Below are 60,948 nucleotides of genomic sequence, written 5' to 3' on the forward strand. Positions count from 1 at the left end.
AACATTTGCAACGTATACTGTGTAATACAAGTTTCAAACAAAACTTGTAGGCTTCAAAAATATATCAGTAGGAGATGTGTGTGTTGTCGGAAGTTGGAAACGGTTCCTGCAGTGTGTATGATGATGACATGGTTTCCCATGACTTCATCATCTGGGGGGGGACGGGGACCCACCACCACATTTGGAGCAAAGACTGCTGGAGTCTGCTGTCTTCCAGGGATGTGATATTGCTAGAGCCAGAAGGAACAGGTTCAGATAATATGGCCCATGAAATATTGCACCTACTAGGTGTACCAAACATGGAGATTAAGGGGTATTTTCGTGTGATAAGAAATACATTTGATTTTGATTTGATTTAATATTTGTATTCTGCTTTCCCCACAACAAATGTTGAGTTCAAAGTTGGCTCACAGTAACAATAATACCATTACAAGTTAACAGACATTGTGATCAGGGTAGTAAATTCAAAGCACAGGAGAATATAAAGCTAAAGACAAATTCATCAAAAAATTACTACAATTCAATACAAAATCATAGTGATTCAAAAGATCAGAAATAGCTGCTGAACAGCAGCCCTGTGCCAGCTGACATGCTTGAAACCACAATTTTCTCTTAGCACTATTTTCCAGCAAGGGAATGTTAGGAACTAGTCAAAATTCGTAAAAAATCATTAGATGTGTGATCTGACATCATCAAAGTGGTATTAAATGTATGCTTCTTTTTAATTCAGGCCAGGAGGATCGTGTATAATCAGAGAGGTTTTTAGGACACCAGCTCCTCCGGGCTTTATATCATCTGTACTGGTAGATGTTCTAGATCGGTTTCCTGTTGAATCTAAAACTGCTAGCCCTTGTACAGCAAATACTTTAAGAGTTTTGCCCCCTACAGGGAGCAGTATATCATACAGGCTTCAGCTGACTTCTCCAGGTTTGTGCATCACCTGATAATGAAAAGTTTTTGGAAGGAGGGTCTTTGGCTTATGCTAATCACACTTAAGTGGGGAAATATATAGGAAAAGAATTGTAGGGAATACTATTCATCTAAGATTGGTTGCATGGTGGTGGCCCCTGCCCAGCATTTCCTAATTTCCTATGTGGCCTCTTTTATATGTTCCTCGCCATCCAGTCATTTTTATTTCTACTAGATCCCCTTCCTAAATCAACAGCCAGCCAATCAGTCTCCAACTATGTGTAAATGCATACTTTTCTTATGGAGACAAAGTGGCAAAATGAAGGGAAATGCAGCTTCTGCACATTGAATAATGTTTTCATTATTTTCTTGTTTTCCAGGTGTGAATATATTTAAACCAACCGATCTTGAGAAAACAGTGGTGATTCCAGGCAGTAGCAGTTTCTTCATTATTCAAGTTGTGGATGACCAAAATGCTTTAGGAGATGCTACTATGCCTAATAGGGTGCCTTTAAATACAGACATTCCACCTGGGAGGTGGTTCTTGTATGACTTTGGCACTGCAAATACCAGAAAATGGAAAATTGTTGTTGACATATGTAGATATGCAATACAACAATTTGATGACCTACCACGCCATGCCATTAAATACTTGGATATTGGGTCAAAGCTGGAATTTAAATTCAGAGTGACTCCAGTTAATGTAGGTAAGACTGCATATATTTCTTGTCTCTCCGCTCTTCAGTATTCTCGATAAAATGTCTGAAAGTGTTTGAAATCATATGAAAGCAAACTCTTTATAAATTATAATCCTCTAATAATTTAGCTGACATTCAGCAAAATGTATTTTACACATATTTTTATATGCATGATTGCTTTTAAAAATGTAATAATAAAAATAATTATAACCAAGATTTATCAAATAAACTATCAAAGCTTATCTGACTTCCATAATTTTTGCAGATGTTACATGCTGTGTGTGTGTGAGAGAGAAGGATTTGGTCATTTGTATCCAAAACTATATTCCATTAAAAATCCTTCAAAAATAAATTAAAAGGCAGATATATTCACAAATATCTTAAAAAAGCACCACACAGAATTCTGTGTGCAATAATAAATCTTAATATTTCCATCTTTCAAAACATAGCAAGTCCTAGATTTGCACTCGATAACATTTTATAATTCTTTGTATACCCAATTGTTGTTGTTTAGTCGTTTAGTCGTGTCCGACTCTTTGTGACCCCATGGACCAGAGCACGCCACACACTCCTGTCTTCTGTATACCCAAATAGAAGTCCAATTTGTTATATGTATTAATTCAGCCACTGTAATAGCAAATGCCTTCAATTTGCTTATTCGATCCTTAATTGATGGTATATTGGAAAATATGTTATTTTTTGCAAGGAATTCAGCTTGATTGCTAATAGTGCTGTTGCTAGAACAAACAAAAATGACAACAGGATGAGCTCTGCCAAGCACCTTTAGTTAAATTAAATGCCGATGAAGTAATCCCATTTGTTTAAACTCTTCAGAACAGATCTGTTTATTCATTATGTTTGTCAGATGCTTTCTACAAAACCTTGGAACTCGAACGTAATCTGTTCCGGAAGACCATTCAACTTCCGAAACGTTCAAATTCCAAAGTACAGCTTCCGATTGGTTGCAAGAGCTTCTTGCACTCAAGTGGAAGCCAGACAGATGTTCGAGTTCCGAGGAATATTCGAAAACCGGAACACTTCCTTCTGGGTTTTTGGCGTTGAGGAACTGAAACGTTCGGCAACATTCAAGTTCCAAGGTTTGACTGTACCATGATGAATGGTACTGAAAAGCCACTGAGAACTCCAAGAGAACCGAGAAGGTCACACCTCCCCTCCATATCTGTCTTAGTAAAGGTCACTCCACATGGCATCCAAGGCAGTTTCTGTGCCAGAACCAGGCATGAGACCCAACTGGAATGGGCCCAGAAAATCAGGGCTTGGAGGTAGCCACCTACCAACCACTTGAACACCTTCCCCTTCATTTTGAAGAAAGGTTTGTTTCAAAATGTATATGTCATATAGATTTTGAAACTAGCGGGATATCCTATTGACTCCCATCCTGCCTACAGATCTTTATACAACTCTTTATAAGTTATAATCCTCACTCTAATAATTTAACTGAAATTCAACAAAATGTATTTTACATATATTTTTATCCTATTGACTCCCATCCTGCCTACAGATCTCTCATATGGATTTCTCATTTTGTTGTGCATATGCACACAGATGTATATGAAGTAAGGGTACACTGGAATCAGCCAAAATCCTAAGTATTTTTCAACCCAACTGCAGTCTCAGAGTGGAGCTAAGTTTTTCCTTTTGTGAGAGGTTGTTCTACAGGAAAGAAATATTGGAAATAAACATCATTCTCATTGTTTTTTCCTTCCACAGCGTATAATGTGTTTCATAATAGGCTAATGTACATTGCAATTGGAAGGCCTTCTCTTCTGGATGTGAGCACAAAAATTTATTTTGACGACAACAATAGCAATTTAATCGATATCACTGTTCACAGTAGATTTTTTGAAAAGGTAACATGCTGCCAGCTCTTTTCAGAGTACCTTGATAAAGTACACACAGCTTTAATGTGCATTCAGACTCCAAAAATCTTCTCCCCGTGTTTTTGTACAAAACAAACTTATGTTGGTTGTAGACCAGTTTACGCTATGGCTTTCCTCACAGAACCCTCGAAATTGTAGATTAATGAGACTTGGTTGCTAGATGTGTTGGGCATTCATTGCAGATGTTAGAAGGTTTGGTGGTGAGCTGGCAGGGAGGGGCCAGCTTGTGTGCTGGGAAAAGGCATTGGGTTGGATACTTAGTGTAACCTGGGGGTGAGAGGGAGCCTCTCCTGTTGGACATGTAAAAATCTCAGGGTACCCTGGTAAAGGCGTCTGGGTTGAAATCCGAAGGTCCAGATGACGTGAGGTGGGGGTGATGGGCCAAAGGACTTCCGTTCAGTGGCCAGGGGCTGTCAGCTTAGTTTACCAGCATCTTGAGGGGACCCTTAACCCAGGACTGACCCTTGTGAATAATCATCCAGCAGTCAGGTAGGATGATTTGGGATACACACCCAATGCCTATGCCAAAACCTCATGGCCAATTTATTTCCAAGTTCTTCTCATGTTGTTTTTGCTGCTTACTTCCCAGTTCCCAAGGCACACTGCGCGCAGGCCTGCAACCCCCCTCTCACAAGCACATTTTAAAAGCTATAAAATGTTAGTCAGCCAAACACCTGAGAAACGTTTTCACCTAGCAGCTAAAGATATGCAATGAAGGCACCAGGGAAGCCTCCCTAGGGGGAGCGTTCCACAAATGGGGAGCTACCACAGAAAAGGCCCGCTTTTGTGATGGCACCCTCCAGACGTCTTGTACAGAAGGCACATGCGGAAGGGCCTAAGGTTAAAACTGCAGGGTCCTGGTTGGTTTATATAGGGCGAGGCGGTCCTTGAGGTATTACAGTCCTGAGCCATTTAAGGCTTCATAGGTCAAAACAGCACTTGGAATTGGGCCTGGAAACTAATTGGCAACAGGCTGGATCCTGGACACAATAACTAGCCACTCATTGTGTTACACTCCTTTTGTGATTCAGCTTCAGTTTATCTTCTCATCTTCAGGCACTAGTTTAGCACTGACACAGCTAGACTTACTGAAAGCAATGGGATGCAAGTTATTCATGACTACAGTGCAATTGTATCTTACACAGGCGTTCAGTTCAAAACATTCTACATATCTGCAAAAATGTGTATACTCAAATCATTGGAACTGGACCCATTCATGAGCATCCTGGGCTCCAGAAGCCCTGAAGTGCTCTTGTGAGATCTCACAGGTCCATCCAAGTTCTCTCAAAATCACCCAGGAGCATCCAAGACCCGTCACACACAGAGGCAAAGGAAGGCAGAGAAAGCTTAAAAGCTACTGTAGTTCTATTGTTATGAATGGGGCCCAGTCCCAGCTAACTTTACCTGATGTGTGACCCTTGTCTTGGTATGGATATATTGTTTGTCATAGGCTTGTTTTGGAGTATTAGATTAATAATATTTAAAATGTTCCTGTGGGAGAGGCATTTGTCATATGAGAATACTTAAAACTATTCCAATGGAAGACAGAATTTGGAATTCTTCTAGTATGTACAATGCACACATGCTGTGCTAGGGAAATGAATGCAAATGCCTTGCTTGCTTGCATGTCAACAGCCATGCTTCCATGGATAAGGCTCTATGGCAGGGGTCAGCAAACTTTTCTACCAGTGGGCCGGCTCACTGTCCCTTAAATCGACTGGTGGGCTGGACCACACACACACACACATGCATGCACACATACACACACACACCAGCGGAGGGGGGCTTCTCTCTCTCCCCCAGCCCCTCCCCTCCCCCTGCTTTCCTACCTCCTCTGGCAGCGGTTGGGAGCCAGTAACGGTGGTGGCACCTCTCGTTTCTGGAAGAGCTTTCCCAGGTCTGGGCCAGCAGGCATGCCAAGCTCCGGCCAAAGCCCCACAACATGCCCACAGGCCTCTCTGTCCATGGCTGCATTGCTGGCCAATCTGAAGCCTCTCCGCCTGTGTGCTGAGGAAACCCGGCACGGCTCTGAATTGTCCAGTGTCGCTGCCCGCCCAGAGGCATCCGCAGCTTCGAATTGGCTGCGGGAGCTTCCTGAAGCCGATTCAAAGCCACCTGTGTGCCAATTGCGGACGTCAATCGCCGCGCTGTGCCAGTTTAGCACGGGGACTGACCGGGCAGGGTCCTCAGGCTGGATTAAAGAGCCCCTCTGGCCTTATCTGGCCCATAGGCCTTAGTTTGCTGACCCCTGCTCTATGGAGTCAGCTACATTAGTCAAAAAACAGCACTTCAAATGCATTATAAACATGCAACACCAGATGGTGCTGGAGAAAAAACAAACAAAATTCTTTGCGATTTTCCATAGTGTTTGTTTTCTTTTGTTATAACGATTTAATTTCTGACTTATTTATAGTGGGTTTCCCCCCTGTGTGTAGATCCATCCTATGATGAGAAGCTAATTATATTCATCTGTGTTGGAGACCAAGTAATGTTATGCTTTTTCATAAACATCCCTAGGGTAAAACCACCATAGCTGTTATCGCAGTGGGATCTCTCCGATGTGAACTGACAACTCTTGTCTTAACGCTGAAGAATTCCTGCTCCTATCTTAAATCAATGCACTATGTTCTATCTGCTAAAACCTCTCCTTCGGACTGGCTAGTTGAGGATGTCAGTGCTGAACCAAATGGCTCAGCGATTGCCAGACTTTTAAAGCAGCTACCGGTAAGGATCCTAAATCCTATATGTTAGTTTCTTAAATGTTCTGAACAGGGGAGGGGCACAGATGTATCCATTGCTCTATGAAGCCCCAGGATGCATTGTTCCAAAGCCCCACCCAGGCACAAGACTCCTGAGTTAGATGGATTTAAGTGTGGCCTATGAAACAGAGATCGATGCTGAGGACATCACTACACTCTCTGGCATCTGTGTCAGTGAAGCAGACAGGTAAAAGCTAACTTTTCTTCTGATAGAAGGCAGGGTCAACATTTCCAACTGTCTTTTTTTAAAAATCATTTTTTTAAATGTTTCATTAATAACAATCCTATGGAGGCCACATTAATTCGATGGCAAATTATGCCAAATCACAATACAATCAAAAGAGCCAACTAAACAGTTCCGAATTAAACATCCCGTGTTCTGGATATCAGGAGTTGATGTTATTCCTTGATTAGTCCAAGTTCCACAATTCCGATCTTAATCCTTTGTTCTAGCAGCCACTGATGTGATGACTTTCAATCGTGTTTAATAAATCCAGATCCATTAACTTGCAGAGGGAATTTATATTCTGTAGCTGTGTGAAGTATCTGTTTACCATCTTCTTTTCCTTCATGTTATAATCAGTCAATTTTCTTCAACATTGCCCCTCCGTTGAAAACTCATGTGTAGGTAAGCTCCATTTTGCCTCTCTGAAACCGAAAGCAATCCAGGGTCCGGCCTCAACTTCTGATTAATTTCCAGTGTTTATCTCCTTGTTTTTTCTAACAAGTTGGCGTCTCACCAAAACCGTAATAAATCAGAACTAGAGCTCTCTTTAGTTGGCAATGTTACCAATCATCACAGTATTCCACACAGTCTATTCTTTCAAGCACTCCGTAAAGAAAATTATAAGTTCTTCTTGAATCCCTCTTGCATTCCCTATATAGTTATTGGTAATTTCATTCCATAAATAATTGATTCTTTTTCAGTGAAGGCTTGCTGATCCATAGCACAGCAAAAATAATGTAAAAAAAAGAGCAAAGGCTCCCCTTCAATCACGTAGCATTCCAGTTACGATAATGAGAGTTCTCTTCATATCAAAACCTTGGCACTCAGTGCCTGATTCATTTCACAGGTTACCATTCTCTTTCTTCCAGAACACGTCTGTTTCTTAAGTCCGAAATTCAGATACATCTTAAAAGAAACAGAGTTACCTCCGCTCATGGCGAATGCATTGGGGAGTTTCCAATTTGTGCAGTGCTATGACCTCTGCATCCCTTCATTACATCTGGACTGCAGAGGTCTTCTCAGGATATTTGAATCAGAAGCCCTTTTATTTCCTTTCCCCCCTTTCTTTTCTTTTCTTTTCCCACTCTTTTATTATTTTCATCTTCATGTTTTTTTCCTGCCTTCCTTTGGTCCTGCTCCTGGTGTTGTTGTTTTTATGTCCTCTGCTCTGGGTCAATGAGGGGGTGTATGCACATGAAGGTGAGGGCTGGCTGGTGAAGGACCCTGTGTGAGAGGCAGGGAAGGGAAGGTCTCCCAGGGTGGGAGGCTGGAAGAAGGGAAGCTCCCAGGTGAGATCTGGGAAGAACCACCCCCTTATGTGTGAGACACGGCTTGAGATCGACCTTTGAGAGAGGATTGCATTTCTCTTTCTCTTTCTGTTTTCATTTAGATTAGTTTGCTTTTTAAATTTGTTCTTTCATCTGTATTAATAAAGCCTTAATAAAATTTTATTTTTTTAAAAAAAGAAATCTGTGCTGCTGGTAATAAGTGTATGAATACAGGGTTGGGGAGATGATACAAACCGGTCTTATTTTTCATCATATAATTTCCCCCTTTTTCTTCTTCTTTTTTCTATTCTATTCTATTCCATTCTTTCCCCCTTTTTTCATTTACAAAGATTATCATACAAATAAATTTATATAACCAATTAGAAAATATAAAATCGTTGACCCCCCCTTTCTGTGCTTACTTATGTTTTATCTTTTATCACTGCATAGCCAATTCATATCTATTTACTATTTATCCTTTGTATTTTATTTAAATTATTTTCACTGCACATTTTTATGTCAGTCCCACTAACGATTTAAGTTGTTTGCAAAAATTCTTCAAATAATCAATAAATTTTCCCCAGTAAAATGTGTTGTTTTTCATACAGGTGAACTACAGGCCACCATCTGTTTTGGGAATTGCTGTTCCACTCACAGAAAACTTCTATAATGCTGACCCCAGCAAACCTAAACTGAGGGATTATTTTACAAATTCAAAAGTAAGTCTTCATAGCTACTCCTGTAAGAATTTGAGAATGCGCATTTTTCAAAATTGCTATCCATTTTGCACTCTGTGCTATTGCATGTTCTTTTACATACACATACATTAAGAAAAGAGATTTCTAATAAAGAGGAGAATCTTGAAATTCAACTTCCAGATGAGCATTTCTATAGAATTTGCCCCAGAACTTAGGCATCCTGCTTGCACATACTATAGACTCAACATCTGTCTTCTTCCCACTATAAATAGCTGGTTTTCACATACTATTCTGAGAAAAATAACCTGAAAACTTGGGCTCAAATCCTTATGTTTTAACTTTATGGCCACCTCATTGCCACCTCATATCACTTGCCAAACCTTTGCAGTAATAGGACAGATCAGGATCAGAACATATGTTGACACAATTGCCCAACTACTTTCCACACACTCAAGGTAAATATACTTTAGGAGCTATGAAAACAATTTGAAGCACCCAGAGCAGCCAATATGAGCATTTCCTTTTTTTGCCCTAGGTGAACTCTACTGTCTCACCCCATTTTACAATCCTCCATGTTTTCCTGTTCTATCAACAAGAGGCAGTAGAGGATTGTATGCATAGTTCCTTTTGCACTATTCCATATATTCAAGATAATGATATTTTACATCTGATTAAAGACTCTCAAAGTCCACAGTATCAAAGCTGCTTAAGAATATGGAGAGTGTAGAGAAGAAAAAGGGAAAGGCTGAAAAACAGGCAGAGGACTTCATCTGCAAAATCATTTGCTGTCATCCAAGAGCCCCAATGTCCATTCAGCTCATTTGTCTCTTCCTCAAGAGAATGCTTCTCTTCAACCCAACTGCATATCACGCTTCCTGTTCACTAAGGAACAAGAGTTATTGCATAGTTCTCTTTGCCCTGACTCTCCCTTTCTTTCTAACAACCCTTTTCCACCAAATTTGAACACACTGGGTTCTCCAGTCCACTGATAGTTGTAAAACTATAGACTGATTCAGAGGCCAAATGATTTCCATTGCATATGTTGGGACACAGGTGGCACTGTGGTCTAAACCACAGAGCCCGGGGCTTGCCGGTCAGAAGGTCGGCGGTTCAAATCCCCACAACAGGGTGAGCTCCCATTGTTCGGTCCCAGCTCCTGCCCACCTAGCAGTTCGAAAGCACATCAAGTGCAAGCAGTGGGAAGCGTTTCTGTGTGCTGCTCTGGTTCGCCAGAAGTGGCTTTGTCATGCTGGCCACATGATCCAGAAGCTGTCTGCAGACAAACCCTGGCTCCCTCGGCCAGTAAAGCGAGATGAGCCCCACAACCCCAGAGTCGTCCGTGACTGGACCTAACAGTCAGGGGTCCCTTTACTTTTCCAACAGAATTCTGGACGGTACAAGCAATGTGCTGGCAAGTCAAACCGCTCCGCATGTGGATGTACAGAAAATATGAAGCTGTCCTTTTCTGTTGCCTTTTCTGATTGCAAGGAGAAGGTAAGGTCTATGCCTACATGTGCAGCTTTTTGTTTGTTATTCTGAGGAGTTATATAGTATCCCGGAACCATTACATCCAGTATGTAAAGTATATAAAAATAACAGTACATTAAGAAACCTAAGAAGATAAAAATACCCTTAGCTAGTGCTGATGAAGAGAAGATGACAATGTTGTGGCAGGCAAACATCTCTGGGGAGGAAATTCTGCAAATGGGGCGTCATAACCAATGAATCTTTTCTCTGGCTGCCTTCTGCCATGTCAAGGAGAATTTCTAAAGACTCCCATGGTTCTTCAAGGTACTGGGTTCCCAAGCCTTATAGAGCTTTAAAGGCAAACTTTGAATTCTGCTTAGACATGAACGGGTAGCTAGTGAAGCCTTTTAAGCCACTCACAGTTACTAACTTAGCAGCTGTATTCTGCAGTAACTGCAATTTCTGAGCAGTCTCCAAAGGTATCCCCAGATGCAGCCCAATACAGTAGTCAATCCTTGTTTCCAGATAACTGTGACCAGGCTATTGCTTTCCAGAAGAAGCTGCAGCTGGCACACCAGCCTAAATTAATGTGAAAGACATTCCTTCCCACAAAGGCTTATCTGGTTCTCCATTGACAAAGCTATATTTAAGAGTGTGCTCAGTCTAAGAATTTGATCCTTTAGAGCAGTGTTTCCCAACCTTTTCTCAACCGTGGCCCTCTTCTGACCTTGTGTTCTTCCTGTGGCCCACCCCACATGGACGTAGCCAGCCCTACCCATTGCCACCCCACCACTGCACTTAGCTGACCTGGGAGTTCTGGATTGTGGGCTCTACTGGTCAAAACGGGAGCCTCAGCGATTGCCCTCTCTTTCTGGGAACAAACCAGGACTGCTCCAAGAAAACACACGTGGCAAAAAGGAACGTTAGGCCCTGCTGGGCTGCCTCCTTACCAGCTTGTGAAACACTACTTTAGAAGGAGTGCAACCTTATGCATAACAGATTTAACAGATGTGCCACCTACCCACAGAATCTCAGACCTTCTGGGACTGATTTTCAGTCCACTGGCTTTCATTCAGCTCATTACCAATTTGTAAGTCAGACTTCCTATTTAGCAGAACTAAACCAGCTTATGTAAATAAAGTGGTACCTCGGGTTACATAGGCTTCAGGTTACAGACTCCGCTAACCTAGAAATATTACCTCGGATTAAGAAATTTGCTTCAGGATGAGAACAGAAATCGTGCAGCAGCAGCACAGCGGCAGCAGGAGGCCCCATTAGCTAAGTGGTACCTCAGGTTAAGAACAGTTTCAGGTTAAGAACAGACCTCCAGAACGAATTAAGTTCTTAACCCGAGGTACCACTGTATTTACATTTGTGTCATTCCACATCGATCCATGCAGGCATTATTTTAATGTCAGTGATTTCTATATATCTTACATTACTAGGCCCTGCGAATGAAATTCCCAGTATCAAGGCTTCCTCTCTATTTCACCATTGAGGATGAGGGTCGCTCTGTAAATCTGACATCTCCTTATTTTATCACAATCATAGAAGTCAACAACAGAACCAACTGGAAAGTTTCAGGTAGGGAGCGGAAGAATCTTGGGATTCATCATTGTCTTTCATATCGGAGAGGTTCTGTTGGAAATACTTGTTGTCAATGTATTTTCAGGCTCTCTTTCTTGCCCTATAGTAGGTGTGAGGAACCTTTGGTCCCCTGTATGTTGCTGAATTCCCATCATCCCTATCCATTGGCCATGCCTGATGGGGCTATTGCAACATCTAGTTCAGGGAAAACTTGATGTGGAAAGATTTGAATCTAGTCCAATTCTTTCTGCATGCAAAACCTATTATACCCACAGACCCTTAAGGCCTGAAACAAGCATAACACAACCCATTGGTTTACCATGGGTACTGAACAGGCTGCTGAAGTGTACACCCCTCCCCCTAGCTGTTCTTCCTCCTCTACATCTCCTGCTAGCTTTTACCATGACTAATAGTTATGGTGGCAACAAAGAAGAGTTCAGGTTAACCAACATTTCATATTAATGTTTGCCCACACCCCTCCTTTTTCACGCACTCGTGTTAATTAATCACTGTTAGTGCTTTTTTCTGGGGGGATGCAGGGGTACGCATAACCCTAAACATTTTGTGAATCTAAGTTTGGCCTCATTGAGGGGCAGTATTTCAATATGAGTAGAAAAATGAGAGTACCCCTAAAGTTTTTTTTAGAAAAAAAGCACTGCTGTTTGTTAACCTCTGGAAAACTGCTGTAGAAGACCCTGTGCAGCTCTAATACATCATGGTGTGCCTCTGATACCTTTCTTACTTTTACATTTCATGAGAAATAGATCTGGCTATTCATCTGTATTCAGGCCCTACTGAAATGTAAAAAAGAAGGAAGAAACTCAAACCTACCACTCTGCGACTGTTTTAACTGTTTTTTCAGGTACCAATCAAACATCAAGTATGTTAAAAATGAAAAAATATTTGGAGCACAGACTCAAAACTGAACTATATAATCCAGATGGCCTATCTATAACAATAACTGTAAGTGCCAGAGAAAATACATACAGTGCTACCTCGGGTTACAAACACCTTGGGTTACAAACACTTCCAGTTACAGACTCCACTAACCAGGAAGGAGTGCCTCGGGTTAAGAACTTTACCTCAGGATGAGAACAGAAATCGCGAGCTGGCGGCATGGTGGCAGCGGGAGGCCCCATTAGCTAAAGTGGTACCTCAGGTTGAGAACGGTTTCAGGTTAAGAACAGACCTCTGGAATGAATTAAGTTCGTAACCAGAGGTACCACTGTACTTTGAACGAAAAGACCAAACCTTAAACCTAAACTCTTCTTACCTTAAAATCTTTGTACCAGGGTGGTCCAACTTTTCAAACAAACTGGGTCACAAGAGTACTCATACCCTTTCAAAGTGCCCCAATATTCCTGCATCATCCCGGAATTTGAAGAAACCATCCCAGCTTCTGATTTGATCCTAGAATGTCCCATTTACCTCCTCCAGCGCCACTGCTGACCCTGGGGAGAGGATGCGCCAGTGCTTGCAGTGATGCTGCGCTCTCGCATGAGTCAGCATGGCACCAAAAGACACACGTCCTGATTTTCATCAGAGGAATGTTGGAGGGTATGGAGTACTTTGACACGGAACCTGCGGGTCACACAAAGCCTTTTCATGCGGGCAGGTGGGATGGGGTGGTGAATTGATGGGGTGGCCAGAATTGATGCACGCCCCCCCCCAACCCTCGTGCTGCCTTCCCAAAGCTGGGTAATAAAGGCATCGGGCTTTGGGAAGGAGATGGGAGGGCTCTGGAAGGGTCCTAGAGCCCTATTACCTCCTTCCCAAAGCTGGGAAATCACTAAGTAGTCTTTGGGAAGGAGACAGGAGGGCTCTAGGATCCTGTCAGCCCTCACAGCTCCTTCTCAGCACTTACCCAAATTAGAGAAGGCAGCATGAGGGCTGGGGAGGGGGCATCAGATGTTGCTGAGGGTTGGGGGGGAAAGCCTTGAGGGCCACATGTGGCCCTTGGACCACATGTTGGGCCACCTGCAATATACATTTGACATTAAGTAATTTGCATATTAAATCAAAATATCAGAAATTCACTGTTCCAAGGATATAACACAACTGCTAGCAACACTGATTTTAAGGCTGTAGTTATACCGACATGGTACTGCACATTATTTCTGTGAAACGTTTCAACTGAATTAATAGCCAAGGATTACAATTTTAATTAAAAAATGAAAACAAATGTTACTGCATATTAGTAACAACTTTCCCCCCTTTCCAACAGGGATCTGAGCTTTTCCATTTTAGGGTATCAACTATTCCTGGAGTCTCCTTTTGTAACTTATTTGACGAATTTCAGGTATTGTCATTAGCTCTTTTTAAAAAACAACAACACACAAATTACACCATACTATAGAATGAATTAACAAACATAAAATAGGATACGAGATTGTACAAAATGTTCCCACATATTTAGCCCTTACTTCAGCACATTCCCAGAGAACAGCAGGAATTAGCGGGTGCAAGGGGGACTGGACTGGAGAAGGACACTTTAGGGAAACGCACAGAAGTGGAAGCTAAAGCAGACTGGAGCGCATATATATCTATATATCTATATATATCTATATATATATATATATCCTCATACAGGGTGTGTTTTTTAAAAGAGGCCCCGTGGAACATGTGTACTCTGTATCCACAGGGCCTCTTTTAAAGGACTCACCCTGTATATATGAATGACTTTCTGGATGCCAAGGCCCAGGTTTGAGGCAAGTACTCTTTAGTGAGAGAAGCCCAGCAGATATTTAAATAGCACAACTGTGACTTCAGTCATTAATTAAAAACACTGCAAGGCAGGAGTAGCCTCTTAGCTCACAAAGGCTTTGAATGGTGCCTGAAGATTTTGCTTTGTCACTTCTGTTGTACAAGCTCTAGAAACTTAATTGTTGTGTTTTTTTTTTAATTAACGTTCAGAGTTTAGGCCATGTGCTGGCTCTGGCACAGCAATATGCCCCCTGCCCTCTTGGCAGGCCTGCCCGTGCCAAACATATGACCATGGAAAGGCTGCCATCTCAAACAAGAGCTGATAGAGTCACTTGGATAATTTGGGCCAGGTTAACTTTCTGCTCCAGCCTTTCCAATTTAATGCCTTCCAGGTGATTTTGGACTGCAATGGGCTAATGGGGATGGGAGTCCCAAATGTCTGGGAAGGCTAGTCTGCTCTGGCTGGCAGCACCTCTCCAATATTTCATGGTTGCTGCTGGCTCCACCTCCTATTTAAGCAGTTGGCCCCGCCTCCCTGCAGGGCTGATTAGCTAACTGAGCTTGGGTGGGAACCTCCAATGGCTATCACAGGGAGTCAGGCCAGCCCAGCCAGCTAGTGGGTCCCAAGGGGCCGGGGTGCTGCACGTGGTCCCGCAAAAGGCTCCCACAAGGAAGGTGTGAGCGCTCATTCTTAGCCCATACTTTTCTGGGTATTTTATTTTACGAGGTACAATAATAATGCAGTATCTTGCAACAAACCGCATGCAATGCTTACCAAATTGGTTTCCCTATAAACTCAGATGACTGTTTCTGTTCCCCCACCACTAGGATTTGCATATGCCAGCTTTCGCTATCACTTAGACCAGTTTCACTTTCTTGTTGTCAACAGGATGAGCAATAGTCAATTTAAAGGGAAGTGACTGTTGGAATTACAATATTTTCTGTTGCAGATTTATATTGACGATTCTCCACTGGCATTCCCAGGAAACTATCTTATCAGTTCAATGACGTCTATATTAATTGGAGGCATTATTTTTGTGGCATTTATTCTGTATGTATTTGAAATTGAGATAAGGAACTTCTTAAAAAGGAAACTAAGAAGAAATAAAGTGGCATCAAAACCCCCACCCAAGAGAGCTTCAGTAAATTCTGGTGATTCTGCAAAAAATTGACTGGCAATAGTAATAACGTTATAATAATGTGTTGGTTTTTAAAGTTGCTATAAGACCCGCCTGTTGCTTTTATCAGTAACTATGTTCCACAAATTTTAATGGGTTTTTTTTTTGAATGAACATATGTACAACTATTTCATCTTTAGCTGTAGTCTTTCTGTTTAGGAAAAATATTTTTGAAAAGATGTGAGGAATTTTCATTTGTTGTTCCTTAGGATGAAACTCATTTAGTCGCTGTTTGTCATGAATTTTACTGAAGTTTATTGGGCAAGATTCCGCCCCCCCCTCTCCAAAAATGTCACTGAAGCAGTATACAATAAAATAGTTCATATATTTAAAATACAATGCATTGCTAAATGTGTCTACTTGCGCCTCTGCTTATTTTATGTACCGGTTATTTCTTGATTAAAGAGGTGCTTCTTCCTCCTATTAATGTACATATGTGTGCAAACTTTGGTATTTCTCCAACCTAATAATAATAATAATAACAATTTATTTATATGCCACCCATCCGGCTGAGTTTCCCCAGCCACTCTGGGCAGCTTCCAACAAAAAATTAAAAATACATTAAAACATCAGTCATTAAAATCTTCCCTAAGATAAAGCTTTTCTTCTGCATTATGACTAATAGTATGATATTTCTGCAATGCAATTTTATCCACTGGATCATGGTCATCAAAAGTTACAAATCCCAAGCCCCTCTTTTTACCAGATTGTCTGTCTGTAATTATTTCAATTATGTCAATTTTTCCATATTCTGAGAAGTAGTCTTTAAGGTGATGTTCCTCAGTATCTTCTTTAATTCCACCAACAAACAATTTTTCCACAGTAACATGAGCTCCAGGTTTTCCAAATTCCTCCCTGGCTAAGGCTCTTTTCGGTTAAACTACTCTTCCCTCAATGGAATGAGGTCTGGCAGCCATTGCTGCATCAACTTCAGCCATGGAAGAGAATGTGACAGAACCAAATTCTCATGAGCGTTTGCTTGCAGGGTCTCTCATAACTAGTGATGTTAAATTCTCAAGAATTCTCAATTAATGAGAATATTAGAGAATTTTCATTTAAAATAGGAGAATGTGCATTTTAATGCATTGAAAATGATTTTAGTTAATATACATATTTATTTATGGGTAAACTTGTTCAGATGGCAACCAAAAACTGTAGACATACTTTTATTCAATGGGGCAATGCAGTGAATTCCCATTCTTTCATTTTTTGCACCAAACCTGAAATTGAAAATTCAACGTGAATGATTCATGTTAATCACTAAGCCTGCCACTAACTGTATATTTACCATCAACTTTGAATTCTAATTATGTTGTGAATGTATAAAATGTAGCTTTTAAAGTAAAAGGAATATAAAAATAACTCAGGTCCGCTACATGAGTCCGTTCACTATTGACATATAGGGAAACCTGTTGTTTAGTAAAGGAACTACAGTGAAAATATATAAGCACAAGCCTACTTGTCACTTGCAAGTATCAAATTAAAAAGTAAAACATGTTTCATAGTTAAAGCTAAACCAGCTTTAACTGGTTTAAGTTTTGATACAAGCAAATTCAGTAATAGGCTCTCTTGTGCTTCTAATAGCTTAATAACTGTTTTGGTGACTGAAACACAGCTTGATAAACAAAACTATATGCACACACATATAAAAAAGAGGCCATTAACATTAAATGTATTATCATTATATGATAACATATTTCAGTATGTCTGTCTCTGGTAAAGGGCACCTTGAACCATTGAATGGCACTGCAAAAACTAGTTACTGGCACTAAATAAAAATATAGAAATGTCAACTGTTTCTATGAAGGCCACATCACACGCTGTTACACATAATTGTATAGTGTATAATTAAGTGTATAAAGCATTAAAGCATTAAAGCTACTTTCTGTAAATAATAATAATAATAATAATAATAATAATAATAATACTGTATGGCCAAGGATATAGAATTGCTAAGAATAAGGTCACACCAACATAGAAAAAAGGCTATTACATATAGTAGAAATACAAACGAATTCAAATGTTCATCAAATTAAATGAATAGCATATCTGAGGGGGTTTTTAAGCGACGGCTCAGCTTGAGGCGATTCCCCCTCTGCAGCTGCGGCGGCAGCAGTAGCAATGGAAGCGTGTGAAGCGGCTAACGACTCTTGCTATTACTTCCCTTTGCTTTCTCAGTGGGCATATTCTGACTCCATTCCCACTGGCACTTGGTTATGCTATTAGAGGGAGGTATTCTATTAAAGGATAATCGAAGTGGAAGATTCTGCGAGACCAAATAGGTTACTTACAAAACCACGCTCCGTACATTGTTTAGGGCGGAACACAAAGCCAAACACGACCATCTAGTGGCATATATAAAAACAGCAGCCTTCAAGAATGGTGTTAGATATAATATTATAATAATAATTATTCTTTATTGCACATTAGTTGCTCTGTACCTTAAAAAAAATTCAGTGAGATTTACAAAATAAAATACTGCAGAAAGAAACAATTAAAATGAGAACATTTAAAGCAGTGTATAATGCAAAATATGTATGGTGGTTTTTCAACTAATTTTTTCCCTCAGAGTAGGCCTGGTGAAATGAATGAGCATGGAGGAGTTAGGTTCGTTAATTTAAATAGCTCTACTCTGAGTAAAACTGAATTGAATACCACCCCTAAAATGTTCACCCAATAACACTGGAAATAAAATTGTCAGTATCATCAGGCCATTATACAAAAGTGTGGTACAATCACACTTGGAATACTGTTTACAATTCCAGCACCGCACTACAAAAAGGATAATGTGGAGTTGGAGAAGATTGAGAGAAGGGCAACCAACATGACAAAAAGCATTTTAGTTTAGAGAATAAGGCGACTAAAAGGCGACATGATAAAAGGATGGATGGATTGAGGAATGTGTTTTGCTTCCTCTCTCATAGCGTTAGGATTCATAGACATACAATGGAGGTCAACACTGGAAGATTCAAGTCAGACAAAAGGGAGCATTTCTTCCCACAAGGCATTGCAACAGCCACCATCTTGGATGGCTCTAAAAGATTAGGATTAGGCAAATTCATGGAGGGATGGCTGTCAATAGCTACTAGTCATGATGGCTGTGTTCTGCTTCCAATATTAGGCGGGATTCAGAGTCATAGTGGGAAGCTCAATGAAAATACCAACCCAGTGCGGCATCTCTAAAAATGGCAAATTTCATGCTAGGAGCCATTAGGAAATGAATTGGGAATTAAAACTGCTGATAGCATAATGCTGTCATATAAATCCACAATGTGACTGCATTTGGAGTACTGTGTTACAGAATGTCAGAGCTCTTCCCTCCCCCAGCTATGGTTCTCAGGTTTTTCTGAGGAGAGGAAATATCTGCTAATCCAGAGTATAGATACAGCCAGAGAGTGCTTTTTTGGCAGTGTGAATGCTGCCCTCTAGTGTCCATCACATAAGTCATTTCTGCACAGCCAGTTTTAATATATTGTTTTGTTGTTTATCAGAACAAGTCAAGCTTCCAGGGCTCAAAGTGCGCTCTCAAATAAGTGAATTTGTGTTCCTTTTAATTTTGGCCTGAATTAAGCTGAGGTTCTCTTCCAAACTCAAACTCCGTGCATCTCCTGAACATGTTACCATTAGCACAACAGAGTCTGGAGGCTTCTACACCTCTGCGCATCTCCTGTGGAATGCAAGGCAGCATCTTGGGAATCAGACTCCTTGGGAATTGTACTTCCTATAGAGCCTGCCAACTCAGTTAAGGGGTCAGGAGCCATAGCAACTTCATCCCCTATAGTTCTCTGCGGATACTTGTGGCAGCGCTTGTAGGGAAAGCCTTCCTTATAATCCCTTAGTAAGCTTGGGTGTGGGACACAGGTGGCGCTGTGGGTTAAACCACAGAGCCTAGGACTCGCTGATCAGAAGGTCAGCGGTTCGAATCCCCGTGATGGCGGGGTGAGCTCCCATTGCTCGGTCCCTGCTCCTGCCAACCTAGCAGTTCGAAAGCACGTCAAAGTGAAAGTAGATAAATAGGTACCACTCCGGCGGGAAGGTAAACGGTGTTTCTGTGCGCTGCTCTGGTTCGCCAGAAGTGGCTTAGTCATGCTGGCCACATGACCCGGTAGCTGTACGTCAGCTCCCTCGGCCAATAAAGCGAGATGAACGCCGCAACCCCAGAGTCGGCCACGACTGGACCTAATGGTCAGGGGTCCCTTTATCTTTAGCTAAGATTGGGTGAAAAGGGGAAGGGGGTGACAACTGCATTCTGGAGGGCTGAAACTGAGCCAAGCCCATTACAAGACGAGTCTGAATTCTGGTGAAGGTTTGCGCTCAGCTCGTAATGGGCTTGGAGGATTTCTCAACTGTGAAAATCTTATAATCATATCATGAATTATTTCATTTGTATCCATAGATCTCAGGGCGGTTCACAGCATAAAAATACAAGATCAAATTATATAATTAAAAGAAAACAAAAAAACAATAACCCCCCTCCCTGCAATTCTAGAACTGGAAAGGACCACAAAGGGCATCTAGTCCAAACCCCTGCTGCACAAGAATCTTTTACCCAATGTGGTGCTTAAATCCACAACCCTGAGATTAAGTGTCTACCGACTAAATGACAGCACAATTGCTAGTTAGCAGTCAAAGAACACCCACTAGACATTTGTCGTGTGCCATCTTCCTAAGGTAGCATTTCTGTTATGAGACTATAATATTTTCACAGGATTTAGATATAGTTATGTTGTATATCTGAGATCATTCAGATTGGAATAAACATGTCATCTGGGCAAAAAAATTGAATTCTTTGGCTGCTATTATTTATGTATTACATTAATATACCACTTTTTTTCCTCCAAGGAGTTCAAGATGGCGTATGGTACATGGTTTACCCACACGGCGAGCTTCATACAGTTATGTGGAATATGGTTCATGAGTGAATGCTCTTCAGCATTTCCTATGACCACCAGTAGTGATGAACTGAAACTATATAGCCAATTCCTGTGTAATTTGTGGAATGTGTGTGAATGTGTTGAGGAGAGTAATACCTTCTGTGCTAGGTTTTCCCCTGCTGTTCTACTTTAGACAGAATAACACCTAGTTTGTTGATTTTTTCCAAATGACAAATGCCATGTACCTCCTTAATGCCCACTTGACCACTTCAGTCTGCAGAGGTGTCTTCACTGCACTTTTTCCAGTGCCTGCTTAAAACATTTTTGTGCAGGCAAGTCTATCCAGACACGTGGACACTAACATGTGTTTTCAGTCTGTTTTTAGTTTATTATTGATTTTTAAAATCTTTTTAAAATACCTGTTTTTAGCTATATTTTATGGATCATTTTAATGTTTTTTTTGTAAACTGCTTTGAGGTATTATTACAATCAAGTGGTATATATACATTTTGTTAAATAAAGTTAAGTTAGAGGTATGACTGTATAGAAAATCATACATGTCCAGTTTTGAAGAACTGAAATATGGCAATCCTACTAGTCTTTGATAGTTTTTCCTCTTTTTTTCATTCTCCAGTTTCCTTAGATCAGCCTTTCTCAACCTGTGGGTCCCCAGATGTTGTTGAATTACAACTCCCATCACCCCTGGCTAGCAAGGCCAAAGCTCAGGTATGATGGGAGTTGTAGTCCAACATCTGGGGACCCACAGGTTGAGAACCGCTGCCTTAGATGATACCCAGCTCTACCTCTCTTTCAAATCAGTGAACAAGTGAAGGCAGTGAAGGTCCTGTGTGAGTGTCTGGAGGCAGTTGGAGGATGGATGGTGGCTAGCAGATTGAGGTTGAATCCTCACAAGACAGAAGTACTGTTTTTGGGGGACAGGAGGTGGGCAGGTGTGAAGGACTCCCTGGTCCTGAATGGGGTAAATGTGCCAATGAAGGATCAGCCTGGGAGTCATTTTGGACTCACAGCTGTCCATGGAGGCGGTCAATTCTGTGTCCGGGGCAGCTGTGAGACCCTATCTGCCTGCAGACTGTCTCACCAGAGTGGTGCATGCTCCAGTCATCTCTCGCTTGGACTACTGCCATGCGCTCTATGTGGGGCTACCTTTGAAGGTGACCTGGAAACTACAACTAATGCAGAATGCAGGAGCAGCCGCCGAGACCATATAACACTGGTCTTGAAAGACCTACATTGGCTCCCATTACGTTTCCAAGCACAATTCAAAGTGTTGGTGCTGACCTTTAAAGCCCTAAACGGCCTCGTTCCTGTATACCTGAAAGAGCGTCTCCACCCCCATCATTCTGCCCGGACACTGAGGTCCAGCGCCAAGGGCCTTCTGGCGGTTCCCTCGCTGCAAGAAGCCAAGTTACAGGGAACCAGGCAGAGGGCCTTCTCGGTAGTGGCGCCCTCCCTGTGGAACGCCCTCCCACCAGATGTCAAAGAGAAAAACAACTACCAGACTTTTAGAAGACATCTGAAGGCAGCACTGTTTAGGGAAGCTTTTAGTGTTTGACAGACTATTGTATTTTAATATTTTGTTGGAAGCCGCCCAGAGTGGCTGGGGAAACCCAGCCAGATGGGCGGGGTATAAATAATAAATTATTATTAGACCAGGGTTGCTTTGGTCTCTGCCCCAAAGGACCTTTCTGGGACAGCCATCCCACAAGGCAGGTGAGGGAACCTTTAACCCTTCAGATGTTGTTTATCTGCAACTCCTATGAGCTCCAGCAAGCATGGCTAATGGTAAAGGATTGTGGGAGTTGTACACCAAAGGCTCCTCCCACCTGCCCCAAGAGGGGCCTCAGAAGCTCACCCAGAACCAGGAGCATTACAAAACTCTTTTCTCTGCAGGACTTTCCAAGTTCTTCTGCATTTGCAAGGGAAAGCAAGTGAGGCTGTTTCCACACTAGGATGCTGTAAAGCTACTGGTGTGTTGGCTTTCCACAAGCAGCTGGAAGCAGAATGAAAGCAGTGGTTGAACAAAGCATTTAATATGATGATATATTCTCCAACTATGTTCATCCCCATGGCCTCGTTCTATGTCCTTGGACATGTCTCTGTCTATGTCTATGTCCCTTATAGCTTTTATTAGAAACTTCCACCTTGCCCCATTGTTTCCTGTTACTATGCAAATAAGTCTCGTTGAACTTAATGAATGTTCATTGTCCCCCTTATCAGTTCCTGTTCCCCACTCTGGGAGGAGTCTTTAATTGATTTTCTTTATTTGCATTTTAAATTGTACAATTTCACATAAAGCAGAAACAACATCCAACACAATATAAACTAACAAGGCACTACGAAAGTGTCCTCAAAATTTATAACTAATAAAAAACTTCAGTAATAAGGAACAGCTGCGCCCCCTACATCACTTCCTTGAAGCTGCTTACACTTAATATTAAAGGCTGTTGTGGCAATTGCTTATCTCCTAAAAGGTAGGATATTTTCTGCGGTATAGAACAAACCTGTAACATTTAGGTTAAAATGTTTGGCTCTTGCGGTGGAATTCAGTTGCTGAACTTACCTTGGTTTTAAAGGCAATATTTTCAGGAGTCTTTGAGAGGCTGGGTTGTTAGAGCACATCTAAGAATGGCATGTATGTTTGAAAGTTTTGTTTCAGATTTGACCAGTGTTTTTAAAATGTTTGACTTTGAACCATGAAGCACAGTGTTCACCATATAGAAAGGAAGAGTCAGAGAGTTGTATCCAACAGTGTCACTCTGCTCATTATAAGGTTTCCGTCAGTGGAACAAGGAGGAAGCAATTTTTGGTGATTCTTCCTCTCCCTTCCTAAGCCCCTCATTAAATTTGTTGTAGAGGTTTGGCAAGGGGCATCAAAAGCAGCTTGGGGGCTACACAGGGGAGAATAGTCAAAATCGATTGCCTCCATGTTGGGGAAAGATTATGGGAGCCATCTTCATACTTAACTGGTTACTCATGCCAGGATTTGTTGTTTTCTTCTAGAAACAATAATAACTTTTGTTGGGGAGAGATGCAGCCAGCTGCTGTGTCCTAAGGCCGCTGATTATGTTGTTTCAGCAGTACACAGCTCTGCATGTGCTCAGCTGATGTATAAGTCTAAGTGAGTGGCTCCTGTTTTCCTCTCTTAACACTTAATGGATGGATACTATATAAAGAAAACAAACAGCCTTGGTTTATAAATTTTAGCCTTGGTTAGAATAAAATGGGGTGTTGTCATATGAGCAATTAATATTTGAATGATTACAAACCAGAAAGTGCTCACCTGGTTGATCAAAAGAAGTTGCTCATAAAATTGTTTTTGATGGTACTCTAGTCTAAACTACAGGTAGTAGACTAGGACTGAAACCCTTACTCAAACTGAACTGATATGACTAGGAAAACTGCTACTCAGCTAATTGCTGAAAAAGCCTTATAATGCAGCTAAATAAAAGCATGACCACACTATGATGTTGTAATCAAACACTGTTTGATTAATTAATTAAATAGTGTTTCCACGCGCTCTGGTACTCGTCACAGTGTCCCATTGTGCCAGAAGAGGTTTAGTCCACATGACCTGGAAAGCTGTCTGCAGACAAACGCCGGCTCCCTCGGCCTGAAGCGAGATGAGCATTGTACCCCATAGTTGCCTTTGATTGGACTTAACCGCCCAGGGGTCCTTTACCTTTACGTTTTTTTAAAAAAAACCTGTAATCAAAATACTAAGCTTTAATAAAAAGCATATCAGCTGTTCAGCATATAGAACAGATAGAACAGCTTTCCACAATCTGATGCCCTTAAGATGTTTTTCACAAAAGGTTTGAAAGCCGATGGGAATTGTAGTCTAAAAATTTGATAGAAAGATGGCCTAGGACAAGCATTTGGAACCTGTGACACTCTAGTCCAGATATAGTTCAACTCAAACGCCATCATGGCCAGTGGTTAGGGATGTTGTAAGCTGTGGTCATAGAATCATAGAGTTGGAAGAGACGACAAGGGCCGTCGAGTCCAACCCCCTGCCACATCCGGAGGACCACACATTCCCCATTCCCGATCTAAAAGATCTTTGCTACTACATTTGTACCTCGGCTTCCGAACACCTTGGGAGTCGAACATTTCGGCTCATGAACGATCGAAAACTGGAAGTGAGTGTTTGGTTTTTTAACGTTCTTTTGGAAACTGAACAGCCAATGGGACTTCTGTGGCTTCCGATTGGCTGCAGGAGCTTCCTGCAGCCATTCAGAAGCCACGTTTTGGAAGTTGAATATTTCGCAAGTTAAACGGACTTCCGGAATGGATTCTGTTTAACTTCCGAGGTACGACTGTATTCTACTTTATGTCTAGAGGCAAATGCTTGCTTAACTCTACCATCTCCAATATGGATGCTCACAGAATGGTCCCACTCATTGAAGGCAGATTCTATTTTTGCCAGTACAAAAACCTACTCCAAAAAAGTTGGAAGGCCCTTTAGAACAGTGTGGGAGATGGTGTAACAGGTTACAGGATGAGTTGTTAAAAATTTCTGCAGTTTCCACAGGGTTCGTGGAAGTGCTACTCTGGCTCCAAGGCATAGTCCATGGGTAGGCAAACTAAGGCCCGGGGGCCAGATCCAGCCCGCTCACCTTCTAAATCTGGCCCGCAGACAGTCTGGGAATTAGCGTGCTTTTACATGAGTAGAATGTGTGCTTTTGTTTAAAATGCATCTCTGGGTTATTTGTGGGGCATAGGAATTCGTTCTTTCCCCCCAAAAAATATAGTCCGGCCCCCCACAAGGTCTGAGGGACAGTGGACCGGCCCCCTGCTGAAAAAGTTTGCTGACGCCTGGCATAGTCCCTTAAAATATTCACTAAGCTAGAGACCACAAAGAGCAGGGTGGGGGATAAATACTTAAGGCCAGAAGTCAGTCCATTGAGGTTTGTTTGAACATAAGCCAAGCCTGCCCTGTGTGCTCCATCTGAACCCATACAAATTGGCTAATGGAAACAAGCCAACTTCAGCCCATGGGTTACGAAGCTGGATTCCTTTCATTAGTCTTAGTTAAGACTGACCACTATGAAGGGTTCAGAGGATATGCTAAACAGAAGCTATTATTATTATTATTATTATTATTATTATTATTATTATTATTTATACCCTGCCCATCCAGCTGGGTTTCACCAGCCACTCTGGTCAGCTCCCAACAGAATAAAACATTAAATATTAAAAACTACACTAAATAGGGATGCCTTGAGATGTCTTCTAAAAGTCAGATATTTGTTTATTTCCTTGAAATTTGATGGGAGGGCATTCCACAGGGTGAGTGCCACCACCAAGAAGGCCCTCTGTCTGGTTCCCTGTAACCCCACATCTCGCAGTGAGGGAACCACCAGAAGGCCCTCGGAACTGGACCTCAGTGTCCGGGCAGAACGATGGGGGTGGAGATGCTCCTTCAGGTATACTGGGTCGAGGCCGTTTAGCTAATCTAAAGTGGAAGTGGAAGCTTCTGATCTCAGGTGCTGGAAGAACAAGAGTGCACAAGCCCAGTAGGAAGAGGACAGGATTTTTCTTGTAACACTAAACAATGGTTTAGCATTGATTCCAGCCATAGCCTGAGTTTCCTACTAGATTCAGAATGTAGTAAGTCACAACCAGAAAAATTGAGGAGGTGCCACCCTGCATCTCAACAATATAATCCTCTTTACACCACAAAGAACTCATAACCCACCTACTTTCAGCAGCCAGAAACACCATAACCAGACACTGGAGAGACCTGTCAGGAGTAAGCATGGACCAATGGTACCAAGTAGTATGGGAAACAGCCCTACTAGAAAAATTAACCAATAAACTGAAACAGGGGACAAACAGAAGAAGATGTCTTTACCCCGGTATGGCTCCCCTTTATCACATACACAGCCCAACAAGACAACGACAATAATCCACCAACAGCATACAAATCAATATGGCTAACCTGATCCAAAACACCCACCCACCCCACTCACACACGAAAACAAAGATCACCACAGCCAATCACAAACAAACAATCACACCCTAGGCCAACCCCAACCTCTCTCACCACCAAAGGAACACAAGTGAACAGCACAAGCAAAGCTGACACCAAACCCTACATACATTAAGCATAACAGAAACATCGCCATCCGACCCCACCCCCACCCATCTTCACTCCCTCCACTCCTTTTTTTTCTTCTTTCTCCCCCTAATGTCTCCAAATGAAACGGATTTGTAAAAATGTTACATGGAAAAAATGTGAGAGACATTACACTTACTTCTGTAAAACAAGAAAATCTTTAATAAAAAATTAAAAAACACACACAATATAATCCTCTTCAAATAGCATGGGCGACTGTGTGTTGACATACCTCCATTTCGGGGGTTTGGACTAGATGACCCACAGGGCCCCTTCCAACTCTGATTCTATGATTTTGCAGCCTCTGTCATCTTCAGAAGCAGTATGCCTCTGAATGTTTTGCTTGTGCTCTTAGAATCATAGAATAGAATCATAGAATCATAGAGTTGGAAGAGACCACAAGGGCCATCGAGTCCAACCCCCTGCCAAGCAGGAAACACCATCAGAGCACTCCTGACATATGGTTGTCAAGCCTCTGCTTAAAGACCTCCAAAGAAGGAGACTCCACCACACTCCTTCTCATATCCTCTTCTCATAGGTATATGGTTGGCCACTGTGAGAACAGGATGTTGGACTTGGTGAGCTTTGGGTGTGAACCAGCAAGGCACTTCCTATGTTCTGATCTTACTCAAGAGTTATCTGTGGTGGTGTCAAGAAACGTTTTCTGGACCCATTTCTAATGATCTCTGAATATTCAATCACAAAAGTTGTTACAACTCAATGGTGCGACAAAAATATTCTTTTTGGCTTTTGTTGCAGTTGTGCTGAGTTACTCAAGCAATCAGTGGGTGACCAAAGGCATCTTGGTGATAAATTAAGTGGAGTTCTTCAGAACAATGTGCAAACTGTTTATTTGGAACAGTGACCGATGCAGTGTCTCTTCTGAAGCCTGTGGTTGGATGAGTCTCCACCATTGCACTTATACTTACGTAGTAATAGTACTGTAATAATAACACCCCCAACCAGGAATTGCCAGCCTCTTATCAGCTAAACAGGATGCTCCCCAGATACTAACCCCACATCCCTGACCAGTAGATAAAGTGGTTGGGCCTGATGAGAGCTGAACAGCATCTGAAGAGAACCATATTGGTTACATTTTGTGTTTAAGCCTGGCCTTTTTGACTTCTGATCAGCAAAACTATGAAGAACTTGTTAGTGTTGTATACAGGATGTGCTACTTTTGCTGAGGTTTCTCTGAGCGTCACTGACTCGTGTTTTGAATATGTAATCATAAAAAGGGGGAGACAACTATTATTATTTTTATTACATTCATATTCCACCTTACTCCAAGGACCTCAAGGCTCTGCCCCCACCTCATTTTTAACCTCTAAACCCTGTGAGGTGTGTTAGGCTGCTAGACCGGAGGTCACCCAGTGAGCTTCACAGACTCCCAGGTCCGAGCCCAGCACTTACCTGCAAGTCAGCAGACCTGTTTATTCCACTTGTGCGCTAAATGTTGGGAGCGCGCGAGGAAATCCTTTTAACCTCTTGTGCCTGGCACTTTTGATTTATCCCGCGATATCAGCTAGCATGCCCTGGGGCTGTGCGCAGTGGGGTGAAATCGAACACCAGCTGTTGAACTCGCGGAGGCGGCCGCGCAAGTTCCAGGCGCAGTTCCAGCGGCATGCCGAGCGCGCATCTGTACGGAGATGCGCGCACGCCTGCCACAGGCTCTCTTGGGGGGATGTTATGACTGGAACTGGCAATGGATCCCCAGATCACGTGCAGGCGGCAGAGAGACCCAGCTGTGCTTTTCCCCTCGCCTACACAGGTCTTCTCTGGCACGACAAACTCCTTGTTATACCATGAATGTCACCAGAACAGCCAACTCGCTGGGGCCCTGGGTGCCCGAGCACCCACAAAAATCCCCATAAGGGGACTGGGCACCCACAAATTTCGGTGCACGTTACATGGCACTCACGGCCCCGGGCTAAGTTCGCCCTCCTGAATGTCACGTGTGAATCGAGCCCCCTTCACGGAACTTGCTTCTCTACATGCTGCTTCAGACGCGGCTTTTCCTAAGCGGAACAAAACGTGTTGTTTTCCCTCCGGGAGAGTTTCCTGCGCTTCTCCTCGGAGAAAGGGGGATCAACGTGCGAAGAAGCGCGCCTTCAGGTTGAGCCACCATCCCGAGCGGAGCCTCTGCCAGGCTGCTGGCCCTTTAAATGTTCGCGGCCGGCCCGTGCTGCCTTTCGCTCGGAGACCCCGCGCGCGCAGCGAAGAGGTGAAACCAAGATGGCGGCCGCGCCGTGACTGAGCCTTGAGACAGAAGGACACGAACGGCCAGCGCCTCAGCCACCCAGCCCGCCCACAGAAGGGCCCCGCGCCTCGGCCCGCTGCGTGGGAAGGAGCAGGAGGAGCGCCGCGGGCGGCGAGGCCCGAGCCCGGGACTCGGCACCGGCGGCGGGAGCGGGAGCAGGAAGAACATGGCGGCGGAGGAGTCGGGCTGGGAGTTGAGTCGCCGCTGCTCGTGAGGGGAGCTGATGGGGGAGACCGGGCCGTGAGGCCGCCTGCGCGCCCCAGCCCGCCCGGCCCCGCTTCCTCTCCCCGCCCACGCCCAGGGAGGCAGGCAGCGAGGCAGCAGCAGCACCGTCCCCCCGCCGCCGCCGGCTTAGGCCGCGGCCTCCTCTGCGAAGAAGGGGCGGCTCCGTCTCGGTCCCCTAGTCTGGCCGAAAGAAGGGGCTTCGGGCCTGGGAGCTTCGCGCACAATAGAGCCGGGCAGAGGACGAACCGGTCCGCTCTGCCGTTGTTTCCCCCCTGCTTCGCCTTCCGCTCCCCCCTAAATACGTCTCCCCGATCTATCCTTACGGGTTTCCCTTCCCGCCGCTCCCGTGACACTTTTCGGTTTGTTTGTTTTTTATTGGGGGGGGACCTGTCGGTTGCGACTAGCTGATCCCCCCCGCTTACCTTTCCTGTCACCACTGATCCGCCCGCTTTCTTTCTCCTCCCCGCTGCTCTGTCACTTACGCCTCCGATCTGCGCTCCGCTCCTTCACTTCTTCATGCCAGCCTGCCTTATTGGCACACCCGGTTAATTTCTACGCTTTTAGTCACCTGTGTAATTCGGGACCCTTTTCACACCCTTCTTTTAAGACCCTCCTCGTCCTTCTGTTTCCCCCTCTCAACTCTGCCATTGATACTTCCTGTTATCTCGCATCCTACAAGGCAGTGCTGCTGCTTCACTGAAGTTCTGTGTTCCCCTAAGACTTGCTTCCCTTCCCTCCTTTCCTCCCCCCCCCCACTTTTGCTTTGGCCCCCTTTTGGGGGTGATGCAGCAGCTACTCTAGCAGTTGCCACAAAGAGGACTGTTGTGGGACACCGTCTGAGACTTTTCATTCTCTTTCCTGCTCCCCTTCACTGAGGGGGGCAAAGCCCCCCCCCCACATCAGCTCAGTCAACTATTGTAGTCCCCTGTGGTGTGACAAGAGGCAGGATGACTGATACCCGGAGAAGGGTGAAGGTTTATACACTGAATGAAGATAGACAGTGGGACGACCGAGGCACTGGACATGTGTCCTCTGGCTATGTGGAAAGGCTGAAGGGCATGTCCCTGCTAGTCAGGGCAGAGAGCGATGGTAAGTTTGGCTGAATGTGTGAACATGTGCACACCAAAAGTATTAATCCCTGTGTTCATCTTAGTAAGGTGGGAGGTGGTAATCATATCTTGGAATTGAATTTCAAGTGTTGGGTGATGTATATGGGAGTCTGAAACCAGGTAAGTATTAATCAACATATGTTGGCTATCATGACAGATGATTCCCAACAATGTGCTGTTGTTAAGTACATAACAGTTGTTGCAATATTCTGCTGTAGAATATTTGGAACAATAGACTTTGGCCACTGTGCCTAGATAAAAATTAAGTACTGATTGGCATATTTTGCTCCTAAAATCTTAGGATGGAAGATAATTACAAAAATTGCATTAATTTTAATGAATGTATATGCTGTCCTATAATCCTTGTTATCTCAGCAAGTGTGTGGAAAGATACTGACTTCTAATTCCTGCTTTCCATAAGAACCCATTATCTCCTTACATTCTAGAGAGAATCCATAGTTCATGTTTGTCAAACCCATGAACTATAGATTGTCAAAATTATAAGTTGAAAAACACACTTACTTTTTTAACATGATTGCTGTGGTGAGATTCTTTGTGAAAGCATATGAATAATTTCTTTATGATAAATTAAGCTTCAGGATCTGCCTTGTGTATCTGCTCAAAGTAAATAAAATGTTTTTTTCCTTCAGGTTTTAGGCCAACAAAAGAAGTACAAATCAGTTGGGGAACACTTAATAGCAATTTGGAAGTTGAGTGAATCCAGTGTGTGCTGCAGTATATACAAGCGGTCTTAAATTCTATTTCATCTTTAACCACATTTTTTCCCTTCCTATTTTTGTTTTGTTTTTAGCTTGATAGTGGCCCTTTTAGGTTGGTGCCGAAAAACATCTTCTTTGTCTTTTGAAACTAAGTAAAAATGAAAGTAGACTAGCTGGGGGAAACCCCTAACAAATAAATGGAACTGATTTTCAAGAGAGCAGTGAGACTTGCTGATAAGTTTGTGCATAATATTTCAGTCTTGCAGCATTATCCTTTCCATATTTACTGTTAATTCAACCCCATTGATAGTGCTGGATTCAACTTACCTGGTTAGTTCAAGGACTGCCACTAGTGCAGTGGGACTGCACCCCCCACCAAGCCCCCCAAATCTGCTTTGGGCAAATGCTTGTACTTATGGAACAATTGTACTAGCACAATGTTGAATTCTACCTGTAGACTCATGCCATTAGTTACACTAAGTTTGCGTGTTAACTCAGGGAATCTTTGTGACTGATTAGAACTTAATATTCTTAGTTGATTTATCAAAATTGTGCCTCAAATTATCTTAGTCTGGAAGTCCATTTTCCAAACTTTAGAAATGAAGTAAAATGCAATTATTTTATTTCTTAATATTACTTTTAAACTTTTCAGGCTTTAAAATACACGTAGGTCCTGCTTACCAAACAGAATGCATTCTGTGAAATCATTGGTTAGGCAAGCATTCACATAACGAGTCTATAATTTCCTATGGAAGGTCTACTGTGGGATTTGTTTGCTCCCCCCCCCCCCATGGTTTCTTCCTGAAATGGCTGTAGCCAATCAGCAATCAGATAAGTGAATCTGTGGAGTGTATAGCAAGGTTTGAGCGTAATTATTTTCATGGGGACATGAATTTTCAGATAGTGAGCGTGCAGATAGTAGGGGCAGCGTGTAAAATAATGTCAATGAAATGTAAACATTTATATGGATATTGTGGAAGTTTTACTGATTGTACACAAGTCATGCTTTGTGATCTGCAAGCTGAACCTAGTCCAGTTGCATCTCAGATGCTGTTTTGTTGTCCAAGACAAGCAGCAGAAACAGGAAACTTACCATGCCACTAGCAAGCAGCAATACATGGCTGATGGGTTGAGTTTGGTGGGGTATGTCACAAATTTTGCCCCTACACAGCATTCTGGAATAGGCACCTTGGAGATTAAGTCAAGGGCTTTCTCACTCCCAATGTATTGCTTTGTAATTATTTCTAGAATTTCTTGTTCGGCTTTGCTGTATATTTTCTGTTGCCATATTAATATTTTTATGTCTCTTGCTGTGCACCACACGTACTCTTTGAATAAGGAAGTTATAGACATAGGACCTGGTAGAAAGTGATAGATAAGACCTAGTATCTGCATCTCTAGGGAGTAACAGTAAGTATACCATAGTGTTGTAGTCTCTCCAAATGGGGTTGAAGACAGGCAAATTGGTGACAAAGGCAATGGGATTGTCCTGGTACTTGGGATACGAATCATGTGGTATTAACAAAGCTCCCCCCCCCCACCCTCATACCAGGTATATACACTGCATCACAGGAGCTACTGCTATTAGGAGTGTTTGGGGGGGGGAATGCAAATGGCCTAAGCCACATGGTTGAAATAGTCAAGCACATTTCAGCAGCATGGAATTTCACCATGCTCAGTTGTCTACCCCAGTGCTAGCAAAGTGATGAGAGCCAAGATAAGGCAATGTGGAGAAGGGGTAAGGTCGAGTATAGTACTAGCCATACTAGATCAGGCCAATAGCCTATATATTTGTATATATGCTTTGACATTGACTTGAATGATCTTTTGTCAAGGGAGTTTAAAATGTATACCCCAGATAAGGCTTTCTTCTAAGCAAAAATGGCCAACATGTGGGCAACTTGATTCTCTGGGAAGCCAGAAATATCTCATTTCTCCTCTGCAGCACACACAGATTTTTGGCTGCATGATAAAACTGGAATGAAAGGAGAGCCTATTTTTTATTGCATTTTCCCTTACTTTATTATTATTGTTATTTATTTATACCCCACATTGACAAGCACTCAAGGTAGCTTACAAATTAAAAATAAGAACAGCTTACTTACTGTGACACTTTTCCACTTACCGGTACTGTTTAGTCATTTTCCTGTGCACGTCTACCCAGAAGTCTACTGAGTTCATTGGGGCTTACTCCTAGTAAGTGGGTATAGGATTGTAACCTGTGAATATTGCAAATATCTCTCTAATCTCTTAAACTACTGTACAGTATATGAGGTAGATTTAGTGGCAGTTATACACTGTTGGGCAAATAACATATGTCCTGTCTGTTTTTGAACCCACCCTGTTTCTTATGTTAAAAGAAGAGGACAAACATGTTTTCAACATTAGTCCATCTTATTCCCTGGTGAAATCTTTCCATGCCCTTAAATCAATTTTATTGAACACCTGTTATCTCAGTGAACTAAGGCAACAGCCACAACTAAACACAATATATTTGGTAATAGTGTTAATCATTTAACCATTAACTTAGTAACTGAAAGGTAGATTCCTACTAACTGAAATTTGTGGAAGAGATGAGTTTAAAAGGTAACTTTCAGGTACCTGTTCCATTTGTTCAGTCAGTTAACTCTAGGAGAATGTTCTCTGCACTCTCCTGGGATTATAAACAAGAAACTTGGTCTATGCAGGGAACAAAAACTAGGCACCGTATCTTTCTTTCTTTTTTAACTATTTCAGGCATTTAAGAAGTGTTGAACCATCAGCTGCTTTTACATTTTAATGGTACTGCTTCTCTCCCCTCCCCCGGCAGTAATAACTCAGTATTTGAACTGTAAACTTTTTCTACCCTTCAGATGTGTCCACAGAAGTATGTTTCCTTTGGCTTCAGCCATACACTACTTCTTCCTAGTTGTTGAATGCTTGAATTCGTTACTTTTAACCCATTGCCGTGATTACCGTATTTTTTGCCCCATAGGACGCACTTTTCCCCCTCCAAAAATGAAGGGGAAATGTGTGTGCATCCTATGGGGCGAATGCAGGCTTTCGCTGAAGCCTGGAGAGCGAGAGGGGTCGGTGTGCACCGACCCCTCTCGCTCTCCAGGCTTCGCGCAGCTCTCCGCAAGCCGTGGGAGCCCAGGCTTCGCGCAGCTCTCTGCAAGGCACGGGAGCCCGGCGCTGGGCTCCCACGGCTTGCGGAGAGTTGCCTGTTCTGGGGGGGAATAATTTCCCCCCCTTTATTTCCCCCCCAAAAAACTAGGTGCGCCTTATGGGACGGTGCATCCTATAGGGCGAAAAATACGGTAGTTATAGATCTGTACTTACAGGTAATACAGAACCTTAATGCAACAGTTTGTTTCTCCTACTGCTATTGATGTGGTTCATATATAATACAAAGCCAAACTATGGCTTTTTGCAATGCATGAACATGCAGGTTTCTGATGAATAAATCACAACTGCTTTGCTCTTCCTCTGGTCCTGGTGCCGCTGCTGCACTGCTATGAGCAAAGCCATGGTTTGACATGTAAACCAAAACTTGGTTACAGCTTCTGGTTTCTCTGGAGTGAGAGAAATCCTGAGCCTGTGTTCTGATGATACACTAACCCAAACTATGAATTAGCTCACATAAGTGCAGATGCAAAGTGCTTGTACTAAGCCATGGATTGGCTTCACATTGCACGCAAACTGATTTGGATTTTTGGATTTCTGTGTTCACATTGTCTACCTCTAACTAGACCAGAACAAGTCTAAATTGGTGTCTTCAGCTGGGCTGGGGGGGGGTTGTGTCTGTATTTCATCACAAAAATTCTGGAAGCTTGATAATGGCACCTAGAAATTTGAAATTGTTCAGCCTATAGAAAATTGAAATACTTACCAGTCCAGTACAAAAGTGGAGTGTAATATATGCAGGACCTTTTAGGAAGGTTGCAATCAGTGGAGTAGCGTGGGTTGTCAGCACCCGGGGCAAGGCAAGTAATTTGCGCCCCCTAACCCGTGGATTTGCGCCCCCTAACCCGTGGATTTGCGCCCCTAACCCTAATCCCCAGATGTTGCGCCCGGTGCGGCCGGCCCCCCCTGCACCCCCCACGCTACGCCACTGGTTGCAATAGCTAGCCTTGCTTTATTTCTGTAACAGTGGCTAGTTGGCTACCACTTTTTCACAGTATAGCAACCTTTCTATTACCCATCCTAAAAGGTTTTACAGAAGACATGATTTGTATGGTTTATGTTTGTTTTCTTTCCAGAATGTTTTAATACCTTGAAACCTTCTTTGATGGAGAGGAAGTGTGTTTTGATATTAACCTAGGAAAGTTTGCTTTGCACAGTCGAGTCTTAGAAAAATCAATATAACACTAACTAACTGCTTTTAATTAAAATTATATATTACAGGATTTCAGTGCTTGATAATCATTAGAACGGCCTTCACCAACTGGTGCCCTTCTCATTTTTTTGGATGTATGCACTGATAGGAGTTGTAGTTCAAAAGATCTGCAGGACACCAGGATGGCGAAGGTTGCTTTAGAGAACTGCAGAATCAGTAACCATTTCTTCACAGGAATAGTTGTGTATACCTGGTGAATGATTATTTTCAGTTTGCTTTGTATAGATCATATAAATGCTGTTTTATTTATAGGGGAGGAAATAAAACACTTTCCCCCTTCTTTTTAGGTTCTCTTCTTCTGGAGTCCAAAATCAATCCTAATACTGCTTACCAGAAGCAACAGGTAACAATTTAGTCATCTATCTTTCCCAGTGTAGGAAATGTTTGGTGGAAATATGACAGTTGGGTCTGCCAATTTCAAGGTTGCTTTCAGGCTGTCGTGGCTTGGGTTATGAACTGCTGCTATGACCCAGAAGTTATCTGTTGATGCTTCACTAGCAACAATGTAACAGTAACATGGTAATTGTTTGTGTCTCCAGCTTAATCTAACAGTTCAGTTACCATAGAACCTTTTGATGTATGGCAGTTTTCCAGAACTCCTTATATCATTCCTCTGTACAATAGTCTTGTGAGTTAGGTACTCTTGAGTGTAATGAATACAGTGAAGTCTAGTGAACTTCACATTAAACTTAACAGATCAGCTAATACAGTAAAAAAGCTGCACCCGAAAAGGTGTCAGGAGATTTTTGGACTGATTGACAAACCAAATAGTAACCAGTTGCTTGGATAAATTGTGATTCACCTATGGGTTCTTAGGGAACTGCTATGTAAAATTGCAGGACCATCCATACCAAATTACTAGTAGATCACCAATGTAACACTGTCTTTTAAGTAGCATCCAAGGAACTGTATGCTTCTCAGTCAGATTACCCAAGTAAGGCTGCAGTCAGAATAATGTATGCTCAGAAGTAAGTCCCATAGAAATCAGTGGGGCTTGTTGCCAGACTAGTAGGATTACAATTGCAATCTCAACTAGTAGACAATGAAAAAAGAAAAAGAAAAAAAGAAAAAAACTAGTAGACAATGTAGGGCAGTCCTGTAAATATAAAGATTTTGTGGATTTTCAAAAAGCGTGCAGCGAAGGGCCTTCATTAAGAACGTAGCAGTCATTAATTAGTCTCTGTGATCTTATGGGTTGGTGACTGATTAAAAAACAGGAAAGAGCATATGAATGAGTAAACAAATTTCTGCAGAAGTCTTTTAGTGTAATGCTGTAGGGAAAAAAGCAAATGGAGATAATAGGAAAAGAGTGGGAAATTAAACAACAAATAATGCCATTACCAAAGTTGATGTTGTGTATATTTGAAATGTTGTGTGCATGCAGTTCAAAACCCTTGGGAAATTGTAAAAAGGATGCATAAAGGCTGCTAAAATTATCAGATTGATGAATTGTTTTATGAAGAGAGTCTAAAAGACAATACAGATGGGAGTGTGGTTATTGGTGATAAAAAAGTGAATAAGAAATATTCTTTATGAAAGCTGGCTTTTAATCAAAATGAGAATGTAGCAGATGTGACAACCATAATTTCATGCAAAGCATGACATAACACAATGTTGCCCTATAAAATTCATCTACTTGCCAAAATATACATGATGCTTTAGATCCAGCAGCCCTAGTTTGCTCAGTGGCAACTGTATCTCATATGCTAAAAACACTGCCAGTGTGCCATGTATGTGACTTTCTTTGCACTGGCTTGGTATCCACTTGACAATCCAATATGGGAATTTTTAGTTTGTGTTTTTTGTTGTATTAAGAGTAATATGCAAGTGAAACACTTTGCTTTTTTATCTCAGATGTTTATTGGATCAAATAATTCATCTTTAGAAAATGCTTTGTAATGTTAAATATAGCTTAACTAAACATAACTCTTAACTTTTAAAGGACACACTGATTGTGTGGTCTGAAGCAGAGAACTATGATCTGGCACTTAGCTTTCAAGAAAAAGCTGGATGTGATGAAATATGGGAAAAAATATGTCAGGTAAGTTTTCCCTCTCAAATATTTAAATATTTGCTTCATTTGCAATATTAAGTGAATATTTCCTTCACCATTTCCTTCAGAAGCATCCAGATTATTTAAAACCTGAAATGTGTGTAGTGAATGTTCAGACTTCTATTCAAACTAACAAATGGGCTAACTAAAAAAGAGGGTCAAATATCTACAACTCCTGATTGTCAGCAAATATGAAAACGAAAATATTCCACTGTTGTAGAACACTGGGAAATCATAAATTACCGTAAACCTTGCCATTAGGAAGGTAGTAAGATAGCAATAGCAAAAGTAGAATTAAATTGGTGCCTTTGCACTTAACAGATGGGTTTTTCATCAAGTGGATAATACCATTCATAGAAGAGGAGATTTTTGCCTGTTCCCCTTTCCCTCTGCAACCCCCAAAAGTAATCTCCAAAGAGTTGGGGGACCCTCCAAAACAGCATGGAAGGTGCTCTGAAAGGCTGTGTGGAAAAAGGGGAAAACTGAAAACTATCATTTCCATTAGCAGAGACATCTGCTGATCAAAAGTCCTTTTGCAAGCACAAGAGCATTTCCTTGTTTTTATTTGTTAAATTTCTGTCCCTGTCCTACCCTTCCTCCCAAAGGAGCTTTAGTTGAATTCTACCCATACAGTTAATTTGGAGTAGCAAGAATATTTGTACATAAGTATGGAGGGCAGGATTGGCAAGATGGCCCAGTTTAATTCGTAACAGTAGCCCTGACCAGAGTGTGGACAACTAGGTGACAGTTGCCCATGGCGGTACTGTTTGCATTTTATTTTAATGTGCTGCTCTTCATCAAGAGAGATTTTTGGGTGGTTTATAAAAATTGGTGCTAATACATTCAAATAGAAAAACCAAAGATTAGTAGACAAGCATTAGCTAGGTAGGAACAGTCTTCTAAAATATTCAGGCTCATTCTATAGTGTTGGTTAGAGGCTGAACTTAGTATTGTGAAGCAAAAAAGCTCACTTCAGTTTTTAGTCTAAGATAACAATATCTGAAGACAAACCTGGTGCTGCTTGCATTGTGATGCTTAGCTGCCATGGTGTGGTCTTTTCTGTAGCTAGAACTTTCACCCACCCGGTTGGTTCTGATATTCAAGGTTTAATATTTGGTTTTACCCATTTCCACTGGATTTGGTACAGTTCCCTTTTCTCTGCGATACTGTTTAAGATACATTTATGGTAAAAGTGCTTGGATTGTCTGCATCTCTGTATATAGCTGTAGGCATCTGGCTGTGAAAGCTGAAGAGGTCCCCTTTGGTTTTCTCTCACTTTAATAGGTTCAAGGGAAAGACCCTTCAGTGGACATTACTCAGGATCTGGTGGATGAATCTGAAGAGGAACGCTTTGATGACATGTCATCCCCAGGTCTAGAGTTGCCATCTTGTGAATTAAGTCGACTAGAGGAAATTGCAGAACTTGTGGCGTCTTCGCTGCCTTCTCCATTGCGGCGAGAAAAACTTGCTCTAGCGCTGGAAAATGAGGGCTACATTAAAAAGCTCTTAGAAATTTTTCATGTGTGTGAGGACTTGGAAAACATTGAAGGACTACACCATTTGTATGAAATTATTAAGGGAATCTTCCTTTTGAATAGAACTGCACTTTTTGAAGTAATGTTTTCTGAAGAATGTATAATGGATGTAATTGGATGCCTAGAATATGATCCTTCTTTATCACAGTCACGGAAACACAGGGAATTTCTGACAAAAACTGCAAAATTTAAAGAAGTTATTCCAATATCTGATCCAGAATTGAAACAAAAAATACATCAGACATACAGAGTACAGTATATTCAAGATATGGTTCTACCTACTCCTTCGGTGTTTGAGGAAAACATGTTATCAACTCTTCATTCATTCATCTTTTTTAATAAAGTAGAAATAGTTGGTATGTTACAGGTAAGTCAGGAATTGTTTTCTTTAATCTTGGATGTTGTGCAGATTGAATGTTGTTTCTATCTAGATTTCCTTGTTTGGAGCCTGCTGGCAAACCTGGGGCATTTGCTGTACCTGGAAGATGCAGTCTGGGATGCTGGGTCTTACAGTTTGGCTCCTGTTAATTGGTTTAATTAAAAACTCAAATACTGGATTTTTAATGAATTTTGGGTAACTTCTAAACTCTTGAACATAGTGATGTAAAATTTTGCCGGTAACTTATCAAATTGCACCTCTGCATTCCCTGTGAATGTCATGCAAATACTTAGCACTAAAAGGCCAGTGGAAGGAAACAGAAACTAGCACAAACCTGCTATGACCTAGTTGTCTGAAAAGTGACAGAATCCATCTTCTTAGAAGGGGCTCCCATTCCTGCAAATTTGATTCAGTTCTGTTTGAATATGTTAAGATACAAATGCATTGTGATTTTCCCCTATGGGTAATACAGTAAAGTAAATCTTTGTTTACAAAATAAAGGAACCCTGAAAAGTAGGAATGAAACAAAACATTGCATGCCCACAAACCAAAAGGGATCCAAACTTTTTTTGTTTTTTGCAGAGCCTTGGTGTTTGTTAATTATATGGCAAGCAATAAGCACAAGCTTTGCAGTAGTTGACAAGGAAGGTCCTATGAGCAGTGTCAGGGGATGTTGAGAACTGCAGAGGCCCAAGAAGCTGAAGGGAAACAATTTTGTTTTAAAATGAATTGTAACTTTTAATAGATACAGTTTCGTAGAGTCGAAACCGCTGTAGTATTTAGCAAAGTCAGGTGTTCTTGATATGCCAGGAAAGCCCAAATTACACATCAGAAATTACATCATACTGTACTGCTTTGTTGGTCCGTGCCAAGTTAGACAATTTCTGATCTATTGTGGGGGTTGAGGTTGGGGGGGGAAGTATTGTGTATGCTTTGAATACTTTAGGTTTTGAGTTTTTGGGTTTGCAAAGGGCACTGTAATTGGGGGACGGGGAGAGTACACCTAATGGGTAAAATGAATGGATGCCACATATGAATATTTAGGAATTAAAAGCTATAACCCATGAACATTTTAATACTGGTTTACAAGGCACTACCATATGGTAAATCTGCTCGTGTGAAAAACTCAGTGATTCTGTGGTTCTGTTGCTTTTTTATTATTAGCTTAGGTAAAGTTGGAGATAATGAGCTAACCATATTTACTGAAATTAGCAAATATTTCAAAGAATAGGAGAAATATTTCAGGTAATAAAGTGCAGTTTAAGGCCTGATGTAAAGTTTTGTGCATGAGAAAGAAGAGTTAAAATGCTACGGCTATAGTGCATAACAAACTGAACTTTTTAAAGAGTTGCTAATATAACTTTAAATATCAGTATGTGATACTGTGGTGCAAAGGGGCCAGATTTGGACAATTTTGACTATATTAACAGGAACATTAATGCTTATGCATTGTACAACTTGGGAGTCAATAAGACTGCATTTGAAATAGTACAAATTTTGTGTGCTCACTTCAAGCGGAAGTATGTAAAGGTAAATATAGAAGGCAGCTTTTATTGTGAAAACATTAAGATGCTAAGTATAGCTGTTCTACAGAAGTAGAGAGGTTTGGAAGAAATGTTTTAACATTTGCGAACAGAAAAAGAAGAGTAGAAGCAAGCACTGTTCGTAGGACGCTCCTGCTTTAGGTAGTGGAAGACGTGATTGTTGCTGGTTGCTTTTTCACCCTGCAGCCTCCCTGAAAACTGTTCCAGAGGGTTGAGGTCCCTGCAGAAGAACATAGGTGGCGACATGGGCCTGGAAAGGGAATTGCCTCCCACTTTCTTTAATGGAGAATCTCCATTCAATCTCAGTCATGGGAGCCTACACAGAAGGGAAACTCTGAATCCAACCCAATTAACTGATAATCATATTTTTTATCATAACCACATGGTGCACATGAAACACTCCTAATCCTGTACTATTTGGGAGCTGGCTTTTGATGATCAGAGCTAAGCTTCTCAGTAGTAATAAATTTTAAGTATGCTTTTCATAGGTACATTTAAAAAATATTGATATACATCTAGCCTTGGGAATGGGCTAGAGGTATACGAAGCCTTATTTATTTAACTAACTAACTAACTGCCCTAAACCCCTAGATCGCAGGGCAGTTCACAACATAAATTGCTACCTGTTTGTGGCAGGGGAGCGGGGATGTTCTTTGCTTGGAAAAAGTGAATGTTGTAAACACCTTTTCATTAATTGATCGTCGAATGTTAAATCCAAGAGGTATGGGTGGTATTCAACTAAGTTTTACTTGGTAGACCTGTTGAAATCAACATTAATTTAACATCACCATTTGTTAACCAAAAATAAATAGTTGAAAATCATGAGGATAAACTGGGAATCACTTATGATACAATTGCTGTGTCTGTTAATACAGAGCTTGCAACCTAGACTTTGTTTCAAAGACACATAATGTGCATTTACATAGAGTGCAGTGGGTGATTGTTAACATTTATCAGTGGTGAGATATGCACTTAACAAACTACTATAGTTGAACCTTGTCACTTTTAAAGTTTTGTCCTAGTGGACAGGATAGCTAGCTGTGCTTGATTGTTAGGTCTTATGGCTATTTCACCTGCTTTTTGTTGCTGCTGCTGCTGCTGTTGTTATTATATTTAATTTGTACTCTGCTCATCCAGCTGGGCTGCCCCAGCCACGCTGGGTGGCCTCCAACACATACAAAAACACAATAAAACATCAAACATTAATAGTAACAATCTGATCCAATATAAAAAGTCACAATAACTTTAAAATAAACCTATATCAAAGTCAGTGGGAGTTTGCCCTTAAGTCAAGTTTTGCTTTATATTATTGTTAAAGACAACGTGTACCGATGAGGCATAGCTTTGTCCCTTCAACTGATCTGATTTGTAACTGGTGTGTTTGGTTGGAGAATATATTATAGACCTTCAGTGTCAATTTGTATTTCTAAACATAACATTGATATATTATAGGAAGATGAAAAGTTTTTGACAGACCTGTTTGCACAACTTACAGATGAAGCTACAGATGAGGAGAAAAGACAAGAATTGGTAAGTGTTTTGAAATGAGCTTAGTGAGGCAATTGCTGCATTCTGTTTCTTGGTAAATAAAGTATTGTTTTCTGTGTTTCAGGTAAACTTTCTTAAAGAGTTTTGTGCATTTTCTCAAACATTACAACCTCAAAACAGAGATGCTTTTTTCAAAACATTGTCTAATATGGGCATTCTTCCAGCACTAGAAGTCATCCTAGTAAGTTTGCAAAGTTTACTTCTAAACTTGTATGTTCTTTTCATTGGGGTATTTTTTGAGGAAGAATTACATGTAGCACTGTGTCAATCATTCCATCAGGGCAAGCATTTTGCATTGCCAGAAGGAGCAATCCCCCCTTCTGCGTGTTGTTGTGGGGGTTCTCCTGACTCATATGAGCTGTTGTTGTTTTTTGGCTGGGGGGGCAGGGGGGTCCACTGCACAAGCGCAAATCCTTGTATGGGCTTCCACTGATGGGACTCATTAGCTGAATTAATTGCCCATAGTCTGGCAATTAAATGTTTGCAACTTTTTATGTACCATTTTGGGATACTACATTATCTATAAAAACCATGTAGTTTTATATATATCTTGTCCTGTCATACTCCAGGTAGTGGAATGGAAGAGGGCAGCACCAAAGCATAGGCAAAGCATCAAAAACCCTACTGGGCGGTTTAATCAGATACACAAAATGTGCAAGAGGTTTTGGTTTCAACCTTCCTCGGGGGCAAATAATATTATAAAATAGACTTCTTTAGTAAGACATTTTGTCTCAAAAGTAAGCTAATTAAAACGATGAAAATAAGTTTTAGACTACCTTTCTACTATAGTTACATAATTTGTTTTTTAACTGCAGGGCATGGATGATGCACAAGTGCGAAGTGCAGCTACTGATATATTCTCATATTTGGTTGAATATAACCCGTCTATGGTACGAGAATTTGTCATGCAGGAAGCTCAACAAAATGATGATGTAAGTAGGTGGCTCTTACCGTTTTCAAAATTACATTTCCATTAGTAAAGTATGACAGTGAAGTATTTCAACAACTGAAGCTTAGATAGATGCGTCAGTATTCTTTTACTGATGTGTAATTGTATAAACTCAGGCAGTTTTCTCACAGATATGTTACTGGCTTCTGCAAACCACAGTTTGCACATTAGGAGCCAGTCTTGGAAGTTTGTAGTTTCTTCCTTTTGCCTCTTGAGCCCAAATTTCCCTCTTGCTTGCCATGTCAGTTTTTACCATGGTTCAGAGTTACCTCTGCATTGGCACTAATTAATGATGATACTAAGCAAATTTCCTCTAAACCTTTATTTGCAAGTCCTGTCTTATAACCCCAGGTTTATTTGGAAATGTTAGTTGCCATTAACCATGGTTAGCATTGATACAGATATTAAATTGTCTTGTAAACATTTCTCCCCCCCCCCCAAGAGAAGCTGGCAGAGGAGGAACCACGCACCCTGATTCCTCCTCTGCCCTACCTTTCTTTGGTTTGGAAGCTCCATCTGCTACATCATGCTGCAGCTAGACTGCTTCTAGGAGCTTCTTGTGGAGAACATGTGACAGCATTGATAAAACTACTGCACTGGCTGCCAAGGTTCAAAGTTCTTGTACTAATTTACAAAGTCCTGAACAAGTTAGTTCCAGTGTACCTCAGGAATCTCTTGAACCCCTTATATCCCAGCCCAGTTGCTGAGATCATCTGCTGAGATCATGTCGTTGGTTGTTCCCCAAGTTGGTGAGGCACATTTGACAACGATGAGATACTGAGTCCTTAGTCTCTTCAGCCCAGTCCTTTGAATACTCTGCCATTAGAGATTTGACAGGCACTTTCTGTGCCAACTTTTAAACGCCTGCTGAAAACTATTCTGCCAGGCCTGTACAGGCAATCAATAATACAGTGGTACCTCAGTTTTCGAGCGTCTTGGAAGCCGAACCCTTCAGAACCTGAACGCTGAAAACCTGGAAGTAATTGCTTCTATTTTCAAACATGCCTCGGAAGTCAAACGATTTCCGCTGCATTTTTTTCTTTTTTCTCCATTGACTTTGCCAACCGCCCTTTGTGCTTTGGTTGTCAAACGTTTTGGAAGTCGAACGGTCTTCCGGAACGGCTTATGTTTGACAGCCGAGGTACTGCTGGACATCCTTCCACAAGGGTTAATTGATATGTTTTTAACATTTTAATGGTTTTATTGTATGGTTTTTATGTTTTATTGTTGTAAACTGCTCTGATATATATTCTATGACATAGTGCTATATGAATATTTTTATAAATAACTAAAAAGTAAAACCTCATTCTTCATCCAAGTTCAGAGGGCTGCTGCTGGAAGAAGAAAGGAGTATCCTCTGTTTCTGTGCTTAGTGCTCTACTGCATGCACTGTGTAGAAATAGGAGGAGGAACAGAGCTCCATGTTTCTCCTCTAGCTGCCTCTACATATAATTTCTTGTTGTCTGTGGTGACCAGGCAAATGATGATATGCAGAGGCTGTTTTAAAATATGGTTAAAGCCAGCAAGGGAAAGGAGATTCACTTCAGAGAACTGAGAGTGGGGGAAAGTAAACCAGAGTTTTGTCCCTACTGGGCCAATGTCTGAGGACTGACTCACACTTTCCACTGATAGCCTTTATTTGGATACAGAAACCACTGTAGAGAAATCACTCTTAAGTGCATCCCTAGGTAAAACTTGTGTGGAGAAAAAAAACCCTGAAAATGATACCATGAAGCAGCTACAAATCTGTGAATATAACTATGCACAAGTCATATACATGATTATTTTTGATAACAGTATTTCTTTGGATGATATAGTTTTGTTTTTACATTAATATATTAAATTTTTGAATACGTTTAATACAAGTTTTTATGTTGAATTGTTTTGCTTTTTTAAAAAACAACAACCATTCAATAAAATCTCTAAAGTGATAATCAGCTGAATTGAGAGATTGATATATAGTATGTTAGACCCCAGAACACATTTTTAAAACAGCAGTAGCAATTGAGTGTTTCTGTAAACAGGATGCAATTTTCTTATAGCATGTAGTTCAGAGCATTTAGTAGCTAGTGATTATGCCATACCACCCCAAGTGGCTGTAGCATAGTGTATGTTCAAGGATCTTTCCATAACGTTCAATGATACTGCATAATATACAACCAAGGCAAAGGTTTAGGACTCAATATATAGTTACATGAAAACAGTCATTTTTATATAAGCCAACTTTTAGCAGTAGGTCACACTCTGTTGGGTTAAATGTAAAGGTGTTTTGTGTGGGTGGAAACTTCCATTTGATTACACAAGGTGGTCCCCAGAATTCCACCAGCTTCCCCCTCCTGTTGCAGCTTCCCCAACTCATCCCTTGCTGATCCAGAAGGTCCTGTGACCTTTTGCACACCAGTTTTTAAGGGCCACTGCAGGACTGTACCTGGGAGGAAAGGTGGCAGTAAAGCTCCATAGTGCTTCTCTAGACCCAGACCCTTTTCTGTGTTAAAACTTGCAATAAATATTGTAGCTAATACTTTACCTTTTAAAAAGAGGCCAAAATATGAAGGGGGGAAAACCAGTCTCTCCCCATTTACTTGGTTTTTTGTATGTTTAATAGAGCTTCTGAACATGATTTTGGTTCTGCAGTTGTTCAGTGACTGTGGACCATCTTTAGTGGCACTGAGTGGTTTGATTTTCTCCATGTGCATGTCCCTCTTGCCTCCCTCACAGAGCAAGTGCTGGAGAGAAATTATTGCAGCTGTTGCTGGGAACCTTGTCCTCTCTATTCTTTGAATGGGAGAAGGCGAGGAGACTTCATGCCAGGCCAGTGATGCTCCTATTAAGAACATCCTCCTATTTTGTGCTCAGCTACAGGATGATGTAGAATATCTCTGCCTTTTTCTGGGTTGGATTCTTGGAGAAAATGCAGAGAAACTTGATGCAGGACAGCCTCACTTGCTTCTTCATGAGTAGGCAGCAGTCTGTCAGTTCCCTACTCCTCACATGGTAGTGATGCATCTATTGGAATTTGGGAAGTACATTTATATGTTAGAGTACTTGGCTAGCATCTGCATAGCTGCTTCAGGTAGGCCCAAGGATGTGTATCTATCCTGCGGGTTTGAAGATGATCCCATGTTTTTTGAAATTTTCCTTACATCCAGAAACGGCATGAGTGGCTTCTATTATGAAAACACCCACCCACAGTTCCTGCTTAGATCCAGGCTTTTATCTAGAATTGCCTCCTGGTGTGTCTTATTTTGCATCTTAGTTGTTACTAACCAGTTCATTATTTAATTTTATTTTTTAAACCAGGATATTTTACTCATTAACCTCATCATAGAACACATGATTTGTGATACAGATCCTGAACTTGGAGGAGCAGTCCAACTGATGGGTCTATTGCGTACGTTGGTGGATCCAGAAAATATGCTAGCTACTGCCAATGTAAGCAAGTATTTATGTGCAGTCATAATATACACCCCCAAGTTATTAAGGCACTTTGTATTATGTGCATTAGGTATAAATTTATTTATTTTTTTCTGCAGAAAACAGAAAAAACTGAATTCTTGGGATTCTTTTACAAACATTGTATGCATGTCCTCACTGCACCACTACTGGCCAATACTACAGAGGAAAAGCCTAGCAAAGGTGAGGCAAGAAATCTTTTGTTGAGGCATCATTTTCCCTATTAAAATGCTTTGGCAAGAGTTTTTTTTTCTTTAAAAGCATTATACAAATAATAAACTGAATTATGCAAATAATCTGAACAAATTTCGTAACTAGCAAAATGACAGGGTATGTGTGGACGGAGCTGCTGTTTCAGAAGGAGTGGTGTGAGGCACATTGCCCTGTTTCATCCTTATCAATAAAATCCAGATCACTTACAGCTGGGGGGGAGGGGAGGACAGTTTTTATTTTCATCAAGCAGGTCTTCCAGGTGTAGCACTTCAGAGCTTCCCATAATAGTGAAAATTCATGTACAGTGGTACCTTGGGATGCGAACGGGATCCGTTCCAGAGCCCCTTTCACATCCTGAATGGAACGTAAGACACAACGGTGTGCGGGTCGCGTTTTGCCACTTCCACACATGCGCGTGACGTCATTTTGAACGTCTGCACGAGCGGTGAAACCTGGAAGTAACATGCTCCATTACTTCTGGGTTGCCGCGGAGCGCAGCCCGAGGTATGACTGTAATAGAGATCTGAGCTTAGTCTTGGCCCAGTCACTAAGAATCATCCCTATACCTTTGTGCATAGCCCCATCCTTTGCAGTCATCCAGCACCTTCATGTGCTCCCAGCAAATGTGGTTTGAGTTTAAGGGCAGGAAGTAGATCACTGCATGCCTGGATAGAAGGCACTTAAGACTGTGTGTGTCTTGCTGTCCTCCGTGTGTGCAAATGGGATGGATTGTTCTTGTACATCTCATAAAATGCATCAAAATTGAACATGCAGCTTTTACACTAATAAAAAACTAAAAGATATCAAGGAGGTGGAAAAATGTCTATTATGTAGTGATTTGTCTATGGTGCTGGAATCAGTTAGTATGTTTTGCTTTATAAGCCAAACAAGTGGAACAGAAAATTAAATAAGCCCAATCTGATTTCTGTTTTTGTTTATGTTGCAGAAAATAAATTGTGAGGAGTTTTATGTATCAAAAAATAATAAAATATTTGTTTATTTTTATGTGATTTTTATGTTGTCTGTTTTGTTTTAGATGACTTTCAGACAGCCCAGCTATTGGCCTTGATATTAGAGTTACTAACTTTCTGTGTGGAACATCATACATACCATATAAAGAACTACATTATAAATAAGGATATCCTTCGAAGAGTGCTAGTTCTGATGTCTTCAATGCATGCCTTCTTGGCACTATGTAAGTATTTTCATAAAAATCATGGGGATTTACAAATAGTCATGTAAAACGCATAATCACAGACAGCTAATAAGAGCCGTATTTAAGATCCCAGAAACTAATTAATCAGATCCAAGTAGCATTGATACAAAGCATACTAATAGACTGTTAAGTAAATCAGTTGTGGAAACAACATTAAAAAGATCTGAAGGCCTGGCCAGGTGAAGAGATGCATATAATTAAGTATCAGGAAGCTGCCCTGCCACTACCTAGTAAAGCGTATTGCTAGAAAGGGGTATTGGCAACCAGGCAATAGTTGTCACACATTTCTGGATCCAGTGACAACTTCTTAAGGAGGGGATAAACTGTCTCCCCCATTGCAATGAAGTATTATTCACTCCCTAGGCCTTTCGGTCATTTTTTTTTAGCGTCAACCAGGGTTGAGGGAACAACCCTTCAAGCAGCTTGGTCACGTCATCGGGTTGCAGTAATTGAAAGTGATCTGACAAACTTGTCATTTGTGTGGAGCTGCTGCATGTCTCAACCAACCCAAACCATCTGAACTTTTTGTCTGGAGGATCAGCCATTGTGGTGCTTCCATTTGTTTTGGATTGCAGCTCCTGTCAGCACGGCCAATGGTCAGTGGTGATGGTCCAAAACAAGTGGAACATTGGCCTTGTTCACATATCATGGTTAGCCAAGTTAACAGACTGTACAAGTGTGCTAGCTTTTGGAGAGGAGCTCACAGCTGCTTTGCTACTCTCCTGTCCTAGCACAGCAGCTAAACCAAACTTAGTGTGTCCAAACCCAGGATTGTGATTAAGGTCTCTTCTCCTTAACCACTACCTGTAATCAAGGTTTATCCTATGGTCACAGTTCATGGTTGAGGAAGAGAGACCGTCACCATGATCCTGGTTTCAAGACAACATACTATTCCAAACCTTGGCTTAACTGCTGCTCTATGCTGTGCTAAAGACTGGAGGGAGAGCAGATGTGAGCTCCTCTGCAGGAGCCCATTCATGCAGTTCTGGTAAGCCATAATAAGCATACCATAATAAGCAAACTAGAGGACTGGCTACCTCCATTTTATGGTGTTATCTGTAACATAGTGACTTGTCAGTATATTCTCATCTGATTGATCTTCAGTGTTCTTGTTTCCTTTTCATCATCACATACTACTATGTAAAAGTGTTGTGAATTACTTAAGCTGTGGGCCGTTCTATTAAAGTTGGGGTACTGAGGATGTTGTTATTGGAAACCAAATGTGAAAATTGCTTTTAAATAATGATTTTTCTTCATTAGGTGCCCTGCGTTTTAAAAGAAAGATAATTGGGTTGAAGGATGAATTCTACAACCGCTATATAATGAAAAGTTTTTTGTTTGAACCGGTGGTCAAAGCATTTCTCAGCAATGGATCTCGCTATAATTTGATGAATTCTGCTATTATAGAGATGTTTGAATTTATCAGAGTGGTGAGTACCACTTTCTAGAGAAGGGTGGATGTTGACACTGCAGGTGCTGGTGTCAAAAACATTATTAACTCTGAGTATGTTGTATAGGAGGGAGTTGCAGATAAAATAAGGTAACTCCAAGTATCTTCTTGGAGAGGGAAAAAGAAAGTTTGCGGAATGTTGGAATAGGAGGCCTTTCAAGGCAGAAATATTTATTTTTTATATTGATCACCTCGTTAGCGCTCTAGGTTATGTGCAATACTTCAGTTTAAAACCTAAGTGCAAACGGTGACTGTCAAATTCAACACAAAAAACCAGACCAACACAGTAAAACCTAATTCTAATGACAATCTAATCACATTAATATTCTGGAGTGCTACAACAATTTCGCAAAAGCTAAAAACAAACTACCATCAACTGTTTTTAACAACTACTGATGTTAAAAAATAATATTTGGAAGATATTTTTTAAAAATATTAAATCAAAAAAGTCATTCATGTAGTCACCAGGCAGGCACCGGAGTGCATTCACTAACAGAAAGAGGGCCACCAACAAGAAAGCCCTCTTTCACTCTCTTATAGCCACCTGCCACACTTAAGTTTGCTTATATTAAGGCTTGGGTAGGTACATACTCACCCAATAGTCACATCATATTGATAGTGACAGAAGCATGAGAGATGGCGCTGCTTCTTAGGGGAAAGCATTTGTGGTCAGCCTTGTTTATAAGTAGGAGTAAGAATGTACCAATGAGGGCAATTACTGTGAGTTGGGACATTTTGAGCCATTACTTTTGATACATATATAGAAGTTGAAAAGATGGAAATCCACCTGGTTCAGAAGATTGTGTCTAGTTCCCTCAGGGCCCCAAAACAGAACTCTTCAAACAAATTACAACAACAACAATCTTTATTACAGTCCAGAGACCCAACAGAACATTACAAATCAATACACAGTTCATACAGCCTACCTCCAGGTTAATCAAGCATTTTGTTTAGAATATAGGGCTCATTTGTTCTTGCAACCACCGATAAAAACTTTGCCACTGCCAACGTTCTAGCTTTTATCCGGTCTTCCAGTAGGAACCTGACATAGTGAGCCTCTGATTTTCCTGGGAAAGGCACCAGCAAGGGTAGTATCAGTTCAGCCCTGGCCTGCTCATACTTCGCACAATGCAACAAAATATGATTTATGGAATCGATGTCTTGAGCACACGAGCAAAGTCTGTCCTGGTAGGGAACTCCTCTCAACCTACCATCCAGCACAGCACGAAGGTGAAAAGCCTTCGATAGTTAGGTACTGTCAGGTTTTTGATGTAAGATGTTAACTCAAAGACATACCCATACTGAACTCCCGCTGCCAGTGGACCACAGACTGCGTGCGATCGAGATCACAAGTCACTGTGTGCATTGTCCCATAATCTTTGCTTTAAAACCTTTTGGGCGCCTTCATAACCCAGGTAATACAGTTTGGGGGGGAGACAGACCAATAGAGGTGGCTTTTTTAGCCATGGTTTTCTGCCATTTGCTGACAAATTCCTCATTGGTCAAATGTTGGTACAGACCCTTCCCTAGATTAAACACTGAAATCCTGAGCCAATGTTTTAGGGCAGCCCACCACGCTCTAGCTGAAATTGGGCATTCACCAGCTTCCAACAGAAGTACGGAGTTGGGGACGCAGTTAGGTACCTGCAGCATCAAACAAATTAGATTGTAGTGCACTTCAAGAAAATAACGAGCGCCTAAGGTGCAGTACTGAGGCAGTTACTTGACTGAACACAAAGGAAAACCCATCTCTTAACTACCCAAGGATAGATGGTGGCTCACAGTGGGTCATCGCTACTGAAGCACCAGGATGTTGAAGATGAAGTTTTTGGCCTGGAATGTGGTGCAAACATTTTTTTAAATTGCAAGTTAAAAAGTGTTTGCAGGTTCGTTTTATAATGTTAAAAACGTAGCAGTCTTCAGCATAGATAATCTGAGCAAAATTAAAATTTGCATGTTCTGGCTAATAGATATCTGGCTAGGCATCCTGCTCAAAGAGTAAAGGGGTTAGACTTCAGTTAGAGTTTATTGTAAAAATACATTAGTGGCCATCTTTTGATCACAGCACCTCTTTCATGAACTGTAAAATTGTCACTTGTAATTTTCAGTTCCTGGAAGAAAAATGAGAATGGTTTTCCGAAATTTCGCTGTTGGCATATTTTCAGAACCAGCTCCTGAGTCAGGATTTTAAAAAGATTTCAAAACCGTTCAAACATTTTGTTGGGCATCATAACTTTCCATCTGTTTACTATTCTTTAATCATAGAAGACACTTTCTAAGCGCCAACAATGTGTCAGGGACTGATTAAAAACATGGTTCTTCCTAAAATTTTATATTTTGATTTGCTGCATACTTCCATTTGCTGCATTTTCTGTAATGACGGCCATGTTTACCTCATGCTGCTTAGTAGTTGTTTGGATGAATAAATGACTAGGGAACAAACTTAGAATAATTCCCTTAAGCATTTTTAAAGAATTTTTGTGTGGCTTTTCTATGCTTCTACTATTTAACATCTTTAATTGGAAAAAATAACTTTATTTTCTAGGAAGACATAAAATCCTTAACAGCTCATGTAATTGAGAATTACTGGAAAGCACTAGAAGATGTAGATTATGTGCAGACATTCAAAGGTTTGAAATTGCGTTATGAACAACAAAGGGAAAGACAAGATAATCCCAAACTTGACAGGTTAGTGTACACCAATTGTTAATGGCTCTTTCATAAAACATTTTCCTATTGAGGACAAACTAGGGAAAAATGAACAGCACACTTTGGTTTTGTTTCTCAGATGGCTGCTTTTAGTGTCAGTTGACTGACATATTTTTAAGTGAAGATCATTAAGTGAAGCTATAAGCCACTGAACTGTGTTGGAAGGATTCTTTAATTAAGCCATATCAGGATATACAGAGAAATATACATCTCCATACAATTGACCCAGATAATCTCTGGTGGATGACTATAACACACATGCTTATTTCCCAGTGCCAGAAAAAGACATAAAGCCCTGGAACTTATTCTGTGATGCAGTACCAGGTAGGCTAAAATATTGTTCTGCCGGCTACCAGCTTCATATTGCAGGTGTACTTTGTATGCATATCCAAAGTTTGCAAATCATTTGTGAGAGTGTCTCTCCTTGCCCAGATCAAGCAGTTAAGACTTACCATTTGTGGCTAAATAAATGCACCTCCAAGGTAAGAAACCCATCAGGTTTGGATTCAAACTACTTGTGGGCAGAGTTCTGTCCACAATACTCTGCCATTGGAGCAAGGGTGGGAAGTGATTTTGCTTTCCCCCCCCTTCCTCCTGCAACCCCTCATGTCCCCTTCAGAATAGCCTGGGAGATGGTGCTGGGGGCTGAAGGGGGAATCTGCAAAAATCCACCACCATTTCTGCTTTCCTCCAACAAGAGCCTCTGTTTCATCTTTATCCATTCCGCAAACAAGCTGTCTGGATACAGCTCATCAGTTGAAAGCACAAACTGTCTACTTTATCCCTATGAAGAAATGACTATTTCAGGCAAATTGAATTATCTCAAAATACAACTTCTTTGGAGGGGGAAACCCCAATAAAAAAGTGTGTGCATTGATTCTAGTTGTTTGGTTTATATACTCACATACACACATGGGGGGACACACACACTAACATTTGCATTCATTCCTTTTGGTCTTTGGATAAAAACCTTTGGCAGCCAACTCTTTTTAAAACATTCCATTTTCATAGATTTTCATCATAAAGGTACATGTAGATTCTTCATGTTGGTACATGTTGGTCCCTCCCAACACTATGATTCCATGTATTTTTGCAATTAAATAAGGTGCACAATTTTTTTGGTAAGTTGTCTCATTCATCTCAGTGCATCTTAGATGAGCGTCTCCCTGGTGGTTTTCAAACTTCAAAATGTTCTACAAATTACACCTGCAATACGTAGCTGGCGGTCAGAAGTGCCCTATTCTTTCATCAATCACCTGCATCAGAAATTCATACAAGAGATGAGAAGATAAAAAGGCATGGAAACAGTGTCAGGAACACACACCTAAATGAAATAATGGTTTCTTGATGTACATGTGGCTTAGCTTAATGCTAAAGCACATCCACAGCTTGCATAGTGATTGTCCTAGTATATTAGTTTCTAAAAATATTTCTTTAGGCATTGTATCACGTAGTTGTGTGAGAGAAATGTAAAGGCTCATTTTTTAAGCTCTTGCTTTAGCAATATGTGAAAAATAATTTTTTAAAAAATCTTTTTTCATAGCATGCGTTCCATCTTGAGAAACCATAGATACAGGAGAGATGCAAGGACCTTGGAGGATGAGGAAGAGATGTGGTTTAACACTGATGAAGATGATATGGAAGATGGGGAGGCTGTGGTGCCACCTTCTGACAAAAGTAAAAATGATGAAGATATTATGGATCCTATAAGTAAATTTATGGAAAGAAAAAAATGTAAGTAACTGGGTGGGGTTACTATATTTCAGCTTTAAATAGATTTAGCTACCATAGGGCTGTAAATGGATATTGTAAGGTTTAAATGGACATAGGGCTGTAGCTCAGTGGAAAAGCATCTGCTTTGTAAGCAGAAGCTCCCAGGTTCAATCCCCAGTATCTGCAGGTAGGGAGATAGACAATACTATTGTGTATTGTATTGTATTGTATTGTATTGTATTGTATTGTATTGTATTGTATTGTATTGTATTGACAATACTAAGCTAGATGTACTTTGTCTGACTGTATAAAGCTGCTTTCTGTGTTTCTATTGAGGAAGCTTTTAATGCAGGGGTTGCCCTCCAGAAGTAGCTGGACTACAACTTTTATCATCCCTGGTCATTGGCCAGTTACGGCTGATCCATCAGGGCAAAGAGAACACTGCCCCACCAACCTTAACCTCCCCTTAGCCAGACCATGTCTGCCTGCCTTCTTCCTTCCAAACAGTGTTGCCCTTCTAGAACTCATCAGGAAGGTGGATGGGGACAAAAGTAAAATTAGTTGGCTCTGCCTTTCCTTGGTACTAGATCCACCTACTCTTGGTCTTTCTGACTTCTATTCTACTAGTCCAATGGGCACCAGTCCCATTGGCCATCCTGACTGGGGCTGATGGGAGTTGGAGTCCAGCAATTAATGAGAACCGCAAGTTCTCCATCCCTTTAATGTATTCACAATTACTTTATACACCAAAGGCCTGTGTGTGTCTGTGTGTGTGCGTGCATGTGCATGTGCACATGCATGCACGCACACACACAAGTGCATGTGTGCAGCACAGCTAATGAGGCACAGAGCTGCCTCCTGCACTTTTAAACAGTAATAAATTCGAACTAAAATAAACAGGAATGTAACATAAGCATGATAATAGCACTTTTTGTCTCCTTAGCCTGTTGGATTTCATAGTGGAACTTTTATTAAAGCTGTATTTCTTTTAAATTACAGTTAAAGAAAGTGAAGAAAAAGAGGTCCTTCTGAAAACTAATCTTTCTGGTCGCCAGAGCCCAAGTTTCAAACTTTCTTTCTCTAGTGGTACAAAGGCTAATCTCACCAGCCAGTCATCTGCAAGTAATTTGCCTGGGTCTCCTGGGTCCCCTGGATCTCCCGGGTCCCCTGGATCTCCTGGATCAGTTTCTAAAAGCACATCTCAGATGGCAGCTATAACTACCAAGGTACTATTTTCACTTGACTCAAATCATGCTGTTATCAGAACTATTCCACGAGACAGCCAATCTCTGAATTTGCCATTTGGGAAATCTATAGGTGATTTGGATGGAGTTTGCAGCTATCTCTCTGCCCCATACTTTTAATATGGTCTATACTTAAAAGTAAAGGAGACTTTAAAAGAATAGTTGCTTTTGTGCATAGATGCCCTGTAAAATATATACAAAACATACTGCCTTCAATAGAAATAATTTTAGGGGAATTCATCTTGTTACAAGCAAGATATTTATTAATTAATGAGTTTTTTACTATAGTTTTGTCCATTTAGACTCCTAACAGAGTTGCTTAGGAAATACTTCTATCTCCCCTGTACATTGACTGAGATTGGGATCAGACAAATCAAGGAGGCACAGCTAATTTATTAACAGAATGTATTCTGTCCTTTGGACCCAAGTCCAAGTGTAAACATTGAATATAAGCCATATGTTAAACAAGATACATGGTAAGCATTATGGCATTATTTTAAACCATAGCAGCACAGCCTTCCTGCCCTATGCTGCTTTTAAGCAGAGTACTTGGCAGGTAACTATGTCTATGCAGAACCGCCAGCTTCAGTCAGCCAGGTCTCTTATCATACATACCAGGTTAGTTTCTTCTCCTAAATTAAATCCTATATGTTAGGTGCGTGGTCTGTGTAATGCTAAGTCATTTTTTAGAAGTAAACTAGGGTTCAGTGAGTATTTTGGTGTGAGAAAAGAGGACCAGAATATGGGGGAATTTTAGTGCCCTAAACTCTGTTCCCCAATATTGGCCTCTTACTCTTGCAGGGCTGTCTGTGGTTCCACCACTGCGCAACATGTTCCAATCATTGTTAGCATCTGCTTACTTTTCATATCTCAATCATTTTTGTACTTTTATGTATTCTTGGAGCAACTTCAGAATGCCACAAAACAGCCACTGGTCTCAAAAATCAGCTCCACTGCATAGGTCTCCTTTACAAGGAGACTTTTTCTTTTTCTTAAGACTTGGTTTGTGGTTGCTGTAGTCTTGAAACACCATTTAAGTTCTTAAAAGCATGAAATGTTTTCTAGCATTTTAGAGGTGGTGATGAGATGAGGCAAAAGGAACATTTTTAGTTTTCAGCCGAGTATTGCTAAGCCCCCCAGCACAGTTGCTTAAGCAGTTTGGTTGCTTTTGGTGCTCATGCATGTTGGATTTTAGGATTAGAATCATTCTGTCATAGAGTTGAAAGGGGACCACAAGAATAATCTAGTCCAGCCCCCTGCAATGCAGGGATCTTTTGCCCTGCGTGGGGCTAGAACCCAGAATTCTTCCCCTAAATTGCACTCCATATAACAAGAAGTATTTTATGAAGTGAAGCATTTTTATTTACTTGTGCCTAGTCTGTCTTCTAGGCAGTGTACATGAGGTTCTTTTTATTATTGCAACAAGCCTGTGTGTAGGTTAGGCTAAGAGATGGTGACTGGGCAATGGTCGTGACTGAGAGGGAAATTAAATCGTGATCTCCACAGTCTTACTCTGACACTCTAACCACAGTGTTTCCCTTGAAGCAGACTTTACTATGACTGCTTTCTAGGATTGCAGCTTTGAAATGTGTACTTTTAAAATCCATCAAAGATGGTATGTCTTTATCTGCGAAACTCTGTGATTGCTTTGACCCACTAATAGATAGAGAGAGAGAGAGAGAGAGAGAGAGAGAGAGAGAGAGAGAGAGAGAGAGAGAGACATCTGATAGTGTGTTTATATTATGGGGCTGGTCTGCATGCATCTGTCATATATACATATATAATGTTATACTATCTTTTCCCTCCAGAACAGCCCATTGTATTTCTGGGAAGGGGCTATTGGGTTGTTGTTTTTATTTTTATTATGTATTTTGTGGTTTTATATCTTGATTTTATTCTGTGAATGGCCCTGAGACCCCTGGGTATAGGGTGGTATAAAATTCAGTTAATAATAATAATAATAATAAATAATACCCACATTATTAATCTTTGCTTGCATAGCACTGTGTGTTCCTTTGTATGTGTTAAGCCACGTACAGCTGCTTTTAGCTGCTCATCATACCTGAGCATTGTGCCCCTTAATTGCTAGCAAGAGTCATCTAAGTATGTATATTTTGGTTAAGATAAGAACCTCTTGCACAGTATAGGAATTAATGGCCATGCATTGCATTTATGTTTTTGTCTCTGAATATTGTAAATTTGTATCTGTGTGTTTTACATATATATCAACTTACTGGAGTTTTAAGCAGATCATTTTAAGTCCATTTGAAGGATGAAACACTGGAATAGCTAATGTTTGTAAATCTTTTTTTCTTTTCAGGGAGGCCTAGTGGGGCTTGTAGATTATCCTGATGATGATGATGAGGATGATGAAGAAAGCATACCTTTATCACAGAAAGCAAAGCTAGAGTCCTCATAATGACAGCTCTGAAATTTAATATCAGTTGAGGGATAAACAAAGTTTCCAGAGGGGGAAAAGTTTATAATTAAAAACTATAATTTCTAATGAATTACTGTGTATAACACAGATCAACTTTTAAAACATGGATTTCTGCTAGTCAAGTGCCAATTTGAAGGAGCAGAAGAAGAGGAAATACTATGCTTTATGGAAAAGACATGCCTTTGACCTCTCCAGCTTGGACCACACATTGCCCTTTTCTCAGGGAAGGAAACGGAAAAAAATATATATGTAAAAGCCAACAGGGCAGGAGTTTTGGTAGTGGAACTCTGGATTGGCTGTTCAGTTTGTTACAATCAGAATATGCTTTCTTGGACCATGTACAAGACTTTGAAGAAAATGCTTTTTCTGCCCTAATTCTTCACTAGCTAAGAATGCCAGCAGTTTCTTTGTCTAAAGAGACCTGCCTTTGAAACCATACATTCTGAACATTTTAGTCAAGCTACAACAGGTTTTAAAGAAAAACTCATTGGGGGAGGGCTGAACATAAGTTTCCTCTTTTCTTTCTTTCTTTTTTTTTAAAAAAATAATCTGTTCCCTTTTGCCCTTTAAACTGCAGATTTTTGTTTGGAGCTAAGGGATTTGTCTATCCCTTGATTAAAGATTGAATGGAATTCTAGATGTGGTCACTTTTGTGTCATATTTTTATTTTGCCCCGAGTGTATGCTTAGTTGTTGAGTATATATTTGGGACCATTAAAATTTTTTTGATGTAATATAATCTCACTGTTGTGCTGGTACCTGTTTCACATGTGTAATTCTGTTCTGCATCACAATTCTTGATATGTTTAGGATTTTATGGGAGATGGTATAGTTTTTATTGAAAAAGAGCAAATGAATCTTGCCACAATGTGCATACAAAAGCAATACTATTTTGTGACTAAATATTTTATATTAAACTTTACATCATCAACTGTCTTGAAACAATTCAGGGAAATAGGTTGTTTTTAAAAAAATAAAAAATAAAATAAAGAAACCTATAAATATGAAATTAGTATTCCAAAGAGATTTTGAAATTTCCTAGCTTGGAACCATGCTGGTACATTTAAATCAAATTTGAAATGGTTATTTAAGAGTACTGACACATTTGAGTTTTAAAATAAAAACAAATAGAAATGAAACAATTTACTGCATTAGTGGCATTATTTAAAAACTTCTGACTCCCTTTGGAATACCAGTTTTACTTTCACAGATTATGCTGGGGATTTGAAATATTAATGTGGATTCAGGTTATTAATCTATTCTAGTTCTTGGTAGGAAAATATTGGTATAACACTGGCTATCTTTTGTCTGCTCATTGCAAACTGGACTAAAACTTTGGATTCCATAAGATAGTTATAAGGACTGAATTTCCATTTGCTAGAAACGTGTTACTGGTTGCTTGTTGAGGAGGTGGAGAGAAGACTACAATTTAGGATGTGTTCTATTGTATAATTTCCAGAGAGATTTCTCAAATTGGTATAGTAATAGTTCTTGGGTGAACATGCACCTCTGTCCCTTCCTGCGAAGAGAAAATATCAAGTAGTTGAAAAGTATCCTATTTTTTGAATCAAAACACCACCATCTTTCCAGGAAAAGTTCCGTTCATTTATCGCTAGAGGGGGAGAGTTGCTCAAGTTCAAGTTTTGAGGTTGATACATTCCCTGGAAAGTATTGAGTCCCAGTATAACCCAGTCATCCCACCATCTAGAATCAACTGTCAACAGCTGCTTCAAGCATCACTGATGGTTTTACCCATTTTTATACTACAGAATATCCCTTTATGGCCTTTAAGCCCTGAGGGGTAGTTTGAATTGTATTAACTTGTATCTGGGTGGAGGTTTTCGATGTTTTTTTAGTGCTCTCTTTGCTCAGTATGTTTGACATTTGTTATAACATGGAGTTCTCTTAATATATTGGACACACTTAAATTTTTGTTCTTTATAACACTCTACCTCAGTCAATAAAGGAAAAAGTAGGCTGTCTTTAGCATTAAAAAAATTTTTAGTAGGTATTATACTCACTGCAAGGAGAGAATCACATTGTTACTTCTCTTTCCTACATAGGCACTATTAAATAATCTGGATTTGATCCTGTGCCATATTCACCTGATCCTCGTGTTCTTCAGTTAGAATTTTCAGCACCTTGCCTAAGTGTTTCCCAAGATGTCTTGGGAGATGTTCCAACATTTACAGTGATTCAAAATTATTTTGCTTGTTGTAATGCAAACCTGTGGTTTTACCATGGACCAGAGAGCCAATCACTTTCAACCTAGCCTAGCTTTGCAGTGTCCAAGTCTAGTATTCTGCCTGTTGAGTTAAACTTTGCTCTCCACACAGCACCTTCCCCAGTTGGCACCAATGGAAGTTCTGAGACTATATTTTGGATTATGATTTGATGTTAGAAGCATAAGGTGAAACTGCGCTGTGTGGCTCAGCCATGCGGCAGGCCTGCCAAGAATACAGAGGAGTGGTTTTCCTTAGATTTTAAGGAAAGAAGGTTGGTGTCTGTAGGGAATGCTGTTTGAATGAGAGCAGGAAACTTGAATAGGTTACATTGATTAGCTCAGAGCCCACAATAAATGGGATATGGATCCATCTTCATAGGTGTGAGTTTGTAGTATGTCTGCAATGAATTACTTAAATCACATGCTCCAACAGTTCCTGAGGATCATAGTATATTTTCTGAAGCACATCAAGCTACCAATGGATTAAACAAATAACATCCAGTATTGTGTGTGTCTCCATCATGTGATGATAGGGGAAGGGGATTAGCTAGTGTGCTTGGTGCTCCCAGGAGGCAAAGTGCAGAGCTTTCAGGCCACCCACATACAAATAATGGAGATAGGAAGCTTACAGGTACAAATTTCTTACCCTTTTTCCATATGTTGAAAGATAGGGAATTAAGAACTGGGTTACAAATATCAACGAATTTCCTTCAGCTGATTACCTACTGAAGATTTCTAATGCAAAGGTGGGTAGATTAAAACCCCTTCATGAAACACCATGTTTCACCCCTATGAAAACTTTTCTGGAAATTGTAACCGTCATATTTACCTTTTCTTAATGTTTGGTTACAAGTACTACATAAAAAGCCCAGCTGATGTATTTATTCATAGCTGTCCTATTACCTTACTGATTTTTGTCTGGACAGAAGGGCAGGAGTAATACGTTTTTTTAAATGGGATCTTCTGCCATGATGATTTTGGTCTACTGGTGTACTGTTCAACCAACTCTCTTTTCTCTGAGTGATTATGCGCACACACAACCTGACATGACAACTGTTCCTCCGCAGTAAGGAGAACCCTCCTACGGTGTCGAAACTATTTTAGGGTTAGTTTGGTCCCATGTGGTAAAGGGAATTAGTACCACACATGAGTATGCATGCCATACTTTATTTTCAGGGATG

The 60,948-nt window shown here is 40.9% G+C and overlaps 2 protein-coding genes and 1 long non-coding RNA gene across 13 annotated transcripts in view; 2 read left to right on the plus strand and 1 right to left on the minus strand.

The window, feature by feature from the left end:
• The window catches only part of LOC128407835 (cation channel sperm-associated auxiliary subunit beta-like), a 38,805-nt gene extending 22,980 nt beyond the window's left edge, over positions 1-15,825 (plus strand). For all 10 annotated transcript variants that reach the window (XM_053376716.1, XM_053376781.1, XM_053376708.1 and 7 more), the window contains 10 exons: positions 731-927; positions 1,290-1,616; positions 3,339-3,478; positions 6,026-6,232; positions 8,370-8,480; positions 9,843-9,953; positions 11,372-11,510; positions 12,376-12,476; positions 13,738-13,812; positions 15,167-15,825. In XM_053376716.1, coding sequence (XP_053232691.1) covers positions 731-927; positions 1,290-1,616; positions 3,339-3,478; positions 6,026-6,232; positions 8,370-8,480; positions 9,843-9,953; positions 11,372-11,510; positions 12,376-12,476; positions 13,738-13,812; positions 15,167-15,388 — 1,630 coding nt within the window. In that variant the 3' untranslated portion in view covers positions 15,389-15,825. The remainder of the gene's footprint in view (positions 1-730; positions 928-1,289; positions 1,617-3,338; positions 3,479-6,025; positions 6,233-8,369; positions 8,481-9,842; positions 9,954-11,371; positions 11,511-12,375; positions 12,477-13,737; positions 13,813-15,166) is intronic.
• A 6,703-nt stretch (positions 15,826-22,528) lies between these two features.
• Positions 22,529-28,033, minus strand: LOC128407905 (uncharacterized). The gene is made up of 2 exons (XR_008328931.1): positions 27,821-28,033; positions 22,529-23,452 (listed from the first exon to the last, which is right to left on the minus strand). It is a non-coding gene; the product is annotated as an uncharacterized LOC128407905 (long non-coding RNA).
• Positions 28,034-29,387: 1,354 nt separating this feature from the next.
• PPP4R3A (protein phosphatase 4 regulatory subunit 3A) lies at positions 29,388-58,685 on the plus strand. 2 transcript variants are annotated; one of them, XM_053376901.1, is made up of 15 exons: positions 29,388-29,981; positions 35,386-35,441; positions 37,041-37,139; positions 38,436-39,053; positions 42,062-42,139; positions 42,222-42,338; positions 42,973-43,089; positions 46,407-46,538; positions 46,640-46,742; positions 47,809-47,967; positions 49,249-49,418; positions 51,984-52,126; positions 53,691-53,881; positions 54,860-55,086; positions 57,425-58,685. In XM_053376901.1, exons 1-15 carry the CDS (start codon positions 29,840-29,842, stop codon positions 57,521-57,523), a joined length of 2,451 nt encoding a protein of 816 aa, XP_053232876.1. In that variant the 5' UTR covers positions 29,388-29,839; the 3' UTR covers positions 57,524-58,685. The 2 variants fall into 2 exon arrangements, with proteins under 2 accessions (XP_053232876.1, XP_053232886.1); XM_053376911.1 differs by lacking the exons at positions 35,386-35,441; positions 37,041-37,139; positions 38,436-39,053 and having other exon boundaries at positions 29,958-29,981.
• The last annotated feature ends 2,263 nt before the right edge of the window (positions 58,686-60,948 follow it).

The sequence above is a fragment of the Podarcis raffonei genome, chromosome 1 (assembly GCF_027172205.1).
Source record: "Podarcis raffonei isolate rPodRaf1 chromosome 1, rPodRaf1.pri, whole genome shotgun sequence".
NCBI lineage: Eukaryota > Metazoa > Chordata > Lepidosauria > Squamata > Lacertidae > Podarcis > Podarcis raffonei.

Coding starts and splice junctions, on each gene's coding strand:
- PPP4R3A (XM_053376901.1), top strand. CDS start 29,840: ATGACTGATACCCGGAGAAGGGTGAAGGTTTATACACTGAATGAAGAT. Junction 37,140..38,435: donor TATGGGAAAAAATATGTCAG/GTAAGTTTTCCC, acceptor TCACTTTAATAG/GTTCAAGGGAAAGACCCTTC. Junction 39,054..42,061: donor AAATAGTTGGTATGTTACAG/GTAAGTCAGGAA, acceptor GATATATTATAG/GAAGATGAAAAGTTTTTGAC.